At 38.2% G+C, this 72,089-nt stretch overlaps 4 protein-coding genes, 1 long non-coding RNA gene and 1 pseudogene across 5 annotated transcripts; 2 read left to right on the plus strand and 4 right to left on the minus strand.

Moving 5' to 3' along the window:
* The first annotated feature begins 8,499 nt into the window (after positions 1-8,499).
* On the plus strand, positions 8,500-10,792 carry LOC113333446. Its single transcript, XR_003351996.1, has 2 exons — positions 8,500-8,844; positions 10,135-10,792. It is a non-coding gene; the product is annotated as an uncharacterized LOC113333446 (long non-coding RNA).
* A 4,809-nt stretch (positions 10,793-15,601) lies between these two features.
* On the plus strand, positions 15,602-17,968 carry LOC113333445 (annotated as a pseudogene).
* A 174-nt stretch (positions 17,969-18,142) lies between these two features.
* LOC113333444 (protein unc-13 homolog) lies at positions 18,143-22,535 on the minus strand. Its single transcript, XM_026579922.1, has 5 exons — positions 21,840-22,535; positions 20,542-21,423; positions 19,891-20,340; positions 19,525-19,711; positions 18,143-19,320 (listed from the first exon to the last, which is right to left on the minus strand). Exons 1-5 carry the CDS (start codon positions 22,386-22,388, stop codon positions 18,344-18,346), a joined length of 3,045 nt encoding a protein of 1,014 aa, XP_026435707.1. The 5' UTR covers positions 22,389-22,535; the 3' UTR covers positions 18,143-18,343.
* Positions 22,536-37,902: 15,367 nt separating this feature from the next.
* LOC113333588 lies at positions 37,903-38,607 on the minus strand. Its single transcript, XM_026580011.1, has one exon. It carries the CDS (start codon positions 38,605-38,607, stop codon positions 37,903-37,905), a length of 705 nt encoding a protein of 234 aa, XP_026435796.1.
* Positions 38,608-38,829: 222 nt separating this feature from the next.
* Positions 38,830-41,166, minus strand: LOC113333589. Its single transcript, XM_026580012.1, has 2 exons — positions 39,670-41,166; positions 38,830-39,153 (listed from the first exon to the last, which is right to left on the minus strand). Exons 1-2 carry the CDS (start codon positions 41,164-41,166, stop codon positions 38,830-38,832), a joined length of 1,821 nt encoding a protein of 606 aa, XP_026435797.1.
* Positions 41,167-41,391: 225 nt separating this feature from the next.
* LOC113333590 lies at positions 41,392-42,795 on the minus strand. The gene is made up of 2 exons (XM_026580013.1): positions 41,812-42,795; positions 41,392-41,724 (listed from the first exon to the last, which is right to left on the minus strand). The coding sequence occupies exons 1-2, from the start codon at positions 42,793-42,795 to the stop codon at positions 41,392-41,394; spliced, it is 1,317 nt and encodes a 438-aa protein (XP_026435798.1).
* Between the last annotated feature and the right edge of the window lie 29,294 nt (positions 42,796-72,089).

Below are 72,089 nucleotides of genomic sequence, written 5' to 3' on the forward strand. Positions count from 1 at the left end.
AAGAGAGTCAGATGGTCTTATTCAGGTCTGAGTCGTCTTAGTCACTGAGCTGGATCGTCTCATCGCCGGTACTGAGTTAACTCGCCGGAGTAGAAATCCGGGCAGAGTTTCGTCTGTATTTCGACCGATTCCAAGCCAATTTCAGGCCTTTCTTCCCTTGCAAAACCTGTAGAGACCTAACATACATCTACTCAAATTCAATTCATCCACCAACAAGGCTTCAAATCATCATCAGCTCCTTCACTATTGCCATCAGATGAAATTTCATACCAACACTATTCACAATTCCTTCCTTAACAATAACAGTAACAACACCTGCAATTGCAGCTTTGATTCTGCAGCATTTCTTGTTTTTTCTCCCTGAGTCTCTCATCAAACCAAACCTTTACAGCAACACCAAATCAATTCCTCATAAATTCATAGATCTCCTTCTTCTTAACCAACATCAGCAGCGGGGTCTTTTTCTTTCTCTATATCCAGTTCAAATCCAACCAAATTCAGAAACCCAAAATAAACCACTATCCCTTATCTTTTCCAGCATCACCAGCTGCATCTTTTCCTTGTTTTCGACCACCAACAGCAGATGCTCACATTAACAACTCAAGAGACCTGTAAATTATTCCCATCATCGATTCGAACTCCATCTCCATATCAACAGACTACATATCCACCACATCCCAATCTCTAATTCTATTACAGCACCAACTCCTCACTGCTACTGCAACCAACTCGATTCATATCCACAAACACATCTCTTCTGATTCTCTGAAATATCATTATACAACTTCATGACCAAACCCATCAGCAGATACCCATTTCTCAATTCTTCGAATCCCACCTATCTAACTTCAATTCAAGAACAACAGATTCATCTTCTACAGATGCTAACCATCTCCATCATTTCGAACACAAATTCAGCCCCAAAATTCCTCCGTTGATCGATTCGATCCAAACCCCATCTCTGATTCTTCTTCTTCTCCAATTTCTTCTTCCAATCCAGATCCCCTTTGTTTATTCGAGAACACCAACCCTAATTTCTAAATCCATACATCTGCTGTCTACTTCATCTCCATGTCTTGCTCGAATCAACAGTACCAACCACCACCACATCTCATCAATTCTTCTTCAATCAGTCTTGATTCAATAGGAATGGCTTCGATTTCTCTCAACTCTCTTCTCTCAGTTTTAATAGCAGCAGCTGCTGCCGCTTTCTTGATTTCAACTGCAAATAATTTTGGGAATAAATGTCTTCTCGACTTAGGGTTATAGGGAATATGACAGGATTATGATGCCCCACTCAAGAGCCACCCCAGATTGGATACCCCATAGTTTCTTCCTGGGTGCCTCTTAGCACTTCTCTTTTAACCACAAAACTTCTACCCCTTAACATGATGCTGGGTTCCAGATAGTGTTCGCCCATGAAATGACAATCTTGCCCCTTTTCGGTCAAATTGGGTGACTTCTTCTCCTTTTCTTTCGCATGACTCCAAAGTAGCTACAAAACTCAAAACATGCGTAAAATACATAATTAACAAGAAATAATAACAAAGAAAGCATAAACTCTAGATAGTAAATACGGTGTATTCTACACCCTATCATGAATCTTTTTAATTCCTATACCACCTCTGCATTTTGGAAGATTAGCATTAGACCAAGCAACCCAACTTCTCTTCTTAGTATTGTCACCGGATCCCCATAAAAATTTCCTCGTAATCCTCTCCAGATCTTTTACAACACTTAAAGGCATCTGAAACATGGAAAGGTAGTAAACTGGTAAGCTGGATAAAATACTCTGTATCGTAATCAATCTTTTCCCCTTAGACAAATAAGACCTTTTCCAGCCAGCTAACTTCTGTTGAAACCTCTGAATAATCTCATTCCACACAGCTTTAAACTTAGATTTGCTTCCAAGAGGAACACCTAAATAATTCATAGGTAATTGGGTCATTGAACAACCAAAAATTTCAGCACAGTACTCAGCATTATGCATTTGTCCAAGGCCAACAAAAGTACTCTTTATGAAATTTACTCTTAACCCAGAGATGGTTTCAAAAGCCAAAAGAATGTTCTTCAAATTATTCACCTGAGCTTCATCATCTTTAAGGAAAACAATCAAATCATCTGCAAATTGCAGGCGAGTGATTTATGTACCTTGAGGAGCAACCATGAAACCAGTAATTAACCCTTGAGAAGCAGCTTTCTTAAATAATAGAGATAAAATTTCAGCCACCAGAATGAACAGAAATGGAGAGATAGGGTCCCCCTACCTTATCCCTTTTTGTCTTTTAAAAAAATCAGTAGCTTCACCTTTTAAAAGAACTGCGAATCTTGGAGTTGTTATACACTATTTAACCCAACTTCTCCATTTATGACCAAACCCAAATCTTTCCAAAGTAGTGTCAACACACCCCCAATTCACATTATCAAATTCTTTCTCAAAGTCTACTTTGCAAATGATACCTGTGTCCTGTTGCCTTAATTTTGAATCAACTAATTCTGAAGCTATCAAAATTCCATCATGAATCTGCCTTCCATTCACAAAAGCACCTTGATACTCTGAAATTATAGAAGGCATCACCACTTTCAGTCGTTCTGCCAGCAATTTAGAGATAATCTTATACAGACTTCCAATTAAACTAATGGTTCTAAAATTGTACAAAGAAACAGCACCACTGCATTTTGAAATTAAAGTAATATTGGTGCAGTTAATTCTCCAGTCTAGCATACTTGTATTCTCAAATTCCTTTACCACTAACATCAAGTATTCTTTAATAACATCCCAAGCATGTTTATAAAACTCCATGGTAAAACCATATGGACCAGGACTCTTATTGGCACCGAAATTATCTACCATTGTCTTCACTTCTTCTTCAATAAAAGACTTCTCCATATTCAAACTCTCCATGCAAGAAATAACAGGCATTTCTAGATTCTCAAATCCAGGACTAGACTTATAATTCTCAGTGAACAAAGAAGAATAGAAAGATTTGGTCTCCTCTGCTATTTTTGCTTTATCATAACATAAGTTTCCATCAATTTTCAGGTAATTGATACTATTGAATTTGTACTTGAAAGAAGCCAGTTGATGTAAATATCCAGAATTTCTTTCACCATCCTTTATCCATCTTTCTTTTGCTCTTTGAGCAATTCTTCTAGTCAAATTCAGAGATAATTCAGTATGCTTCAACTTAGCTTGCTCTCTTTCCACCACATCATCATAAGACAAAACAGTAATCTCTTCTAAATTATCAAGCACGTCAATGGTAAGTTCTAAATTATCAATCTGAGATTGCAAATTACCAAAAGTCTGTTTTTGCCAATTCTTAATGATAAATTTAAGAGATTGAATTTTTTGGAAAAAATGAAACTAGGCCTACCAACAAAAGAAAGATTATCCCACCAAACTCCTAGATTTATTAAAAAGTCAGGATGATGAAGAATGAAATTATCTAACCTGAAAGGAGATTTTAACTTATCTCCTGAGTTGCAGCACAAGAGAACAGGAGCATGATATGAGATAGGCCTCTTCAATCTTAACTGAATAGGAGTATTACAATGAGCTTGAAAATCAGTTGATAGAAGAAATCTATCCAACCTTATTCACAGAGGAGGATGTTGTGAATTTGTCCAAGTGAATCTACCACCAGACATTGGCAAGTCAATGAGAGAAAATCTATTAACAAAGGACTTGAAAGAGTTCCTATTTGCAGTTCCCCCACCTACCAAATTCCTATCATCATCACTAAGAGTAGCATTGAAATACCCTCCTATTAACCATGGATAATCAAATATTAATATAATATCTCTTAATTCCTGCCAAAATTGTCTATAGTACCCAGAGTCAGAAGCACCATAAACTGAAGTAAAGACCCAGACAAAATCATTCACCACATTTCAAAATTTGATTGACACTGAGAAAGCACCCAACAAATGATCTTCCATGATAAAACACCTTCTTTCCACATCACTATTATACCACATGAAGCACCTTCAGAGGCTAGAAAAATATAGTTACATCCATTGCTCCTCCAGAAAGACCGAATAAAAGTTCATCCACAACCTCTAATTTTGACTCCTGAATTGTTACAATTGAAGGATTATTCTTTCTAATTGAACTTATAATTGCAATAATCTTTGGGTCTTGCCCCAAACCCCTGATGTTCCAGCTTAAATTTTTTTGATCCATTAATCACCAGATGAAGCCCTAGAAGCAATAGGATTAAATCCTTCTTCAACATCAATATGTTCATCCTCAAAAGAACAATTTACTGCCTCAATTTTCTCTTCGTCATCGTTATTACTCAAATCCTTTTGAACATCTGCATCAAAATCATAGTTTGTTAAGCCATCATCGTCTTCTACTAATGACATTTCCACATCTTGGTAAACCTTAGATGAAACTCGCTCCATTTGATCTTTGCAAATCGGCAGCATAGCTGGATGATCAACTTTTAGACCCAGTTGCTTATTGAAAGCCAAATGAGAATCCATCTTGTTATTATCAGAAACTAGATCTTCTTTTTCGACAGAAATAATATGAGATGCAACCTCATTTTCTTTTCTCAAAAGATCATTTGATGAATCGATAAAAACCAAAGATGTGGCAGCTGAGTCATCATTTAACATATCAGAATTTAACGAGTCATGGGAAGGAATTCCACTCTTGTCTAGTGTAGAGCCGATATCTGGGTCTAAAACCGCACCCGAAGATACCGCTCTCCCCATATGGCCCATATCAGAACCCGTATTCTGTGTCGAATCATGGACAGGAGTTCCACCCACTGGTGTAGAGCCGATACCCATATCCAAGTCTGGATTCATAGGTACCACTCCCCCCATCTGGTCCATATATTGCTTCGATCCTATTTTCTTGTGTCTTACCGTGACCCATGGAATGCATACATCATCCGCACCAGATTTCACATTTTGACCCATTTTGTTACCCATATTAGATGAGATACCCTTTAGCTGCAATTCAGACACTCTCCTCCAAACCTTTTTAGCCCTTTTATTGCCGAGTTAGACGTAGAAGAATTCGAAAAGGAAGAGTTTGAAGTTGCCGAAACTGATGAATTATTTCTTGGCGTGACTCCCGGAGAATGAGATATTGTTGCCCTCGTATTCGCAAGATTTGTACCAAGAATGGAAAGAGATGACTCTTGAATATTCGAAACATGCAAGTTATCAGGTATCACCACAATAGATTTAATATTTGGATGATATACATATTGATGCGACTGAAATGAGGATTCTTGTATCCATTCGATACTTACCCAGATACCTTTGAACTGTACTGCAACTGGAATATTTTTAATCGGTGCTCTTATTTTGATTTTGCAAACATTTAATTTTGAAAAATTTGCAGAATCTTGATGTACTTCCAAAAAACTTCCCCACGGACCACAAATAGAGACGAAAGTTTGACCGTTCCAAAGATGTAAAGGTAAACCTCTAATGGCAATCCAATGATCATGGTCAGAACAAATGACCTTCTGAATAAAAGCATCCTCCGCCCTCCAATGCCTGACAGTGATTTTATTTTTACCAATGATGAAGTTATGTTCTTCTCGAAACTGGTCGAAAATTTGTTTTGTACTTGCATTAAAAAACGCCAATCTGCCATTGATACATCGAAGATCCAACTTATTAGACCAGTTAAACTTTTTCTTCAAACCCAATTCAATTCGATTCCATCCTGCATGTGAGTTATGTACTTCTACTGCCAAGGCCTTATTATAAAAATCCTTCTTATCTGATACCTCCTTCATAACTTGAATTTGATGAGATGTTGATGCATTCACCGGCGGAAAACTTTTTGGATCTATAATGATATCAGGTTTTAAACTAGGAGAAGCTTTAGAGGAATGGTTTAGAGCCTCCCAAAACCTCTTCCATAGTGATCCAGCTCTACCATTAGGGATACATATAAAGTTATCTGATGAAGATGATGATGGAGAGATTTCATATACCCTTAGGAACTCCCCGAAATTATTCTCTAACCAGTGAATCTTAATGACTGTTTCATTAAATCTCTTAGACCAAATTTTACCTACTTCAAACTCCCCCTCAAAAGCCATCAAAAGCACGGATGAGAACCATGGTAATGCCAATCTAGTAAGAATAACATTAGAAGATTTTTTTTTTTGAACCTCTCAATACATTTAAGACCCGAGAACGTCCATGAAAAAGTTAATGATTTAGATCGAAAAACTAATGGAGCAATCTGTGTTAGTTTCATGATCGTAAAGAAATAAGAACAATGACGATAAAACTCTACTACCCAATAAATCTCGGCCTCAAGGGGAAGGATCAAAGATCCGTCCTTGAACAGCGGAGAAGTTCGGAATAGCACACTCCTAGACTGAATCAATCACATAGGATTGAAACGAAGAGGAGGCTGAGTTTTTGAAAAACCGCCATTAGAATGAGCTCCACGATTTTTAAAGATGAGAGAGAATTGATGACCACCTTTTGTTGGTCCTCCGTGTTATGGATCTGAAAGAATCTTTCACATTTTTTAACTCAGTTGCGAGGATTTTCACCACTAAGTTTTGGAAATATCTATTTTTTGGGGTTGAGTAGTTTGGGTACTTCTTGATGTGGAAGAGGAGGAAGGTTGAAACATGTTTCCTGAACAAGGAATAGGTATGTGGTGAGAATAGGTGTAGGTTCATGGTTAGATCTGGATAAGATTTTAATCTGTGCATCCAACTTTGCATTTATTGTTGTTGCTGAGGAGGTAAGCTTTGTGATTAGAACTGATGTCTGTCATCTTCATTCCATGCGATCGAGCTTCAACAGTACGAGTAGCATGCAACTTCACGGGTGAGTACTCAATGAGATCTTTGAGTGAAGTCTCAAATTTTTAATTGTTGCGTTCACATCTCGAATGGAGACCTCCATTCATTGCCAAGAACTGCTGGATAATACCAATTGTTATGGCTATAGATGTAAGATATACAAAGATAATGAAGTAACTCTAATTCTATTTCATTTAGTTCTTGTTAAGACTTACAATCCTAGTCTTGGAGCTTTATAAAGAGATGAGATCTAACCGAAATCTAATACTCATCCCTGCCCTAGACATGGCTGCAGTAGCATTCTTTCTTAATAACGATTAAAATAACTTAACAATGATTTATTAACCCTAACTAACTTTAATTGTTTCTTCTCCATACTTGGTTTTGATAGGGGACAGCACAACAGGTATATAGCAAACTCACTCCAAGTTTACATGAGAGAGAATGTAGCGCCAAATACATGAAAAAACTAGACAACGACCAAGCAAGTGTGTGGCTGATTCTCCTGTTTTGCAACTGACCATTGACCAAAAGAGTACCTTCTTTAGAGCAAGTCTTATGGTGGAATCCAAACTATTTTAAGTGTGAAAAAATCATGGAATGTCAAGTCTAGTGACTTCCAAGTTGGGGTCTTCCACAGAAAATCCAAGCAAGGTTCCACGGTTTCGTGGAATCCATCTGAACGCCAATAAGAATAGCGTTAAACGCAATTAAGAATTGCGTTTTTTTTTTATCCGTAGATTTAAAATGAGTTGTTGAAATCTAACGGCTGAAAAAAAAGCTCCATTCTTAATTGCGTTTTTTGAGCTCCATTCTTAATTGCGTTTTTTTAGCTCCATTAAGAATAACGTTTCTACTATTCCACCATTACACTTGCGCTTCCATCCACAGTTCCAAGTGTTGAAGTGACGTGGAAGATGGATGGATTCCACCGTAAGACTTGCTCTACACAATGAGGAACTCATTTGCTATATAGTTGATCTTCATCATAAGTTAAAGCGAGGAACTCATTTGCATGAGATAGGGTCTTCCATACGTAGATGCTCGTGCATCCAAGGTGAGCTTGACATGCATTAGAAGTAAAAAAGAAAAGAAAAGAAAAAAAGTTTGTCTGCTTTGTTAGATGTTACGTGCTAAAGACTAAGAATGTCATTCTTGGGCGCTCCGCCTAGTTTCCAAAGGCCTGGAAGAAAGAATCAAATACGTAATTAATAAATGCTATTACAAATGAGGTCGATTTTAATAGTATTTGATTAGACAACACTGTTACTTAACTAGCTCATGTAGCTTTCACAATCAAAAAATTATACTACTTGCTTTAATCCAAGTAAGAAAAGTATTAGAATCACTGCAGTGCAGGCGCGATCCGGATATGTATCTTATGTTTGATATCTTTAGGATCTAGGGCAACCTGGGTTTTGATTTTTATCTTATCTTATCTTATCTATGCGGGGTGTATTATCCAAGGACGAGAGAGTCAAAGGGGATCGAAGGTAATTTACATAAAATCAATGGTTAATTAAGAGATATAAAAACAAATTAATTTATTGTTTTGTAACTATCAGGCAAAGAGAGTTGGAACCTTTGACGGGTTTATTGTTACAATTAGGTCATCTCGTCAAGAGTATGATGTTGATTTTTGATATGCACTTAACACTACAAATTGTAAATGGTTCTTTTGTATACGCACAAAGATCCAACCACCGCTACTACTAGTCGTAGCTAGCAACTTGCCATGCCAGTTCCTATCTAAGCTAGCCCTGCTCGTCGACAAAATGAGCACAATACTTTCTTCTAATTTCTAAACTACGAGCATTTTTGTTTTCTGCCTATATATTCATGATATTTGCAAGCAATCAGTAACTCAAGTTTCTAGCTAGAGAGTGAGAGGGAGGAAGTCATGAGGGGTTCTTCTAACAACAGTGCAAATCAAGTTGATGAAGCTGATGGGGAAGAATACACACAAGATGGTACATTGGATCTTAAAGGAAACCCGTACTTAGATCCAAAAGAGGTGGATGGAAAGCTTGCTCCTTCGTTGTTGGTACTTTCTCTAGCTCTATCTCTCTTTCTTTGAAAAAAAACCTCACCTTGTTATTTATACAAGATTGATATAGTAACTTGACTACTTATTCTTCATTCCTTCTAAACTTTTTTTATTTAAGAAAAAGATAATACTTTGATAGATTAAAATTGTGTTCATTCAAAATGTCTTCTTCATTCCTTCTGATCATCTAGAACAAGTTCTTCACTACAGGTTATTCTTTAAGGTCTGTTTACGTTTACCCCATGAATAATCTTGTAACGTTTTTTTTCTTAATTCTATCTTCAAATACTGCTTCGAACTCACCTATGATCACAGGTTTAGTCTTTATTTCTCGAGTCTCTTTCATTACAGGAGTATATTTTTACGGCTTGAACTAGTATTTTCATTAAAGATACTAGTATTTCCATTAAAGATACTAGTGAGGACACATGCTTGAATTTTTAATCATCCAACAATACTAAATTTGAAAGCTATGGAATTTTTTTCCTAAAACAAAAATTTTAAAAGAGTTTTTCAAATATATAAATTTTCAAAAAATCCGGTATATATTTTGAAAGATAATAAGTTTTTAAAATTTTTGATCTATTTTTAAAATAATAATATTTATATAAATATGTAAAAAATAAGACAACCAAGTAATAGGGGGTCTTCAACGAAAAAAAAAGGAAAAAAAAAGAAACTATTGTAAAGTCGGTGACTTGGTGGATAACCACCATTGACGAGTCAAATAGGGCCCACATATTTGGGATAAAGATAAACAAGTTTATCTACTTAGCCCTTAAGGATTGTCTCATAATCCTACACATTGACCCAAGGTAAATACGTGTCCTCCTTATACCATATACCATGCTTGAAATGTTGGCTATAAATAGCCTATTCGGCCAGTGTAATATGTACATCAAGAAAATGAATTAGAAACGAAAACAGAACAAAGTTCCATTGTATCTTCTACTGCTTCATTAGTTCAATTCAAGTACTAAATTAATTCAATGAATACACAACACGTTATCAGCACGAATTGCTCGTTAATGAATATCGGCTTATCGGTTCGTTCGTTGTATTTGTTGGAAAGAATCTGGTGAAGGACGACTATGACAAAGACATGTCTCCAATTGTTAAACCCATCAAAGCAGAGATACTCACTTCACCGATAATATACGTGTGAAGTTCATCTATCTCACTGAGAGAGAAAGACGAATCCCTTCTCCCTTTTTGTTCATTTTGTTTCCACTGGCGTTTATAATTTTGAGTTTTAATTGCCTTTAATTTGAACTTGTTACATGGCAGGAATCACTCAACTAAGAAAGGAATTATCAAAAGTCAAGTGTAAAGTTGTAGTGTTAAGTCACTAGCAGTAACCACATCGAGTCGGTTATTGGCTTCTCCATTTGTACGTGGTACCTAATTCAAGCCTGCAGTGGAAACAGAACCAAATACTAAAAATTTTTTGGTAAGCGTAAGTGGGGTCAGTGGTAAGAAAGGAAAAGGTGAGAGCCGCGACTCCGCAAACTTTATAAATTTTCGCTTTATTATTACTATTATGGTACTAACGGTAAATACCTGTAAAGCGAGAAATTATCGCATCCATAAAGGATGAAATACATTTAATTTATGTTGTTCTAATGATCTCTAGAAATTTTGAAATAATTCCACCAGAAGTTAGAATATCGTGTGGCAATATGGATACAAAAAGCGCGCTCCGCTAGCCGGTCGGTCCCAGAAGTGACCCGTTACAAAGTGCTAGTCGGTTCCTATCAGTGGTCCCTGAAGTGACCTGTAACTAATATTGAGGCAATTTTTTTGCCACAAAAGACTATATCCATGTGCACACTTAGAAATTGATATTTCGTCAACGCGAAGTTAACGAAAATGGAGATTTGTTGTTTCTTTTAGTACCATATATGTTTATGTTTTCTTTATTTTCAAGTTCTGTTTATTTTATTTACTTGTCATTGTCATGTAAATAGTGGATTCCAGAAGCAATCCATAAGATGTTGTTGACCCCAGAAGTGGTCCTCCATTGAATTTGTGGTTTCCTTTAATAATACAAATTTTATGGGCTCCAACAGTAACCATAAAATAAGGGCCCCGAGGTGGTTTACAATGATATTTGCATTCAGGGATAACCCATAGTTACTAGAATGTTATTGTTAACTGCCCAACTATTCCTCTCTCGTCTATCTGTACTAACGGATAAGGATTCCTGAAGTAATCTATCCATTTCTAATAGACGATAGAGATATTTGTCTCAAAGACAGTGGAACAACAAACACAAATTTTCGAACCATTTTATAACCTTGAAGAGGTTTCTGGAAATGTGAAAATATCATTTCGGTTCGAATCATATGCTAGACAGCTCTGGAGGAGCGTATATCATTCTGGTGATGCAAAGACCATTATTATTCCGATCCCGGATTCCTGAAGAATCCATCGATTCTTGAAAATATTTGGTATTACCACCTTGAAACGATAAATGAGCATTTTTATGAAGTATTTTATTACTTCATTTGTTTTTCTGCCAGAAGCACGTTTAGAGAAGCTTGAGACTCTCTCTTTTATGGAGTGCGCCATATGAAAATTCTATCAGTAGAATCTCACAGTGTCATTAGCCAGAAGTTTAATGACCTCGATATTTCATGCTCAGGCATGGTCGATATGGACGCCAAAGTTCTACCAAGATGAGTAGACAATTTAAAATGCTCATGGACATCCTTTACATAACCTGAAGCTTCTATTATATGAGGATGTAAGTTGTGGTGTTGGTCCCTGAGACAATTAGTTGTTAAATTGCATTAACATTAGCATTATGATAACCCGTTACTGAATCACCAACATTAATCCCTAGAGAGGATTTAAGGTGGCATTTGTAGGGATTATTCACCCTGGACTATGGACTATTTTTCAGTACCTTACATATTAATAGACGCATCTAATAGATGGTCTCTTGTTTATATAAACACGTAATGTTAGATTTGTCGAACCATTTGTGTAAATCATGTGGTTACCTATCCATTTTGGACTTTCTAAATAGGTCCATTTATTTTGGTGGTAAATTGATAGGCTTTCGATGCTTTGCCTTCAGTTGGTGTTATATCGAGCATATAGTTAGTACATGTGCGCACTCGACATTGTCTAGTTGAGTTCTTTGTTTAAGCATCTTTAGTTATTGGTCGACTAACTATTTACCATCAATTATGTCTTGGGAAGCAACCTTACAACTTACGTGTTTGCTCCATAGCGTCACCTAGATATATATGTTGGTTTCGATTCATAAGATATTTAAAACCATGTGATGGTAATGTCTTATTGCATATTAGACTGTATTCCCGCCGTTAGGGGGAGGAAGTAAGCCGTCAAAAAGGAACGGAATGAAATGTCTCATCTGTTGTCGAGCCTGCAGTTGTTTTTGGGTACTTTTTGTGTAGTTAAATTAAACCCCAAAAACTATCATGAGCAGAATTGCCTTTGAAAATCAGGCAATTATGGAACCAGAAGTTTCCAGAAATGAGATAGTAATATTTTCTCCATGATCAGGAGGACTAAGATGCCACCAGAAGTTGGCACGACAACCTGCCACCAGAAGTTGGCGTGAGTAAGGTTGATAACCTTTAAGGTTCTCCCATTTTAATCAGGGGGAGAAATGTCACCACAAGAAGTTGGTGAAAATTATGTTGATAACCTAAAAAGGTTTTCCCGCCTTAACCATGGGGAGAAAGACCACCTGAAGATGGCAAGTATTATGTCGACAAATTTAAGGACTTTCCCTTGAAGTCATGGAGATGACATGCACCACCTAAAGATTGCAGTAAGCATTATCGACAGTTAAATTGGTTATTTGATTAAGTTCTTATCCTGATCAAAGAAAGTTTGGCTGCCACTAGAATGGCGTGAAACATCTCATTTTTTTTAACACACCAAGATATTGGATGTAATTGAGGTGTTGGAGATTGATCATGATTAAAACAAATAACTGCAGTAGCTCTGGGAAAATATTATTCGTCACTTGCTTGAGGATGCAGACACAAGAAATTGTCACAGCAGGTTAACTAATACATCTCGCAGTGACCCAGTCGTGAGTTAAGATACGCTGAAGGCGTGAATGACTTCCTTATTTATGCCTCATAAAATAGAATCCAATCACTTTTATGATATCTAGTACTCTTGAAGAAACTACAGATAGTGCTCGTGGAGACTATCAGAATATGATCCACATTCTCTAAATTTGAACCTCATTAAAGATGAGGAAATAAATTCCCCTGAAGTGGCACTGGTACCAGTCTGTGAAACTTTTATTGAGAGTGCATGCACTAGAGAAATGTGTGGGATCTATATGATTGTCGATTATTTATTCACAATGGTGGTTATGTACCCCTCTGCAGAGGAACATCGACATTGTGATTGGTAGGCATATAATTTGTTCCTCTATAACTAAGGTAGAGGATGGAGTCTCATGGAAAAGCGCAAAAGTTCGGATCCGAGTCACACCGTAAAATTTTGAGGCCTGAATGTTACAGGTTGGTGTTTGAGATGAAGCGCAGAGAGAGTAAAATAATCGCGTAAAGTGCGATTTAAGGGTTTTCCTGCTGAACCCCCAGGATTGGTTCTGTAGAACGAAAATTATTCTCCAAATGTAAATGCACTTTAGCGTGGTATTCCCTGAAGGATTCATATTGCATCTTGTTATGAATAGTGGCTGGTGATTGTAATGAATCCTTGAAGGATTCGAGCTTCTAACTCGGGCAACCACCTGAATTTGTGAACTATGCCAGACTTAAAATTAGGTCATAATCACCGCTTTGGAAAGGAGAAATTTGTGAACAATCCTTGTATGTGTTTTTATGTTCTTTATATAAGGTTAAAATTCGAATGGATTGATGATATCATTTTTGTCTTCTTAACGAGCCCTTAATAGCGCTAAAATCTACGCTTAAACTAAACTGTGAAATCTCGATGAGATTGAAATATTTCTCGGCCTGAAGTTCGAGAACATGCTAGCATAAAATTTGTTTATGCACTAGAGTATCCAGTTTTGATACTCGTAATGCTTGTTGTACTGCTAATTAACACTTTTAATATGGGATCCCTTAGAATGGAACATGATCGATCCGTCTGTCATGTACGTAGATATATTACTTTATGGTCCAGAAGTACCATGTAAGAATATAATGCATGCATTATCTTGTTTTTTTTTCTTTTTCTAACCTTTGTTTTGCAGGTTACACTTTTAGAGGCTGAAATTGATTCTACGGAATTTATGAGTTTACAAAATGCCTTTTCATTGTTATGCCTGAAGTTAAAGCGGCAAACTGAATTTGGTGTGCAACGGATGGAGGATCTAAGTGCGAAGTGTACATTTTTAGTGGTACACCAGACACAAGACCGGCAGTCAATCCTCCATAAGTTGCGAATAGTAAAGCAGTTTTGTGCAGTCTGTATAATATTTGCACCACCAACCGCTTTAAGAAGTCATGCTTCAGGGGGAGTAAACTCGTAGAATCATTCGCTGGACTTAAACGCGTTGTACTCTTTTTCCTTCACCAAGGTTTTGTCCAGTTGGGTTTTCCTTGTCAAGGTTTTAACGAGGCAGCATATGCGTGTTCAGCACCATTATCAGGCGACGTCTGTTGTACTCTTTTCCTTTAGTCTGGTTTTGTCCCAAGTGGTTTTACAAACAAGGTTTTTAACGAGGAAACATGCTCTTTGACGTCGATGGTATTATGAATTTTGGGTGTTCAGGTTTTCTCCCAAGTGGTTTTCCTGGCACAAGCGCTCAGGTTTTGTCCCATGTGGTTTTCCTAGCGCGGGCGTTTAGGTTTTGTCCCAAATGGTTTTCCTAATGCAATTTTAATGGAGGAAGTAAGTTCTGGCGCTAAAGTTTTTCCCAAGTGGTTTTCCTGGCACCGTTTTGTCAAAGACAATTTTTCGTGACGGCGACCACCCTCATTTTAAGCTCAGGTTTTGTCTTAAATGGTTTTCCTGACGCTGTTTCGATAAAGGAAGAGATTCATCGAAGTGACCAACCTCATTTGGAGCTTTAAGTGTTCGGGTTTTTGTCCCATACGGTTTTCCCCGGACAACTTTGAAATGACTGACACCATTTTGAGGCTACGAAGATTGTACTTTTCTTTAGATCAGTTTTTATCCCATCATATTTTTCTGGCAAGATTTTATTGAGGCAACGATCTTAAAATGGTGGTCATCCAAGGGGAGTATTGTAAAGTCGGTAACTTGGTGGATAACCACCACTGACGAGTCAAATAGGGCCCACATACTTGGGATAAAGATAAACGAGTTTATCTACTTAGTCCTTAAGGATTGACTCATAATCCTACACATTGACCCAAGGTAAATACGTGTCCTCCTTATACTATATACCATGCTTGGAATGTTGGCTATAAATAGCCTATTCGGCCAGTGTAATATGTACTTCAAGAAAATGAATTAGAAATGAAAACAGAACAAAGTTTCATTGTCTCTTCTACTGCTTCATTAGTTCAATTGTACTAAATTAATTCAATGAATACACAACAGAAACTCTTTTCTTTATATTAGTAACATAAGATGTGCGGTACGTATCAATTATGTACTCCACCTGATGATGGATAACTTGAGATAATGTAGTTGAAAAATCAAGAAAAGGTGTTGGAAATTAAAGAGGTCTAAACAAATAAATATCCCGATTTATTCATTGAGGCCTGTCATAGTCGTTTTCATTGCCAGGCCAGACAAATACAGCTTATTTTGAAGAAGAAAAGGCTATTATCAGCTTGTTTCAAGGGTCCATTTTTTTCTTTTAATTTCTCCCAAATATCGTGAATTCCATTTTTGTATTTGATTGATGGATTTTTGTAATCCTGATTTTGTCTTGCCGGATATTTTGAAGTTTATGAGGTATTTGAACGAATGGCCTATTATGGCATATCTTCGAATCTAGTCATCTACTTGACGACCAAGCTTCACCAGGGCACGGTAACATCATCAAACAATGTCACAAATTGGGTTGGAACAATTTGGATGACGCCAATCTTAGGAGCATACATTGCAGATGCACACCTCGGTCGATATTGGACTTTTATTATTGCATCCTTCATCTATCTCTCGGTAAAACAAATTTTCTCCTCTTTATTTTTTTCTTTCTTTTTGTAAATTTGTGCAAAATAATAATACGTGCCACATACTGGAAAACAGAGTCCCAAAGCAAAATCAGTCAGAGGCAATAGTATCTATATACCCTTCCTAGGAAAGTATTTGTCAAGTTCCTGACTTAGCTTGCCGTTGCCTCATCGCCAAACCCCTAACTTTGTATGGTAGGTCCATCCTGATTTCTGGATGACTTGTCTCCTTTGCAAAGTCCTTGTCAAATGTCATTAAGAAGATGTCGATGCTTTATCAGTCGAAATGTTTGAACCCTCGGCTTAGATTTAGTTGGTGGTGGAACCCTGATGTTGTTTGACGATGCTTATTTGTGAAGCATATCGACAAGTGATAATAATAGCCTTAGATTTAGGTTCAACTCTGATTTAACATATAAGCTAACGGTTTGGTTTATCATTTTAGGGAATGGGTTTGCTAACCCTTACAGTTTCACTCCACAGTCTCAGACCACCTCCATGCTACGAAACAAATGCGGCAGACTATAAACAAGCTTCAACACTTCAGTTAGCTGTGTTTTACACAGCCCTTTACATATTAGCTATAGGCACTGGAGGAACCAAACCAAACATTTCAACGATAGGTGCAGACCAGTTTGATGAGTTTCATGCAAAAGAGAAATCTCATAAGCTCTCCTTCTTCAACTGGTGGATGTTTAGTATCTTCTTTGGAACGTTGTTCGCAAACACATTTCTCGTCTACATACAAGACAATGTAGGTTGGACTCTCGGATATGGGCTACCAACAATTGGACTCGCTGTATCAATCATCATATTTTTAGCTGGTACTTCCTTTTATAGACACAAAGTGCCTGCCGGAAGTCCTTCTACTAAGATGGCTAAGGTTATCGTGGCTGCCTTGAGGAAAAGAAGGGTACCGGTGCCTAACGATCCTAAGCAACTCTATGAGCTTGCGCTGGAAGAATATGCACAGAAAGGAAAACATAGAATTGACTCCACTCCTTCATTGAGGTCAGTAGTACGAGTGCGCGCAATCAGAAAAACAGAATCTCTAAAGTAAATATACAACTTAATTACGCTTTTTTTAGCGCAGCTTTCTTAACAAAGCTGCAGTTGACACGGGTCCAAATTCACCATGGATGTTGTGTTCAGTTACTCAAGTCGAGGAAACAAAACAAATGCTCCGCATGATTCCGATATTGATTGCTACATTTGTTCCAAGTACAATGCTAGCTCAGATTGGTACCCTTTTCGTCAAACAAGGAACTACTCTGGATAGATCTATAGGGAGCAGCTTTAAAATTCCACCAGCAAGTTTAGCTGCTTTCGTAACAGTATCCATGCTTATATGTGTTGTGCTTTACGATCTTGTATTTGTCAAGATTATGAGGAGATGGACTAAGAACCCTAGAGGAATCACTCTTCTTCAAAGAATGGGAATTGGGCTAGTTCTCCATATTATAATCATGGTGATTGCGTCTTTAACAGAAGTAAGACGACTCAGTAGCTAAAGATTACGGTTTAGTTCAAAGTGGAGGACAAATTCCGCTAAGTATTTTTATTTTACTTCCTCAATATATACTTATGGGAACAGCTGACGCCTTCTTAGAAGTAGCTAAGATTGAGTTCTTCTATGATCAAGCACCCGAAAGTATGAAGAGTCTCGGAACTTCCTATTCTATGACTACTCTAGGAATTGGGAACTTTCTTAGTAGTTTCCTTTTGTCGACCGTTTCTGACATAACTAAGAGGCACCATCATAAAGGATGGATTCTAAACAACCTGAATGATTCTCATTTAGACTACTATTATGCATTCTTTGCAATTCTAAATGTCTTGAATTTCATCTTCTTCATGTTCGCGACTTAGTCATATGTTTATAAAGCAGAAATATCTGACTCTATGATGATTCTTACAGAGAAACCAGATATTCTAACCAGACCCAACTACGAAAATATATCACATGATTAATAAATGAAAAGAGTATCCAACATTTAGACTTGGAGCTCGACACTGTTGTACCAATACTAGAACATTGTTTTAGTGTTTTACCTGAAATCCTTTGCCTAAATAATGTTGTACTCGATTTGATGTGTTGATGTATAAATTACCTGAAATTGAGGAACAAGAAATGTTAAGTTTAAAGCTCTTTTAATTCCAAAAAACATGTGCATTTTGTGATATGATACAATAGGGCAAATAGATACAATATATGCATTATCCTCCTTGTCTTCAATTTATGCTCCTCTAGTATAAGGTGGGACAAACTACAGTTTCTTTTTTACTACAATGGAACCTTGAAATAGTACAAACAAAGCAATCAAACACAACATAATTCTGCATCAGAAAGAGGTTTTCCTGAGACTAAGTGAGCATCATTTTCTTCATTTCCTCTTAGCTAATTGGAATGTCCTTTTTAAAAAGCCATTGGCAGTGCTATCATTTCTATGACATAGTACCCTCAAGATTGTATTTGGATCAGCTCTATTCCATCTTCCAGTAGTCGGTGGCATTGGCACCTTTTGACCCACACCCATAATTCCCAATCCACTCACTTCGCATGCAGCAATGCTGAAATCTTCAATTAGCTGTTCAGTATTCTGACCCATTAATCCCAACACTCCTTCAACTACCTCAGCTTCCCTCTCAACCACCTCCTCCGCTACCAATCCTTCCCCACATGAGCAAAATGCACGTTTAAGGCTCTCAAAATCTTCCTCAATCATCTCTTGATCTGTTAAAGAAAATCCCCGTGCCACCCCTCCAGCAAGCAATATCATAAGATAAACTTCAAAAGTGGCCTTCATGATTTCTTTCACTGCTAGAGGTTGAACTTGGTCCATTAGAATTGCAGCAAGGAGCGTGAGATTTTGCTTGAGGATTCTCAGTGCAGGGCAAATACGTGCGTTGGCCACATCACCTACGTATAAGCTTTCATAAAATACAGAGCTTGAATCAAGGAATATAAGACGGTAAGCACCAATTTCTGCAACATTCTCTGATGCTGCAAGGATGGAGGACCGGGCAAGATCAAAATAGCATTGATTAGCTGAAATGTGTCGATTATTGCGATAGCGACTGTGGGGTAAAGGATTTTGGCGGCGAGCAAGTGAGAGTGACTTGTCGAGGGAATGGACATAAGACAGGAGATACTGCAGAGTGTTAAGACGGATGTATAGTCGCTGCGTGCCACGACTTGTTGATGGCCGAGGATGATTACCTTCTGCCGAGCTACTGTGGAACCTCTCGGCTGCTCCTAGAGTTCTGCAAGGGCTTGCTTTCCTCCATAACTGAATAAATTTCGAATGTTGGTTGCATCTTGTTAAAGGGGGAAGTGGAGGTATATAGCTTTGTTTTGAACCTACAAATATCATCAAACAGACAGAAAGATAATAGTTACTAAAAAAAATGTCAACTGAAGAAGTCAGTCATCCTGACCCTATTAACCACAAACAAAATTCAAAATTGAAACGAGTAAATAATAGGGACAAAAACCATCCAACTAAGGATGAATCCTTAATTTTAACAAAAGGAGGATAATATCATGAATTATGACAGATCTTACCACATGATGCAACAAAGGAAGTATAGTCAAGTATAAGAAGTTCTAAGCCGTCTACAAGATCTTGAACCAAACCATCAGAAATTCCAACTGGGATTTCAAAGAAGTCGTCGACGGATTGATGCACCAACTTCATTATCTCCACAGCAGACTGTGCATACGGCTCTGTCTTTGATTTTGGGTTCCATGTCTGAAATGCATATTACAACTGCTTCAATCGAACATGTACAATGATAAGGATTCATAAAACATAAAGTTTGGTTTCAGGATATGATCACAGTGGTAACACAAATTGTACCGAGAAAAAAAGAACTTCCCATAGTTCTTGTTGATACTTCAATTAGTGAATGAAAGACGAGCTAAACCTACCTCAGTTTCTTTAGCTCTACCAAGGCACAAGTTTCCGTTCTTCAACCTCTCATAAATCCATGCCTTTAAGAGAGACAAAATGATGGAGTCAACTTCATATGCCTCCATTTCCCTAAGAACAACTTTACCACCTTCCTCACAATCAACAGATTCTTCAATTGCCATTTGAATTAAATCCTTCTCTAGTTTTCCAGCTGTTTGTAAGACTCTAATTGCCTCATTTGTCAACGTGGAAACTTGGGCTATGTATTGTTTCAACACTTCTCCAAAACAGTTATGGAGGCTCAGAGCAGCTACTCCAGCAGCAACTGGATGCCATTTCTTGAGTATGGGACTAAAGTTTTCCTTTTCTTTAGTAGCCAGTTCTTGTGTTTCTTTAGCTAATTGAATCAGAACTTCACTTGCCTCTTCTTCAGCTTCAGTGTTCTTGTTTTTTGCTCCATTAAATAGCTTTTATTAGCACAAAGAAAGAAATGAGACCATGAAGGATACTACTTGGTCTAGCAAGTATTAGTAAATAGCTACAATAGTTAAGAGTAGTGAACATAATTTTCTGCTATGACTCTTTTACTTCATTCCCATTCGACTTATTTGATTCTCTGCTAATTATCTAGCCATGCCAATAAAAATGAGGATAAAATTAATACGAACCTTATCAAAAGCGCTCCTCATAGATGACCTTATGTAGTTATCCACCTTGTTCCCCATTTCCACCGAATGATCCCCTCTCCCCTGTCCCACCCCAAAGTTAGATATGTCTTCATCCAAAATCCTAGCAGTCGACAACGCCAATGGAAGTAAATTCTCCATTATCAACCCAGCCATTCCCTTCTGAAGGTTGTCATGATAATTGAGCAATCTCTTCTCAGACCAAGCTAGCATTGAAGTAGCAGCAGATGATAAAAGCTTAATATAAATAACATCTCGACGTTCAGCTTTCTTCACATAATTGACAACTTCAGTTAACATAGCAAGAGAAGCAGACAGAAGGTCTTGTTCAACTTGTGCTGTCGCAATATACTGTTGAAAGAGCACCCACATAAAGCACACATTGTGTATACACTTGTTGACTCCTAGCGTAGACCATGTCTTCTTCATGAGTTCGAGAAATTCGTCAACCTCATCAAGAACTGCAGTCTCATCCTTGAGGTCGAAGACCGATTGTAGGAGACAAATGTACAAGTGTATGTTCATGGGATACCCGTCTGCCCAGTGACACGCATCTGCAGTTGATCCATTTGTGCTGCGCAATGACAACGACACCACAGAATTGCATAACATTCGCATCGTTTCTGAGTTCTTGCTTGCGTCAATGGGCTTTTCTTCGCTCCCGTGGATAATATCCTGGAGGTGCAACACAGACGAGTTTGATGGTTCTAATGGAACCGAAGGGTAGAGTAATAGACCTGCTTCAAGGACTTTGAGTTGCCTTCTTTGCATAAGATGATAATCATTTAGACTACTGAACTCTGATGGTTTAAGGTGGCGAAGGAGTTCAAGTGGGATGATTATGGTCTCTACTCGTCTACCCATCTGTTAAAAACAGACAGAAATCCGTCATTTGATATTGTAATTAACAACCGTGGTTTGATGAACCCAATCACCTCACATATTACTAGCCAAACAATATTTTTAACACCAGTACAGCATAGAGTTAGGAAAATACAACATAAGTATATCAGTAAAGAATGGCAAAATAAATAAATCTAATTCTCCAATAAACAGAAATTTCCCCCAAGTACCAACTAGAATAATGTCATTCAACTATACCAAAACTCAAAATCAACATGATGCATGCGGGCTTTCTCCATTGTATAAGGTAAAGCAAGAAGAAGAAATGAAGTATCACCCTAAAATTACATCAAATGAATGTGTAGGAGTGGGATAACCTAAACAAGCTATGGATTTTTCGCCCGCACATTAGCAAACAAATGAAACGTACATTATACCTGGCCAACAAGAGTCCTCATGAGTGTTTTCCTGAGTCTAATATCGCTCTGTTCAGAAACCTTCATTTGTGATCTCATAATTTCAGCTGATGTTAATGGTCTTTTTAATCTCATTAATGGCGTTGTAAAACCCAACCCACCACCACAGACAAAGCCAGAGTTAGGCCTAGGTGAAGAAGGATTAGAATTTGGTTTTCTTGGTGACACTTTTTTCACCATTTTCAATCCTAAAGCTCTTTTCACCTTACTCGTGGCAGCCAAACCCAAACCATTTGTTGTTGTTCTTCCTCCATTATGCCCCATACCTCCATTATCACCAGTACAACTATCTTGGATTAATGGTGTTTTACTACCAAAACCAGGTGATGATCTGCATGCGGTAAAGAAAATCTCATACGCAGTTTCTCTCAAATCTTCCTTATCAAGACCTTCGATATTACCAAAAGGCCATTCAAGATCAAAACATGTGTCTTGTGATTCTGATGGTTTCGATGTGGATGAGGTGGTGAAAGAAAATGATTCACGACGTGATTGGGTTTGGTAGTCCATGGCAGTAATGGTGGGTCAGATATACGGCTGCTGCTGAATTGGGGTGGTGGACATGGTGGTGGAGAAGGAAATGGTGGATAAAGAGAATCAAATTGGATATAGGAACTCAAGGTAGAAAGAGAAAGAGGGAGAAATTTGGGTTCAACTTAATTTGATGATGAGGTTGATACTATGCCTAAATTTAGGATAAGTATATTACTGGTTTTAAGCCAAGTTTAGGTAATGGCTAAGCTGTCCTTTCCCTCTCTCCAACTGATTTCTTCTACTGTTCTATAATGATCATAACAAGAAAACTAAACAGACCGGGAGGAAGAAAACTTCCCCAAACCGACACTATTAGGCCTATTCCTGTGCATATGACGAACATCATATTTTGCCATACATACATCCATTATGGGTATTGCCAAAGTGCCAAACGTATATGCCTATATGTTAATAATAACATATAGGCATACACGATAGACTTTTCAGCGAGTGATAGAGTTTCCATCGCTAGCTAGATGGTTAAAATATCGCTCGTTGGTCATTCCAGCGCCAGCGCTAGTCATTACATTGCTCGCTGGTCTGGTCATTTCAACTCACACCAGAATTTCTCAATCTCTTAATCTTCTTCAAATCTAAAACAATCAAACCTTCTCTACGATTCTTAATTTCTTGTAATATGGATTCACAATCTCAAAGTCAAGGCAAAGGTAAAAAAACCAAAGTCCGTGGTGCAAAATACAACATGACAGAAGATGAATGCATTTGTCGTAATTATGTTTTTTTTACCCAAGATTGTATCGATGGTGCACAGAAACATTGTTAGAGCATAGCTCGGTTGAATCCACCAAGGGTTGGTATGTCAAGTTTGATTGTCATATTTTAGTGAATCAAAACTCATCTAAGAGTCGCTTGATTATGTACTAGAGACAACTTCGTATAGGTTAGATTAGAAAGTCTAGGAATATGAGACATACAAGTATTACTCGAAGACCTGAAGAACGTGATGAAGTAACGAGCTACAACAGCGACATCATCCTTCCTCTTGAGGTTAATAATATTGACTTGAACTGTTTCATTCCTAGCATATCTTTCAAGTCGTGCTATATTGAAAACATAACTGCGAAGCTGTGTATGAATATTTTACTCTAGTAGTGAGACATGATCAGATGATCATAGTGTTAAGGAATTAGACTACGAAGTATAACGCTTATCTTTTGAACTTCGTAGATATGACATCCGACATAATCTTATGAATGATGTGATGAATATGGGAATGGATAAAGGTGAATATTTCATCCTAGGAAACAATGTTTACATTTGTTTAAAGGAAGTACATTCATGAACTTGTTCTATGAATCGAAAGGGAAATTGCTAGGCTTACTGGTATGGCTATTCATTTAAAATCTTTGGATTACCAATATATGTGAGATGGTAGAACCGATCGTAACTTGTTGTATATCTTGGTATAACTAATCACAATGCCTGACTTATGATTTGGTATGACTAGTTTTGATTAATTAGTGTAACCGATCCTAAGTAATCACCTGAAATGGTATGATCGATATTTGTAACCGATCCTAGTAATTGGTGTTACCGATCACAATAGAGTTGTGTAATCGATCCTTATAATTGGTGTAACCGGTCCTAGTAATTGGTGTAACCGATCCTAGTGACTGGTGTGACCGATCACAAGAAATACCATGTGTATATGGTAACCGGTCCTGGTAATTGATGTAACCGATCCTGGAAACTGCTGTAACCGGTCCTGGTAACTTGTGTGACCGATCATAAGTGTTCCATATTTAGGTATAACCAATCCTAGTGATTGGTAGAACCGATTGAACCCATGAATGTGATTTGATATTTGATCAATCACATAGTTGTCTTGGAATACAAATGAACCAATACTAAACTTGTTTGGAAGTATGGTATAATCGATTCCAAGATTGTAAATATGAAAGATGATTTATAAAGAAAAGATGCCAACATACTTTGAACACGAAAAATAACTCTTATATTTTATTGTTCAAAGATATTCCTTAATTACTCAAGGAGATCCTGTTCCGAAATAAATTAAGAATCTTTTAATTAAGGTTGTTAGTTTTATATGCTTTAATTACCAGCAATTAAATGCATATCTCTAGAGAATAAAAATTAGTAACATGTATTTACTAACTGGATATTTTCTATTGAGAGATTTCGGAAAATATTGGACAAAGCATTTCCCGGAATTATGAAAACTGAATGGGCATTTATTGCATATCTTGAGAATACTTTCGATTTTGTAAATTCCTTGGTGCCCAAACATCACTGGTCTATATATACCTAAGTTTGCATTTCTAGCAACAATCCTAAGAGCCAGGAAAACTTCATCTTTTTGTTGTTTCTGGCTGAGCCGTCTATCCGTAGAGGAAAATACCCTAATTAGGCGAAATCTCGTACGACCGCTCGTTAATGACTTTTGTGGGATCAAGAAACTCTACGAGTACCGTTAGTGGGAAACTAGATAATTTCAGTGTTATTAGTTTTTGATTGATTTGATTGACTAGCGGTTGTTGAAACTTTGATTATACCTAGTTTGTTTATTCTTGAGAATCTTCTCTTCTGATATAAGATTCACTCAAACTAGATCGAAGTATCGACGGGATCTTCAGAACTGTTTGTAGATCTAAAGACATCTTGTGATAATCTATTGTTAACAGACTGTGTACTGTGCGTGATTGATCACAAGAGATTCAAGTGGTGTTGTGCAGGTTTTAATTGAAGATTAAAGAAGATTTGAAGAGGAAGAAGATTTATTATTGGTTTCCCATATCTCTGTGTAGCACAAACCTTGATCGGCTGGGTTCCAACTAGAATCATATTTATTCGGTTGATTAGTTGCGTGAGATCGGTAACGCTTAATAGTTCTCTTGGGATCTATTTTGATTGTTAAAAATCCGAATCTTATTACTTAGGTAATGGAGATTGTATTGATTTAACCAGGGAAAGGAGTATATTAGTTTAAACGGAAGATCCTTTTCATATGACTTGAGATCTCTTTATCTTAAAGAATCAAGAGAGTTGTGACCAAACAGATTTGTTGTTCCTTTATTGTTTGGAATACAATCCAAAGGAGTTGTTTGAGTGCGTGCACTCATCAAAGTCAGAAGCGCAGGGATACTGAAGAAACTAAGTGAACTAGGGTTAGTTGCTTGGTCTAAACTATACGAAGTTGGTTTAGATTTTGTATAACGGCTTAATTCTGATAGTATTCAATTCTGGACTTGGTCCCAGGGTTTTTATGCATTTGCGATTTCCTCGTTAACAAAATCTTGCCGTGTCATTTACTTTTCCTTTCCGCAATTATAATTTTTGTTATTATAATTTAAAGTAAATTACACAAACGTTAACTCCGCTTTACTTGATAGTGATCCTATAGAGTTTGGTTAAGTCCGAAACTGTTATCAAGTATTCACACTTTGGTAGTCGTATTATCTCGATCTCGTATCCATATACAATCACACAAAGTGTGAATACCGATTTGTAATATTGTCTCGATTTTGTCCATAGACAATCACTTTCGGTAAGAGGACTTATAGGTGGATAAATAAAAGATTGTGGTGTATTTGGGTACCCTCATCTTTTCAAACATGGTAATACCATGTGGGAAAATATATTTCATAAATATGAAGAATAAACCATAAGTATCAATTATCGTGATGCAAAATAGTTGTCAGACACTTCATTGTAATCAATATGGAAGTAACCGCTTATGTTGGATTGATAATGCCAAGAGAGGCCGGGAGAGTGGTCTTTTGGATGTTGATGTTGAAAGGCAGGTTGTACAGAGTGGCGGTGAAAACATGGCAAACAGTTCGCTTTCGAAAGTTGTTATCATATTTTAAAGGTGTTGAACAAATATAATCCAGAAGTGTTAGCAGGTAATCAAAAAGTACTTGAAAGGTCACCATATAATTCTTCTCCCTCAACACCAAATTATTCACCATTTTCACCAGGTTCATCAAACTCTTCACCAGATACCCCAAGAAGCCCAAATGTGAACTTAGTTCTCAATAATGATGATGGTAAGAGAAAACTTCCAGGGAGGAACATTGCCAGAATGGCTAGAAAATTAGCTCAAGAAGGAGGAATTTCCAATGGATTTAACATGGTAGAGTTTATGGAATATCAGAAGACCGTCGAGAAGCAAAGAGCAGTTGATAGGAAATATCAAAACAGAGAGAGTAAATCTCAAGAAAAATTTGGGTTTGACTATGACAAGCATAACATTCTTCAAGCTAACACTTTAATTATGAACGCCTAGCAAAAACATGTGTGGCAAATCGAATTTGACAGGATTCAAGCACAGATTGAACAACAAGCTGGATTTACTAACAACCAACCTGGTGGTGATGATGATGAGGATGAGTTCGATGATGAGTTCAATGTAGTAGAACCTCTAGATGGTTGATGTATTAATTTAAGTTTTAATTTGAAGTATTGCATTTTAATTTGATATGTTGTTATTGCATTCTACTTAATATTAGTTTGAAATGAAAAGTTTATTAATTTGATATGTTGTTGCAGTCTACTTAAATAAATTTCTCATATTAACTTAAACCAAAATACATAACTTAATAATTAAACCAAAATACATAACTGAATAATCACTTTCTTCCATGCTCTGCACAAAGATTCATTCTCATATCATCTCTTAAACTGTCATACAAATTCTGGTTCTGAATGTAATTAGTCATTTGAGCATAATTCCTTGCAGGGACGCCTCTTTGTGGTTGAATCTCTGGCCTCAAATCTTCATCTTCATAGTTAGTCCACTCCTAATCACGACGGGTTTCCTGAATTACCATGTTATGAAAAATTATGCAAGTGAGCATAGTCTTGTGCATTTCACGAGAACTCAACCCACGATATGGTCCACAAATGATAGCGAACTTTCTCTTCAAAATTCCAAAGGCGCGTTACATATCCTTCATCAATGCCATTTGGCGATTGTTAAAATGGCGGTATGAATTTCCCAATGCACCGACAGGGGGATGAAGGTAACATTGAACCATGGTGGACCATTTTGGGTAAATACCATCCGTAAGATAATACCCATGAGAGTACTGATGGTCGTTGATCCGACTTGGGGAAAAATTCCATACTTCAGATCTTCAAACAGAGGCGACTTGTGCAAAACATTAATATCATCTTGTGCATTTCACAAGAGATCAACCCACGATATGGCCCACAAATGATAGCGAACTTTCTCTTCAAAATTCCAAAGGCGCGTTCCACATCCTTCCTCAATGCCATTTGGCGATTGTTAAAATGCCGGTATGAATTTTCCAATGCACCGGCAGGGGGATGACGATAACATTGAACCAAGGTGGACCATTTTGGGTAGATACCATCCGCAAGATAATACCCATGAAAGTACTGATGTTCGTTGATCATGAAACAGACTTGGGGACAAATTCCATACTTCAGATCTTCATACATAGGCGACTTGTGAAAAACATTAATATCATCTTGTGCATTTCACGAAAACTCAACCCACGATATGGCCCACAAATGATAGCGAACTTTCTCTTCAAAATTCCAAAGGTGTGTTCCACATCCTTCCTCAATTCCATTTGGCGATTGTTAAAATGCCGGTATGAATTTCCCAATGCACCGGCAGGGATGACGGTAACATTGAACCAAGGTGGACCATTTTGGGTAATACCATCCACAAGATAATACCCATGAGAGTACTGATGGTCGTTGATACAGGTGTGTCCGTACGCATTTAGGGAACTTAGTTACCCTCAAGCTAAGTTGAGGGAAGAATTAGGGATGCACATGGGTTGAATTGGGTCGGGTTTGGCCTCACCCACCACCCAACCCACTGATGGTGGGTAACAGAAGTTGTCACCCATGTGCGGGTAACCCACCATCCACCCGATCAAACCCACTATTTTATGGTTGCGGGTGACAACTTCTGTTACCCACCATCAGTGGGTTGGGTGGTGGGTGAGGCCAAAATATAGTGGGTTTGATCGGCTGGATGGTGGGTTACCCACCATAAAATATAATTAACATTACATTACAGTTACAGACATATTCTCTTTGCAGTTTCTACTTCATATACTGCGACTTCAGTTGATGGTAATATAGTATTACAGCTTGCTGCGAAGAAGAAACAAAATTGAAATAAGAATTAAGAACCCAGTCGAAATAATCCAACCCAAAATCAATCTTAGGAAACAAAACCCTAATTAGTAATTACAATGATTCCTAGTCTCACCTTCGGTTGTTGGTTTGTAACTATACTTGTGACGATGTTGATTGATGGTTGTTGGTGATGCTGTGATTTGATTTACAAAGCGAAGAGAAAGTGAAAAAAAAACTAAGTCTGAGAGGGAGAGAAGAGGCTGTCGCTGAAGGGAACTGAAGAGAAGTTAGTGATGATTAGGGTTAGGGTATTATATATCATTACTTCAGCGGTTATGGTTCATCTAGGATAGGTAATCTAAGGGTTAGAATTAATTTAGAAATATTTTGGAGGGTGGATGGGTTGGGTCGGGTGAGGGAAGCTGTCACCCACAGTCGACCCACCGTACGATGGGTTTTGATGTTGTGACCCATAATCGACCCGCTTCTAGATGGGTTGGGTCGGGTACGGGTAATTTCAGACGGGTGCGGGTTGGGTTGGTGGGTTGAGTCGGTTTTGTGCATCCCTAGGCATAATCCTATTCTAGGTAGGAATCCTTGTTTAGGCAGAATTCCTAGGTAGGGAAGAGTTTTGTTTTAGGAAATGCTTTTAGTTTAGGAAATAGATTCCTAATAGAAGTCCTTGGTCGGCTCAGTACGATGAAGGCTATAAATAGAGAGCTTTGGCTAATAGCTAAGGAAATATACTAGATACAAAAGAAAAGCTTGAAAAAGCTTGGAACAATACTTGTACAAGCTTAGCAAACAGTTTAAGGACAATCCACTGTTTAGAGAAGATTGTGACCATAAAAAAGAGAGAATTGTAATTGTTTTCTTGTTCATAATCTAGAGAAGATATTTTTCTTCGAATTACTACTTGTGTTCTGTTTTATAAGTTTCTCGTTTATTATTATTATGAATTCCGCCTTTATAGTAATAGCTACCAAGGTATAGAGATCAAAAAGTATCAAGTTGGCATCACGAGCAAGGTTAGTTTTTAGGGTAAATCCTTGTGGTTTATGGTTTTCACTAGATCTCTCTACATAAAGCTTGGTGTGGTACTCGAGAAGCTAGAAGACGTTAAGAAAACAAGGGGATCAAGGATGACGATGTCAGATGACGAACATAAGGAAAGAGAACCACAAACTATGGAAGAAAAGGTGGCTACGCTGCAAATAGGCATGAAGCTAATTCAAGTTACCATTAAGGAACTGAGTGAATGTATTCGTTCTCATACACCCAATCCTGAGACGAAGAAAAATATTACACCTTCACCTGAAGCTTCCGAAAAAGATGATTCGATATAAGACGATTCGGAAGAAAAAAAAGAAGAAGAAGAGGATGAAGAAAAGAAGAAAAGTGAGTTTCTTATAAGTCATACATCAACTAAACCTCATGGTAAGAATCTAAAAATTGATTTTCATGTTGATATCCTACTTTACGATGGGAGTGTCGATGTAGAAAAATTGGATGATTGGGTTGAACGTCTAGAGATGTATTTTTATTTCTTTGAATATGGTTCAAAGGAAAAGATTGCTTTCGCGGCACTGAAGCTCCAAAAGCATGCTCTAACCTGGTGGAAAGCTTATCAAAGAAAAAACCTATGTAAGGGAGTATTATCGTGGAAAAGATTCAAGGCAGTTGTAAGGAAACAGTTTTATCCGGTTGGCTACCTTGAGGAGAGATGGTTCAAGTGGTACAACTTGAAGAAGACCTACAACCAAACCGTGCAAGATAAAATTTCGGAATTTCATAATCAAGCTATGGTTTTGGATTTAGACTTGGAAGATTATGATATCTATATGAAGTATATCTCCGGGTTCCATGAGTATATAAGGAAGGAGTTGAAGATGTTTTCGGTAGATACTATCTCTGAAGCAAGCATAAAAGCTAATGCCAGTGAAGTCAGTCTTAAGAAATCTGATATTGAGGGAAACACCAAGGGGAAGTCTGGAGGTTTCATCGCTAAACGAGATGAAAGGATCAAAGAGGATAGGAAATCTAAAGACAAATAAGGTTTGATTTTCACTCATTACAAACAAACAAGACATGTTGTCGACAAGTGTTGGATGAAGTATCCTAATCTAAAACCAAAAGGGTTGTAGAAGAGAGAAGCCATGATGGAAACACTAGTCGCACAAGCTCCAATAGAATTCCAAGGACTAACTGAACCCAACTCAAAGCTCTCTCTTATGGCAGGAGAAAAATAAGGACATTTAAAAGACGACCTTAGGGAACGACTCTTCACAGTTAAGATGCATGTTAAGACAACACTTATAGATGTTGTTATTGTTCCGGGAATTCAGAAGAATTTACTTTCACATTCTTTGGTATAGAAGTTGGATTTGAAGACATTAAAAAACCTTATCCTTTAGGGTGGCTTCAAAAGGAAGGTGGGCTACAGGTTGCAGAGCAGTGTATGTTCAAGTTTTCTTTTGATGAGTCATACATTGATGAGGTTACATGCGATGTGGTTCCATTAGATCTTTGTCAGGTTGTACTTGTTAGATAGGAGAGACTAGAAGTATACCTTTACCAAAGATGGGAAAGCTTTTGTTATACGATCTATAGACTCTCCTCTTGATGGAGCGATCTTGATTACATCCACTCAGGCTAAACGTTTGGTGAATGCTAGTACAAAGTTCATTATCCTCGTGACCCGTTCTCTTATGGAGAAACCGAGTAGAGTTTTTTTAGAAACCATAACCAAAAAACAAGAAGACAACCTAGAAAGGTTGAAGATATTTGAACCACCATTACTAGATAATGATGGAGATGACAAGATGATCTTACTACGAGTAGAAGACTTAGGGTTTGATAGAGAGGAACCACTCAAGGAAGATTGCATATTGGAGGGAAGAGTGACCAAAACACGACAAGGAGAGAAAGAAGCTTTTCTAATTGGAAATTAAAGGTCAAGTTCCCAGCAAGCCAAGTGGTTTAACAAGGAAAAAGGGACTCTCGAGTTCCCTAACCTTCATTTTTAACTCTCACAAGAGTTCAAGTTCATAAAAGGGGGACCCATGATACAGGTGTATTCATACTCCTTTAGGGAACTTAGTTAACCTCAAGCTAAGTTGAGGGAAAAATCCTATTCTAGGAAGGAATCCTTGTTTAGGCAGAATTCCTAGTTAGGGAAGAGTTTTGTTTTAGGCAATACTCTTAGTTTAGGAAATAGATTCCTAATACAAGTCCTTGGTCGTCTGAGTACGATGAAGGCTATAAATAGAGGGCTTTGTCTAATAGCTAAGGACATATACTAGATACAGAAGAAAACCTAGAAAAAGCTTGGAACGATACTTGTACAAGCTTAGCAAACAGTTTAAGGATAATCCACTATTTATAGAAGATTATGAGCATAACAAAGAGAGAATTGGAATTGTTTTCTTTTTCATAATCTAGAGAAGATATTTTTCTTCGAATTACTAATTTTTTTTTTCTGTTTTCTAAGTTTCTCGTCTATTATTATTCTGAATTCCGCCTTTATAGTAATAGCTACCAAGGTATAGAGATCAAAATTTATCAGTCGTTGATCATGAAACATACTTGGGGACAAATTCCATACATCAGATCTTCAAACAGAGGCGACTTATGCAAAACTTTAATATTATCTTTTGCATTTCACGAGAACTCAACCCACGATATGGCCCATAAATGATAGCGAATTTTCTCTTCAAAATTCCAAAGGGGTGTTCCACATCCTTCCTCAATGCCATTTGGCGATTATTAAAATGCCAGTATGAATTTCCCAATGCACCGGCAGGGGGCTGACGGTAACATTGAACCAAGGTGGACCATTTTGGGTAGATATCATCCGCAAGATCATACCCATTAGAGTATTGATGGTCGTTGATCATGAAACAAACTTGGGGACAAATTCCATACTTCAGATCTTCAAACAGAGGCGACTTGTGAAAAACATTAATATCATTTTGTGAACCCGGAAGACCAAAAAAAAGCGTGTCATATCCAATAATCATAAGAAGCGACAGCTTCAAGGATAACGGTTGGTTCAGGATAATGACCCTTACATTGACCGGTAAATTAAACATGACATCCCTTCCATACCCGATGCATACATTCAAGACTACCTAGCATTCTTAGGAATCCCCTTTACTCATTCTCCCTCAATATTTGTCTAACATCTTCCTCGGTCGATTTTAATAAACATGTTGGACCAAAATGATTAATCATCACAAAATAATGAAAGGTAAGTGAATGAAGTTGTTTTACCCATACGAAACTCGTTTGCATCCGCTGGTCTGACATAACCTAGAATCCTTGAAGCCGAATCAACTTTTTGTTCAGGACTATGACCTCTAATATTTAGTGCATCAAACTGATAATGAAATTGAAGTTCTACTCGACAAAGCTCTTTAATAATATTTTTCACCAGATGCCGAGGCATGCTGAATCGACCTTGGAAATCTCGATCAGAGTACACACAATTGGAAAGAAAATAATCATGCATCAGCTTCTGATGATAAAATTCCCTCCCTCGATACGTATAGCTTCTTGAGAATACTTCTTGTGGATCTGGAACTCTAGGTATTTGGCCCGTATGTACTAGCATCAAAGTGTTGATTAGTTTATTATCTTCAGCTTCCTCATCATCAAGTTCTTGCAACTGACTACAAGCTGTACAGACAGAACCTATGCAAGCTAAGCTAATCCTTGATATTTTACGCGTCCTGATTTTACCTTTTCTGCATGGGAAAAGAGAGTTATCCATCTCCCTAGCCAGCAGGGATTTTCTTGTTCATATGTTGTGATCATCTCATGGTGAAATCTAAGATATAAGTAAAGAGGACGACTCACCTCGCTTTTTTCAGTTTGACGCGTCTCAAAGAGGGTAACGTCGACCGCTATATCTTATGGGTTTCAATATTGATTTAATTTTTGGCGCTTTCATGAGGAGAACATGTTAAACCAGCTCGCTAGCCGGATCATGGGTTCACGAGTTCCTGGTTGTGGCTATCTCGATAGGAGGCAATCAGCCTTGTCGTTCTCCATGCAGAGCGGGGGGCCAACCAGCACACAAGTATCAAACACCACTCATATGCCAACATGTATTGTCCATCAAACAACAACTATCTATCAACTCAATACAATTAAGGCAAGGGAAACACGAGACAAATTGTTCCACTTGGGACACACCAAACTCCCCAAAATAGATTCACCCTGCCAACACGAGGGTTTTGAAGTTTTTAAGGAGTTATTTTTATTTGTGAGTCTGTCTAATACTCTTTCTGTACTTTCTTCCCTAATGTTTTTCCTTCGAAAAATACTAATTATATTAATAGGACCGATTCAAGATCGGCATCGTTACATGGCATTTGCCAAACAAATAACAAAATTCAAGATTGGTACATTTTCAGTTAAGCAAACAACAATATTAAAGACTGTTACATAATCAATTAAGCAAACAACAAGATTCAGGACCATTTCATAATCTTTATCATAATTTTCTTGTTGGAATAGATAATCCAGTTCCACCATCTCAACCGAACTCCACCCTAGTCTAGTAAACCAAGATCCAAGTAACTAAACTAGGTTAATTGGCGTTGTTAGTTATGCTAAGAACAAAACTAAACAAGTAACAACATTACAAGTGAACCAACCATTTCCTAAGGTTTTGTTGGAAAATAAAACTATCTAATCTTAAATAATTTTCTAAGGCATATTCCTATGCACATGTCAAACAACATAGTTTGCCACTTTTGCACCCGATAAGGGTATGTAAAAGTGGCAAACGTAAGTGCCTAAGTATCAAAAATACCACTTAGGTATACGCGACAGAGTCTCTAGCGAGCGTTTGGGACTCCACCGCTCAATGGTATGGACATTGCCAACTCTAATATTTCAATCGTTTATCTGTTTGATCATCGCTCAGTAGTTCCTCATCCAACATCCATAAATTCCCCCTATAAATACTCATTTTAAAGATCATTTGAACTCACACCATAATTTCTAAATCTCTCTAGAATTTCTCAACCTCTAACTATTCTTCTAATCTAAAACAAGATAAATTAATCACACCTTCTCTACATTTCTTAATTTCTTATAATATGGATTATCAATCTCAATCTCAAGGAAAAGGTAAAAAAAAAATTGACACAGTTCGGGGTCTAAAAATTACTGTCTCTGAAGATGAATGCATTTGCCGTAATTATGGTTCACAACAACATAGTAACGCCATGTGGATAACATATTTATCAAATACCAAAAATAAAAAATGAACATCAATGATCGTGATGCGACTGGGTTGGCGCAACGCTTCATTACAATCAATATGGAAGTTTCCTCTTATGTTGCTGCGATAATGCAAGCCAGAAGAGGCTGGGAGAGTGGTTTTGTGGAAAAACAATGTCGTATAGACTGGCAACGAAAAAATTGAAAAAAATTCTAATTCGAAAGTTGTTATCATATATTAAAGGTGTCGAACAAATATAATCCAGATGTGTTAGCAGTTAATCAGTAAGTGCCTGAAATATCACCATAGAATTCTTCTCCTTCAACACCAAATTCTTCACAATTTTCACCAGGTCCATCAAATCCAACTTCTTCACCTGATACTGTTGGATAAATGCTCGGTTGAGCCCATAATTTTTTCCATCTCAAGCTTGTTGTCAATGTTAGATGATGAAAACTATATCTTGATTTCTAGTCTACTATGCCGAGTTTCGGACTAGGTTAGAATTTGGTATCAACGAAGATATTTGGAGAATTTTTTTTATCGGGTATGTGAAGAATGAATCATTTTATTTTATTCACTATCTCACCATTCTATCATTTGGGACTGTGTCGTATGAATTCTAGTAGATTCACAAAGAAGAAAATTTGAGTCAAGCTTGCCTTGTTAAAAATCTCGAAATATGATTCAAGCATAGATGTTCAAAGTTCCTTAACAATATTAGTTCAAAACAATTCTTTGTTCGAGAATTAATTTGTGGATACATTGAAAATTTCCCATGCAAGTGATTTTATATTTTGGGTATGTTTCAAACATTATAAGAGATAATTCATGAACTTCTGATATTTCTGCTCAGAGTAGGTATATGATTTCTAATCCATAGATATCTGATTTCAAAAATACAGGGAAGGTTGACGAACCAGTTTGCAAACCATAGATATCTGATTTCAGAAATACAGAGAAGGTTGGCGAACCAGTTCGCAAACCGCAAGTTCAGTTGAGAACAATTCATGAACCATGGTGAACTGAATTTTTGGTGTTGGTATAAAAAGCTTAAGGTTCGCGAACCTAGTTCACGCACTGTGTCCATCTGAATTCACAAACCGTGTATGGTTGGAGATCCCAGTTTGCGCATATATCTAAGTTCTCGAGCCGATTAGGATTGGTGAACCCGGTTCACTAACCGTAGCTCCCTGACTCGTGAAGTTTAGCCTTATGGTTCACGAACCGTTTCACCAACGGTCCCAATATAATTTAACAGATGCTCAAAAAAATATTTTTTTAAATATGTTTAGCATTGCTGTGACTCTCATAACCACTTATAAGATTTCATCGATCACTAAAACACTTATGTGTGCCCATCATGATTAAACTCTTAGGTGTTTAAATGAACATCAATTTTTTTATAGTTCGAAAGGCATATTTGCAAAAACAGAACAATCATTGTACACGGTTCCGTAATCAGACCAATGTGTATATTCTTCCATTGTATTTTCAAGGCTAATTCTCACATGTTTTAATTGAAACCCTAATAATAGTTTCATCTAAACAGAGAAAGTATTTGCTTGATTCTCAAGTTATCTTAGCTTGAATTCTAAGCAATCCCTGACACTTTGTGTGTCCTGGTTGATATCTAGAGTCGTCCTCTATGATCCTAGGTTTCCATTGAGAAACATAATTATGTTTATGACCGAAAGACTTCGCTTTAAGGATTCGTGAATCCGGGTCCGAATATCTTTACCTTAATAGTTTGTGTATCCTAATCTTGTTTTTTTGTTATGGAGGTTCTCGTAATCTCTTTTAGGCATGATGGATAGAAATAGAAAATTTTCTTCGTCTCAGACTTTGCGATTCCTCGAGATAGATACCTGAAAACTATTCTTAAGTGATAATTTTAAGATTGTTCTTAAGAGATGGTAAAAGATCCAGGCTTCTCATCTAACTGAGTGTACGTGTTACGGATTGTGAGGCTTGCTAGCTTTGTCTATTGCAAATAGATTCCAAAGCCTTGATATTTGATCTTAGGAGATATCAAATATGATTATATGTTAGAGGAAGATTGGTATCAAAAGTCTTCACTGAGGTTGAAGCAACTCTTAGGCTATAAAGGACGTCATCTAAGAGAATCAACTACGTAAAGCCTTGCGAGGTTCAAGAAACGTAAGGATCGCGTCTGTAACTGAATCGCTTGGAGGGTGGATTCAGTCTCAACCAAATTCCAGTCCAAAGTCTGTTAGTAGGCTAGTGTCTATAGCGGCTTAATAAAGTTTGGTATTCAAATCTGGACGAGGTTTCGAAGTTTTTCTGCAGTTGCGGTTTGCTCGTTAACAAAAATTCAGGTGTCTTGTGTTTTCCCTTTTCCGCAATATATTATTTTTATTTATAATTGGATTTATGCAATTTGTACATATTCAATCTTAATAGATGCATCCATCTAATTATGATCGATTACGAGACTTTTTTCTTGTAGAATTCATATCTTGAAAGATAGATAACAAGTTTATAACTTGGCAGAATTCCTATTGGATTATTCAGATACGACTAGATTGATATTGGATATTGATTTTTGGGATCGTCCAAGTACTCTTCTTAATAATCAGTTTCAAGGACTCCTTTGTCTATATACATAATGACTGAGAATCGATAGAGATATAAACTCTATATACATATATTGTCAAGGATCATTAAGTTGGTGTACTTGCAATTGTATTAGGTTTTGTCCTTACAGGTTTCCGAACAAAAACGTTGGTGGTATATTTGGTACCCTCTTATTTTTAATTGGTATCAGAGTAGGCAAACACCTTAGACCTAACAAGTCTTTTTTTTTTTGCTAAATCACCATTTTTATTTAAAATAAAGGAGCTAAAATGATGTTACGATAAGAGGAATAATAAAACAACCAAAAAGAAAAGAGTCTAACACTTTAAGGAAACTTTAACAGAATATATAGTATTTCCTGTGTGGCATCGCAACTTGTATTAAGTGAGCTGGTCTTCCAATGTGATGAATAAATTCTCCCATTTGTAGAGTTACTCCTTTATTAGCCAAACTGCCAGCATAGAAATTGATTTCTCTATAATAATGTTCATAAAAGATTTGGGATATAAGAGTTGTGGCTTTAAGCCATCTTGATTTAAAACACCATGGAATCTGCCCCTTCTAGAAATCTTCTACCACTGATTTTGAGTCTGATCTAATAATAATATTATCATGTTGCATTTTTACAGACCACTCAAGAGCCCAAATGATTGCAAGTGACTCAGCAATATAGTTTGAAGCAACTCCTATACCTCCTGAGATAGTACCAAGAACAGCACAAACATGGTCCCTTGTTATTATGCCAAAATCTGCAAGCCCTGGATTTCCTGCTGCAGCTCCATCACAGCAAAACAGAACAAATCCTTTAGGTGGATTCAACCAGATACACTCTTTAATAGCAGTGAATTTAATACTCATGTGACCCAATTGAAAGAAGTTTAAAATTTGGGAGTCATAGTCTTGACTCCATCTGTTTCCTTTCATCATGTACCCACCAAGGTGAACCAAGTATAGAATTCTGCTTATGAAATCATTTTCATTTGGTTGCACATTTTCAAACATAATCCTATTTTTAAGAAACCAGAGTTCTCTCATGATGCAGAAAGCTGCAGTAGTCCATATTTCTCTGACTATGGGACTATGGTTTTTTGCACAATGTATGATGTTTTCAAATGAAACAGGAATAGGAAAGTTGAAAATGTTACCTAACCACTTCCAAATTTTTAAGCTGAAGTTGCAGGACCATAGAAGGTGAGGCATGCTATCTTGATTTTGCTTGCAAACAGAGCACATAGAAGCAATATAATAACCTTGAGCAACTTTCATTTGATCATCTACATAGACTTCTTGTTGAATCTTCCAAATATTGCTTGATATACCAGGGTACAAAAAGGATTTCCATATGTGAGAAGGCCAATGAATGATTGGTTATTTATGCCATACTTTGTTAACTGCTGCAGCTGTTGAAAATTTTCCCTTCATGTCACCACTCCAAATGATCTCATCTAGGGTGCCATTTACTATTGGCAAGGGCATGGAAATAAAGCCTTATAATTCAATGGGTATAACCCATTCATTATTCTGTAGTAAATCCTTAACTTTCATCTGAAAGTTATTCTTGACATGGTCAGTAAAACCAATTCTGTCAATTAGTGGACCTTCACCAGTCCAAGTATCAAACCAAACTGAGATGTTGTCACCTTTGCCAATAATCCATCTGACATCATTCTTGAGAGACTGCCAATCCCATTTAAACCCAGGCCAAACTGATGATAGTTTCCATTGTGAGGTCCATTGCCCATTTTTATCTTGAAATTTAGCTGCAAAAAACAGAGACCATTCCTCTTTGGATGTTTTCAGCTTCCACATCATCTTCATTAACAATGCTTTATTAACATTAGACAATATACTAATGCCCAATCCACCTTCATTGAAGGGAGTACAAACTCTTCTTTAAGAAATGGTTTTTGTTTTTCTAATTTCTGCATCTCCAGACCATAAAACATTTCTCATAATTTTTTCACACTGCTTAGTTATTGAAATGGGCCATCTGTATATAGTCGTGTTGTACATAGGAATGCTACTGAGCACATATTTAATTAAGATTAATTTGTCATTAAAAGATAGTAATTTGCATTTCCAAACTACAAGATAGTCTTGCATCATTTCAACCATAGACCACACAGATGTAGATTTAATTCTTCCTGGATGAATGATGACTCCCAATTATTTATTTGGAAATGATGTGAGTTCCATGTGTAACATATCTGATATCTGAGATTTTCTAATCAATGAGCATCCATCAACAAAGCATTTACTCTTGCTCTTGTTAATGATTTGTCCCGAGCAACTTTAATAATCTTCAATCAGTTTTAAGAGATTTTCTACCCTTTTTTTTGAATCATTACTGAACAGAAAGATATCATCAGCAAAAAGTAGGTGTTTAGGGGCAATACCTTTTCTTATCACCATTGACTGTATCTTTTTGGTTTCCACCATCTTTGTTAAGCCTTTGCTTAGAACCTCCTCCATGAGAACAAATATAATTTGAGATAATGGATCCCCTTGCTTGAGTCCTCTATTCATTGAAAAGAATCCATTTGGTCCTCCATTAACCATCACAGATATTTTAGCAGAAGAGAGAAGTACTTTTAACCAATCACACCAAGCCACAAAAAATCCATATTTTTGAAGAACTTTGAATAGAAACAGCCAACTCACTGAGTCATATGCTTCAGAGATATCAAGTTTCAGACTTAAGTTGCCTCCTCTCCTTTTTTTCTTCATCTCATTTACTAGCTCAGAGGCTAAAAAAATCTTCTCATGAATATTTATACCCTTAATATATGCTACTTGTTGAGGAGACACTAGCTTATTCATAAGACTTGCCATTCTAAGTGAAATGATTTTGGTGAATACCTTATAGCTGAAATTGCTAAGACTAATTGGTCTAAATTGATTTGGTTTTTTTGCACCTTGCACTTTAGGTAAAATAACCAAAAATTTAGAATTCAAACCTTTGGGTATATACTTTCTTTTCCAGCAGTATTGAACAACATTTATGAAGTCATGTTGTATAATTTCCCAACAAGCTTTGTAGAACATCCTTGAAGAACTATCTGGGCCAGGTGCATTATCACCATCCATTGCAAAAACTACAACTTTAATCTCATCTGCTTCAGGAGTAACTTCAAGCATAAATTGATCAGATTCAGTAATAATGTTTGTAATGACATCAAGAATATCTTCACTAATTTCCACAGCCTGTTCTTGAAATCTTTTTTCAAAAAAATCAACAAGAATGTCAGCAATTTTTGTTTGATCAGAGATTAAATTATCATTTTCATCCTCCAATTCACAAATATCATTTCTTGTTTGTTTAATTTTAATATTTGAATGAAAGAAATTTGTATTTGCTGAACCCTCCATTACCCACTTTACTCTGGATTTTTGTTTCATCATAGTGCTATAATGAGTTTCTCTGGAGTTGAGATCATTTTGAGCAGTAACTAAATCATGCAAGGCTTGTTCATCATGAGGATTCTTATTTGAAATTTCCATTTTATCTTTGAAATTCTTTTCTGCTTCTTGAATCTTGACCTTAACATCACCAAAGGCTCTCCAGTTCCAATCCTTGAGAATTTGTTTGAGATGTTTACGCTTTTGCATAAAAATATAGGGAGCATCACCATGAATTTGTATTGCCAAGCTGTCTTGCACTACTGACATGAAAGAAGAATGTTCTAACCATATTTTTTGAAATCTTAGAGGTACATTTTTTGGTTTTGGAACACTTGCACATCCACCTAATAGTGGAAAGTGATCAGAAGCAACTCTGAGTCCCACTTTATACCCCCAATCACTAAAAATCTGTAACCACTTCATGTTAAACACTACTCTATCAAATATTACTTTTATGATCATTAGTCTCATTATGAGTAACCATATATTGCATTCCTGGTAAATTTAGTTTACTACAAAAAGAAGAAGAACACTTAATTTTTGGTTCTGCAATCCAAACAAGAGTTGGATTGAATTGGTTAACTAAAGAATGTGATTTCTGTCGAGCCTTAATCCTTCTAAGGCCCCTTATGTTCCAAAAGATGATTTTCATGGTTTGGTGTGGAGGTTTTTAGGACCTCCATTGCCAACATTTCTTCTAAAATTATATTTATGTGCTACAAGATTAATAAGCTTCTCACCAGAACTATTACCTGGAATGATATTTTTGACTACTTCATTGTGACATTTGGAACTAAGCTGCTCATCTGCATTAATTTCTGAATTGCTATTATTAGAAGCTGCATTAATTTTCTTCTCACATGCTGAGGTTTTAACTACTGGAGACCAAGTAGTAAATGGAACTGATTCTGAGCTGACCTTTTCTGATCCAGTATCTATGAATTTAACTACACTGTTCTCTAGTTCAGTGACTGCAGCAATCTGGAGTAATTGATGTGGAACTAACTCAACAGGGATATCCTCATTAATGATCTCTCCTTATTATTTATCTTCACCAGACTCTAAAACATGAAATCTTCCTCCTACTAAATTAGTATTGATTGTATTATTAGCATGTTGTGTAATTATAGGGGAAATATTGGTAATGAGAGAATCACTTTCTGGTTGCTGTTGTGGAACTGAAGTAGAAGTAGAAGTATTAGGTTGTACCTTTGATGGAGAGTTTTCAACTTCTGATCTATCACAAATATCAAAAGGAGTATGTGGAATTTCTGCACTTACTTTATGCAGATGTGGAACTTTTACAGAACTAGCTTTAGACTGATATGAAGTTCTGCTTTCACCCTGAATTTTATTCTGCTCATTTCTACATTCAGCTGTTAGATGTCCAATAATCTTGCAGTGATGACAATATTTTGGAATCACAGGAATTGATATATTTTGAAAGAATCCTCCATATTTAGTACCAATCCATATTTTGTTAGGAATTGGTTGAGAAAAATACACCTCAACCAATACATTAGAATAATATCCAACTTCACACTTAGCAGTAGCAGAATCAATTTTGATAAGAGTACCAATCTCTTCATAAATAGTGAACAAAATCATTTCCTTCCAGAATTCTAAACCCAAACCAGGAAGACGAACCCAAACTTGAGCTTTAGATGTACGCTGATTTGATGGTCTAAAATTAGAAACCCAATTCCTGATCTGTAGTACTTGATTAAGGACCTCCCATTGACCCGATTTGATGAATCTTCGATCAGTTTCATTATCTAACTTAATAGCAAAGAAACCTCTTCCCAAAGGGATAAGTTTACAATCTCCAACTAGATTCCATTGTTGTCGCAAAATAACAGCATCATCCACAAATTTTATATGTTGTAAATATAATCTTCCTATTAAAGAAAACTTCCAAGGATTTAAACCTTCTTCAAATAAATCATCAGGCAGTTCAACAAATGGAACCTTCTGAGAATTCAAATTCTCATTAAAACCTAAATTATCTGAATGATTAGATTCATTACCAGGTGTTTTAGGACACGAATCCATGAGGAAACACCTGAATTAATGAACTTTAATCATTAAGACTGAAAATAATACAAGAGGAATCAAGATTTTTACCTGAATGATTATCTGAGAAGCACTTAGATCGAGAATTTGCGAAGAAAAAATTCACTGAGATTTTCTTCTTCAAGTGTAAGTATGAGACATATTTTTACTTATCACTCAGAATCCCACCCTAGACCTAACAAGTCTATGTTTGTGGCGATCTAAATTATGGACAAGAGTATGATCTCTGATAACGTATCACCAGTTATTGAAAGAACTATCATTATGGATTTTATTAATGATATCAGATCTTCTTTCCTCTCAGGATTAGGTGAACATTTTGTTTCCATAAAACAGTCCATTACTGACAATTTTTATCCCTATTGTCCTACTGATGAGTCTGACTCGGAAGTGGAAGTGCTGAGATTCTTAAACGTCTTGGAATTCAGGCTTCTGAGGTCAATAGGCTGGAAAAAAAAGTCAACAATTATTGGTAAGGTTAATGAAAAGGATTCACGAATTAGGATTCTTTTCGAAGAAAATGCTGAAGTGGATATGCAAATTATTTCACTTGAGGCTCAACTTGATAAAAATTCCCTGGAAATTCAACTTCTGCTGGATACTCCTCCAACTCCATGTAGCACGTGTAAATATGAAAAATTATCCTTATCTATGGCTTAATTGAAAATAAAAAAGTTAGAGGAATTGATTTCCAATAATACTCATGAAAAACTCAAGTAAATCTTTTACAAGGTTATGTTCAAGGTATGACTACTTTCACAAAGGATGACAGTTAAGTTTCTCTGATCAAGAAAAAACTACATCTCCAAGAAGGAAAAGTTCTTGTACCAAGTCAATTTCAGCTGATCCCATCAAAGCTCTCTGCTACTTCTGTAACTCAGAAGGACATGTTCGTAGGAAGTGTAAGCTTAGATTGGAAAATAAACGATTTAAGTCTCTTCAAGATACCTTGAATATCATCTTAAAAGGAGTTACTGACATTCGAAAGACAAATCCATTGGTTTTCAAAGAAAGATACTGATTTACGCACCAAGGCACCTTACGGGAATGTTAGTACAACTTATTCATCCAATAGAATAAAAATCAAGAGGACTGGCACAGTTTGTTTGTTTTTTGCTCAATCACGGGATTTTTATTATTCATAAGAAAATTAAACGTATCTTACAAAAATCAGGGAATAAAAAGAAAGCAAAAAAGAAAATAACGAATGGAAAATGAAGACTCTAAAAGGAAAGGAAATACAGACTCTAATAGGCAAGGAAATAAGCTATCTGCAGAACCTATATTATTTTACACTAGGCATTTCAATGCGATGCAATGATTGTGGTCTTCCTATATGTAAATTTCTTTCTCCTGCTCTTAAATGTGCACCATCTTTTGCTAGACTGTCTGCAGAGAAGTTAACTTCCCTATACCTGTGATAATATTGGATTTCAGTTAAATTATTGCAAGCTTTAATCCATTTGTTGAAAATAAACCATGGCACCTTATTATTCTTGAAATCACTTATAACAACCTTTGAAATTGAACAAATAATGATGTGACTGCATTCGAATACATTTTCCATTCAATTGCACAGACTACTGCCATGATCTCAGCAATGTAGTTAGTAGCAACTCCTATCCCTCCTAATAAAGTACCCACCACCTGACATATATGATCTCTAGCTTTAATACCAAAACCAGGATTTACTGGATTACCCAAAGAGGCTCCTAAATCCGAAATCCAAAGTCATTTCCAGTAGCAAGTACCGGGTCGACTAGAGAAAAATCTCCTAAGAGTTGAACATGGGTTTTACGCCGGCCTATCCGAGCCTCGCACAACTTGCACTACGAAAAGCAACCCAAAGAGGCTCCATCACAGAAAAATAGAATATGACCTTCACTAGGAGGATTCCAAGAGCATTCTCTGATTTCTCCGTATTTAATGCATCTAGGTCCTAGCTTGAAGAAATCTATAATCTGTATATCATAATCCAGTTCCCATCTTGTCCCTTTCAACGCCACCCTCATGAACTAATTGCCATATTCTGCATTTAAATTTGTTTTCACAGGGAGATAAGTTATCAAAAAGGTACCTGTTTTTTTAGAACCACAATTCTCTTACAGTATAACATGATGCAGTCAGCCAAATCTCTTTGATTAGAGATCTTTTCTATTTAGCACTATTCCAGATATCATCAAAAGATAAGGGGTTATAAAAACCAAAAATGCTTCCCAGCCAAGACCATATTTTCACACTGAAACTGCAAGACCATAAAAGATGAGACATTGAGTCTTGATATGATTTACATATGCAGCATTTGGATACCATTTCAAAGCCTTGCTGTACTCTTTTAACATCATCCACATATATCCCTTGAATTACTTTCCAGACATTGATAGAAATGGAAGGATGCATAAATGACTTCCAGATCTTAGTAGTCCAGTGCAACTTTGGTTCTATCTCTCTAATTCTATTTACTGCAGAAGAAGTAGTAAGCTCACCCTTCACATCTCCAATCTAGAACAGTTTATCATTCCCACCACTTACTACTGGTAAGTCTCTATTTTCCAAAGTAGATCTTAATTCCTCAGGGATCATCCATACACCATGTTGCAATAAGTCTTGAACTTTCATATTTATATGCTCTTTTACAAAGTCATTCATTCCAGTAACCTCAATTAAGGGAGTTCCATCAATCCAGTTATCAAACCAAACAGATACTTTAGAGCCATCACCTATGCACCATCTCAAATCATCTTTCATACCGGTCCAATCTCATTTAAGTCCTGGCCAGACAGATGAAAATTTCCATTTCCACTGACCATTCTTATCTTTCTAGCAAAGAACATTTCCCAGTCTTCTTGAGAATGTAAAATCCTCCACATCATATTCATAAGGAGAGATTTATTAATCACTTCTAATCTTCTTATACCCAAACCACATTCTTCATAAGGTGTACAAACTTTATTCCAAGCTAGAGTAGAATATTTTCTACATTCAGCATCTCCAGTCCATAAGAAATTTCTAATTATCTTCTCACAAACTTTGATAACAGAAGAAGGCCATTTGTAGACAGACATGTTATAAATTGGTATACTTCATAGAACTTATTTTACCAAGACCAGTCTATCATGAAATGATAATATTTTACCTTTCCAGGAAGCTAGCTGACTTTGAAGCATTTCTACCATTGACCAGATGGTGGATGATTTTACTCTCCCGGCATTAGAATGACTCCAAGATACTTGTATGGGTTAAAGTTCCATGTGAAATAAATTATCTATCATAGATTTTATTGAATTGCTTGTCCCATCCACAAAACATTTGCTCTTTTCTCTGTTAATACACTTCCCTGAACTTTGCTGGTATTCACTTAGGAATTGATTTAAATGTTCCAAACCCATTTTATTCCCATTACAGAATATGAACACATCATCTACAAATAGTAGATGAGTGGGAGATATCCCTTTTTTTGTAACCATTGGTTGTATCTTCTGTTGTTCTATCAACTTTGTTAAACCCCTACTTAAAACTTCTTCCATTAAGACAAATAGAATAGGTGAAAGTGGGTCACCTTGTTTCAAACCTCTACCCACTGAAAATAATCCACATGGTCCACCATTTAACATTATTGAGATTTTGGCTGATTGAAATAAAGTCTGTAACCATCCACAACATTCTTGAAAGAAACCATACTTCTGCATGACTAAGAATAAGAAATCCCAGTTGATAATGTCATAGGCCTGAGAAATATCTAATTTTAAACCAACATTGCTACCTCTTCTTTTTGATCTCATCTCATTCACAAGCTCAGATGCTAGGAGAACCTGTTCATGAATATTTCTCCCCTTAATGAAGCCAACTTGTTGAGGAGAGATCAGTTTAGGCATCAATAAGTTCATCCTGTTAGTGATAATCTTTGTAAATATTTTGAAACATACATTACTTAATCCAATAGGTCTAAACTGAGCAGTTTTTTTTTTTTGCAATTTGTACCTTAGGAATGAGAGTCAAAAAATTGGAATTAATCCCTTTAGGAATGAATCTTCTTCTCCAGCAGAATTGGATAGCAGCCACTAAATCTTGTTTTATCACCTCCCAACAATCTCTATAGAACATCCCATAGAAACCATCTGGACCAGGTGCACTCTCAGTATCTATATCAAAGATGGTTGCTTTTATTTCTTCTTCTTCAGGAATAGAATCCAATTTTCTTTGATCTTCTACAATGACAACATTTGGAATAACTTCAAGTAAGGAATCATAAATAATGGCTTCTTTATATTGAAATTTCTCCTCAAAGTGTTTAACCAAAATCTCAGCAATTTTAGACTGATCAGAAATTATATTCCCATTATCATCTTCTATTTCACAAATAAGATTTATTAAATGTCTGATTTTTAGATTAGTATGAAAGAAATTAGAGTTAGAAGAACCTTCTTTTATCCATTTTACCCTTGATTTTTGTCTCAGTAATGTATTGTATTGAACTTCTCTATTATTATAAACATTCTGAGCTTCCACTAATTTACTCAATGCATCTTCATTCTCTGGATTAGCATCCGAAGTAATCATTGCTTCATTTACCTTTTGTTCAACCTCTTTTATTTTCACTGTTACATCACCAAATAATGCCAGTTCCACCACTTCAAGAATTATTTCAATCTCTTAAGCTTTTGTTACCAAATAAAAGCAGGATCACCAGTTATATTCCTTCCAATTTGCATCTAATGCTTTCATGAATTCTGGATGAGATAACCACATTTTTGGAAATTTTAAAGGAGTATTATGGGGCTTTGGTATATTCACACAACCTCCAAACAAAAGAGAATGATCAGAAGCTATGCGAAGGCCAACTTTATAACCCCAGTCACTAAACTTTTGCAGAAACTTCGAATTATAAACCAATCTGTCTAGATTACAAAGTATTCTATTACCCCCTTGCTGAAAATTAGACCATGAGAATTGTAGACCATTCTTAGGAGCATGAATTAACTCACATTTATCTAAGCAATTATTGAAATCTAGCATAGCTCTTCTCTTTGGTTTTCTCCCCATATTTTTTCTTCTTCTGATGAAACTACATTGAAATCACCTAGTACTATCCAAGGTAGTTGAAGGTCACTTACCATCTCCATATCTGACCATAGGAATATTCTATGATTAACATCCACATGTACATGTACTCCAGATACTAAAACACCACCTACATTCACTGTTAACATCTGACTAGACATTGAAGTAACAGAAGGAGTAGTTATGGCTGAATTCCAGAATAACCATATATTACCCTTTTTATTAAGAACTAAATTATGAATCACCATTTTATGCATACCATGCAGATTTAATTTATTCCAAAAATCATAATTATAGAAAATTTTAGGTTCCGCAATCCAAACTAAAGTAGGATGAAAATTGTTTACATAAAACCACAGCTTATCTTGGGCCCTCCTCCTTCTCATGCCCCTAATGTTCCAATATAATATTTTCATGGTTTAGATTGGAGGTGTTGGGTACCTCCTTTCCCTTGTTGTTTTCTAAAGTTATATTTAGTAGTAGCAGTAATTGGTTTACTAACCTTTGGAGAAGAATTGTGCATCCTTTAGAAGTACTTCCTTCACTAGTTGAAACATTTATTATGCCTTTCTCCATAGTTTTAACCCATGAAGTTACTAGAACCAACTCATTTTTAATTTTCCCAGATTTTCCATCTATAAATTTAACTTCACTTTGAGGAATTGAGTTATCTGCAGCTATAGCAGGATCAATTTCATTTGTAGTTCCAGATTTTTCATCTATAAACTTAACTTCACTTTGAGGTATTAAATTTTTTGCAGCTATTTGTATTAGTTTAGCATGATCCAATTCAGCTTCTAACTCATCTTCAAGAACATTTTTAACTTCACCTTCTTCATATTCAATATGACTATATTTGCTTAATTGTGTAGTGATTCCTACACCTTTAGATTTTTCTGGTGGGACCATTTCAATAGTATTCACTACAGAGTCTTCAACTTCAGCTCTGCCACAAATATCAAATGGAATATGATGGTGATTTTTACCTCCTTTAGCAGATTTGTTTCTTGTTGTTTGTTGCTGAATGGAATTACCAGTAACTACGTTTTCAGTCCTAGCAGCTCCATCTTCATTCCTCATATTTTTATTTTTTTCTACTCTGTATTCGGTAATTAAATGTCCTACAATTCTACAAGTATTGCAGAATTTAGGGCAATCTGGGATCACAATATTTTTAAAAAAGCCTCCAAACTTAGTATTAATCCAAATCTTTGCTGGAATTGGTTGAGTGAAGTCCACCTCAACCAAAACATTTGCATAGTACCCATATTCATATTTCAAAGTGGCTTCATCTACTTTAATGGGATAACCAATTTCATTACATATCTCAAACAATATCTTCTTCTTCCAAAATTCCAGACCTAAACCTGGAAAACGTACCCAAACCAAGGCTTTAGATGTTCTTTGATTTTCAGGACGAAAATTTGAAATCCAGTTTCGAACTCTCAAAAATTGATTGGTTACTTCCCATGAACCAGCTTTAATGTAATTGCAATCAACCTCATTATCTAACTTGATGGTAAATCAACCCTTACCTAGAGGAATAAGTTTACAGTCTCCCGCTAATTTCCATTGTTGTCTTAAGATTAAAGCTGTATCAGTAAATTTGATCTTCTGTAAATCCAACCTTCCGATTAATGAAAATTTCCATGGATCTAAACCTTATTCAAAGATATTATTTGGTAGATTAATTGATGGATACTTAATAGGTTCAGGTTCACTAGGTGAAGAAAAACCCAAATCTACCATGATTTTTGGTGGTGTTGATGGTGGTTTTTAGCTTAGGGTTAAAATCGTAAAACTGCACATCTGACATGATGTCACTATAACCATTAGCACATTTATTGAATCGATCAGCATGCCTACGTAAGAATTACCAGGGTACCTATTTTTTTATGTGTCATGTTCCACGGCAGAACCCTTAACATTGACCAACGTCATCTATGCCAAACCCTAATTCTCATGCTACCACGCCAAGCATGCCAGCCGCACCACTGTGCCAATGACAAACCATGCCACATCTCCGCGCGAATGCATGCCAACCATGCCATCCGCACCACTGTGCCAATGACAAACCATTCCAGCCACATCTCCGTGCCAAGGCATGCCAACCATGCCAGCAGCACCACTGTGCCAATGGCAAACCATGCCATCCACATCTCCGCGCCAAGGCATGCCAACCATGCCAGCCGCACCACTATGCCAACGGCAAACCATGCCAGCCACGTCTACCGCGCCAAGACATGCCAACCATGCTAGCCGCACCATGCGCCAATGGCATGCCAAACCCTTGGCCCCACCATGCCAAGCCAACCGCACCTTTCCTTGGCCCCAACCATACTAGCCGCACCATGCGCCAATGACATGCCAAACCCTTGGCCCCATCATGCCAAGCCAACCGCGCCTTGCCTTGGCCCCAACCATGCTAGCCGCACCATGCGCCAATGGCATGACAAACCCTTGGCCCCACCATGCCAAGAAAACCGCTCCTTGCCTTGGCCCCACCATACCAAGCCGTCCGTGCCAAACCCTTGGCCCCACTATGCCGAGCCATCCGCGCCATTGGCCTTGGCCCCACCATGCCGGCCTTCCCTATGTGGCTACTAAAACGAAGGCGTGCGACGATCAACGGCTACCCTTCCATCCTAGATGCAAATCCTAGCCGTCCAAGGTCGCCAAACAACACATGGTAACGTTTGGCCCAAAACCCTAGTTTTGGCCACGCCAAACCGCGCCAAGGCATGCCATGCCACATGTGCCAATGGCATGCCAACCTCCTTGCCGCGCCATACCATGCCGGCCTTCCCCATGCGGCTACCAAAACGAAGGCGTGCGACGGTCAACGGCCACCCTTCCATCCTAGATGCAAATCCTAGCCGTCCAAGGTCGCCAAACAACGCATGGTAACCTTTGTCCCAAAACCCTAGTTTTGTCCACGCCAAACTGCGCCAAGGCATGCCATGCCACATGTGCCAATGGCATGCCAACCATCTTGCTTCTCCATAGCATGCCGGCCTTCCCCATGCGGCTATCAAAACGAAGGCGTGCGACGATCAACGACCACCCTTCCACCCTAGATGCAAATCCTGGCCGTCCAAGGTCGCCAAACAACGCATGGTAACCTTTGGCCCCAAAACCCTAGTTTTGGCCACGCCAAACCGCGCCAAGACATGCCATGCCACATGTGCCAATGACATGCCAACCACCTTGCCGCGCCATACCATGCCGGCCATCCCTATGCGGATACCAAAACGAAGGCCTGCAACAATCAACGGCCACTTTTTCATCTAAGATGCAGATCTTAGCCGTCCAAGGTTACCATCTAACGCAACATGCTACATGTTTTCAACGAAAAATACTGGGAGACATCAATACATGTCACAAACTGGGGGATGATCATTGGGTATTGGTTTGGCGGTTTACAGCGTGCGACGTTGTGGATGGGGAAAAATGGTTTGCTGGTTTTCTAGGAAAGTGGAGAGTCGAGCGTGCTGTCGAGACTCCTCAATCGAGCGAACTGTTGAACCTCACACAGATGCACCGCTGCAAAGGAGATGCTTAGATTCGGGAAATCAATCTGTATGACTCCGTCCTGAACCAATACAATGGCCATTCCATAGTCAAATCGGTCGCAAAGAGGGAGATGGGTTTATCTGTAGGAGGGAAGCTGAGATTGTGTGGGATCAGTGATAATCAAGGATTGTGGGTGTGTTGAAGGTTTCTGCAATATTGTTGAACTGCTGAAGTTGAGTTCTGTGAATAAGTTTATATCGAGTTGTTGACGGATAATGATGATAAATGATGATTGATGATATCCTGATGTCCTCGATTTAGACTTATTTATATTGCAAGAATTATGTACCACTGATCCCTGTAACTGTGACGGTTTCTTGAGTGAAAGAATGGGAAAGTGGGAGATCGTGGTAAAGTCAGTTCCATGTCGTGTGGAGACTTGACTGATCGTGCACCCACTACTTTGCTAACTCCTTCAACCGTTTACACGACTTACGCACATTTATCGTTGTGGATGAATCCAAGTGCCGTAGACCGCCAGACCAAAACCCTAAGTGATATCCCCCCATTTGTAACGTGATTGATATTTCATGAATCGTGGAGTCTGCAAGGAAGACGTGTATTAGTTAGTCAGTTGTTGACTGATTTAGACTGTGAGTCTAGTTTTGTTGAATCGAGCATAAGTGGTGAATGCTCAGTGATTCATGGATTGAACATGTAGTTCTCTGAGATGTCAATGAATTACTGACTAGATCGACTGAGCAAGTATTGCTCAACTCGAAGAATTGCTGAATATTGAGAGTTTGTCGAGAAATTGAGCAAGTATTGCTAAATTCGACGAATTTGATAATTTTGGCGTGCAACTGAGCAAGTGTTGCTCAATTCAACAAACTACTGATGAATTACTGAACATTGATGGTTGGATCAATATTCGAGAAACTGAGCAAGTATTGCTCAATTCGACGAATTATTTACTGGTGCCGTGACCCAATAAAATATTAATATAAAATATTACCGAATATTATTGATTTGGATGTTGATTGCTGAATCAACATTATTTTATGTTTGAACTTGCTCAGAATGGTGATTCGTGGAGCGTTTGTTTGAAACCCTAATTGTTATCAATCCTTCATCAATTGGTGAATTGCTGAAAATTGGTCATGAGTGAAGAGGGACCGACCACATGGGATGATGAGCGTCCATGTGATGCCCGGTGCTCGAGTGAGCATGCACCAGGGATCTCAGTTTGAGAGTTGGTGAAAGAACGATGATTCAATGCCGGTTTCACCATTTTTTGAAATATTGCTAGGTTCAGCATTATGTGATAAAAACTAGGTGTGAGAGATGAGGACCGACCAAGAGATCATGGGACCGTCTCTTGGTGGGCACGGGACCAGTTGTTGGTCATTTGGAGAATCCCCCAGTTGGTTGGAGAGAGTTCGGGCCCAGTATGAGCAATTGAGCAAATTAGGTCAGAATTATGAAAACCTGTGAGACCGGCTTTGTGCAAGACCTAGGAATGACTCTGGTAGGTCATGAAGGCATGAACATGTTTCCATGGTGTCCGGGTTTCCATACTGAGAGTTTCAGTATTTTCTGATCCGCGTTCGAGCAACATAGTGAATTTTCAGAAGAGTTTCATCTTGACTGAGAATTCTCGATTTTTGTTGGAATGAGTATGTATGCTCAATTCATCAATATTTTGAGAATATTAAAATAAAAATGTTTTAATATTTAAAATTGCCGTGAGAGGCTAGCCAGTCGTGTGACTATGTTACCTTTTGGTTTTTCGTGATTTGAGCAATATTCGAGAAAATATGGAGAAATCATGAATTTTGCTCAAACCCCAGGAGTTTCATGAATTAAGGAAAATAATAATTATGAAAGATTAGGGATTGCAAGTTGTGGGACCGGCCATGGCTAGGGCATGGCCGTCCGGCTAGGTTGCCCGGTCCCGCACACCTTTCCCTATTTTATTATTTTTCTTGAACCCTTTAAGTTATGGAGAATCCTTGAAGTGATGGAGAATCCACGAGTTTTTTTGTTGAAACGGGAGAGTTTCGTGAGATTAGGGAATAATAATTATAAAAATCTAAGGATAGTGAGGTGTGGGACTGGCCACGGCTTAGGCATGGCCGGACGGTTAGGTTGCTTGGTCCCGCACACCTCTCCTTATTTTATAATATTATTTCGTGAATCCACCAAGTTATGGAGAATTCACGAGTTTTGCAAAAACAAGGAAAGTTGCTAAAACCAAGGAGTTTTCGTGAGTTCACGAAATAACAAAAAATAAGGAAAATAATGGGAGAGGCACGGACCGACCATGGCTAGGGCACGGCCGGCCGGTCGGCTGGTGGGCCCAGACTTGAGCGCCTCTTATTATTTTATTAAAATTCATTGTTTTCTCCTGTTTTGCGAAGGATTCCTCATTATTTCATATTTTTGGACACTCGTTCGTGCATCCGTGTGCTCAGTCGTGTATTATTGTCGAGTACACTCGCACCATTTTTGTGGGGCTTACTCAGTGATGGTCCAGATGCCCGGTTGTTGGGTATTTATTACTGATTTATGAAATTCAGTGGAAAATATTAATGAAACTGAGTAAGAAGATGAGCAGTTATTTATTATCAATCCATAAAATCAGCAGCGGATTGGACTATGGATTCAGAATAATAAAATGATAATTTCATCCCATCTTATGGAATCGCAGATTTGACCATAAAATCGGAGTAGTGAAATGAGCGTTGATATTACCATTCCATGGGACCGTGGTGATTCGACCATGAAATCGGAGTAATCTCTATTACCATTTCATGAGATCAGTCGTGGATTCGATCATGAAATCGAAGTAATAAAATAAGTGGTGATATTACCATTTCATGAGATCAGCCGTGGATTCGACCATGAAATCGGAGTAACATCTATTACCATTTCATGAGATCAGGCGTGGATTCGATCATGAAATCAGAGTAATACATTTATCTATTACCATTTCGATCATGAAATAGGAGTAATGAGATAAGATAGATTATCTTCTAGGAATTCAGTGGTGAATATGACCTAGAATTTAATATCTTGTGTATAGTCAGTAAATCAGTGAGTGTTGCTAATGTCCCGAAGATGTTTTTCCCTCTCGACATTTCATGTATGGATGATCGCATGAGTCTATACACGGGTCTCTCTACATAATCAGGGACAATGAGTATCACCGTCCTGAAGACGTTATTGCTCTCAATCTTACGGAGAACCGACCAATTTTTCTTCTATGTAGAGGCGAATTCCTCTATGTAGTCAGGGAACAGTGAGTGTCACCGGCATCCTGAATGCGTTAAGCTCTCAATCTTACGGAAAACCTCCCAATTATGTTATTCTACATAGAGGCTATGATGAAATGCCCGGTGTGGAACGCTCCAGAGAGGCCTTTAGAGCGATATATGCATCATACTTCGTAAAACACGAATCGTCACATAGATCCCTGAAGCCGTGTCAGAAACATACAGTATCATGATTTTACGGTTTTGACCTTTGTTGAAAATCCACCATCTACATTAAGTCCCCTGCTTAGTGAGGAAAAGTCATGTTCCGCAGTAAGCATTAAATGGTGATTTTCAGTCGACGAGATCAGTGGTTGAACTTTGTCTACAAAGTTAGTTTCAGAATCCTCGATTTACCCCAATGATGTCATGTACGAGCAAATGCACAGATGAGAAACCTGATAGTAAGATAGAGTGTCATCCCGTGAGCGTGGAGAGATGAGTCACTTCTGATTTGGTCGGTTGAAATTCCAGTTTTGATCAGTTCAGCGTTTACGGGCTCGGCCCAAAAAAGGAAATCCTTGTTTTAGGAACAGACGTTCGTTCTTTAGTTTAAGAAACAAACAAAATAGACCTGAGTCTAATGACATAAAATTTTGTCTATGAGCTTTCATGAAAACCAAAATTTTATTTTTTAAATATGTGAGATTTCACAAAGTGTATAAACCCTCATTTCAAAGGTGGATGCTCGTACGAGAGAATTTTTTTTTTTTGAATAGACGTGCGTCAGTTAGTAATAAAATTTCGTCTATGATCTTTCATGAAAAAATTTATTTTTGAAAATATACTCTCGTTTCAAAGACGGATGCTCACGAGAGGGACCAAGAAAATACATATTTTCAAAGTTATATGAGTTTCACGTTATATATTTTTGTAAAATCAATGTTTTGATTTTGAACAACTATTGAAATTAGACAATTATTCACGGTGAAATAATATCTGTATGTGTGTTTTCGCAATTGTAGAATGGACGTCTGTCCAATTTTCAAAAAACCAGTGGATGTTCACTCAGTAAAAATTTACGTGGGTTGTTCACGGTTTTATGAAAATCAATTTATGATTTTTGAGCAACTAATGAAAGCAAACAATTGTATACGTGATGACATAATGTACGTATGAGTTTGGCGATTTTATAGTATATGAACACATGTAGAAAATCAGCAAATGTTCACATGAAAGATTATGCGAATTATTCATAGTTTCATGAAAAGTCAGGTGTTGACTTTAAATAATGAAATTTGCTCGTCTTGGCAAGTTTTGAAGAAGCGAGCAAGTTTTTTGAGGTTTTTACGTTATTATCACTAAGTTCGTAAAACCGTAAATAGGTAAGAGTTGAGAATTACCATTTTTTTTGCATGTTTGTGAGCACCTTTATTCCATGATTCATTGTTTTGTCGAATCATGCGCTTTGTATGAACGATGTGCTGAAATAGCCACTTTGCAAGAATGACTGATTCCCAGGATGATACCTCCAAACATGGTATTTCTAGAGATGACATCTCTATGGATGAAACTTTAAGAAATGGTATCCATGGGACTTCTGAGTGATGGTGAGAGATCCTTCATACTGAGTTGTACTTTTGGTTATTTCATTAGCTTTACCCTAGGATGATCGTATAGTGAAATCCTGGATCAATGTATACTCCACGGAGGAAGAAAGTCTACGGGAGCGGAGAACCCAGAAGTAAGGACTACAGGAGGTTAGCAAATGACGTGCAGTCCCCAGCCGTTTCTTTGGTGAGTTGTTAGCGCTCCTTGTGTCATGACTTTGACCGTGTAATTAGGATCACGATACCAAGGTTTGTTATTTATTTTCAGACTTTTTCTCCATCGATTGACGGTCTTCAACTTTTTTCGGGCAAAAAATTCATGAATCTAGCACTGATGAGGGAGTCGATGTAAGTATCTTTTTCGTGCAGGTGATCATGGCATCTCCTTGGATGAAATAATAATACTTATTATTGATGAATCCAGGAAGAAATTATTATAGATAAGCAACATATTGATGAAGCGTGCTCTTTTCTGGGACATGAGAATATGGCGAATTCCCGAAATCCCGAACCGAATGGAGACAACGGTATTGACGATGGAGATTTCGGCGTTGCTAAGCCGTCAAATGATTTAGGGACTCCCCTAGTAAGTATATATCTTGTAATCTCTTTATGTAAGTATGAACTTGCTGATTTGTGAATGAATGAATGAGAACCCATGTGAGTATACGAGTAATCTTGCTGAAATACGTCACCAGAAAATTTCAGACTTCAGATTTTAATAGAAACGCTGTAGAATCCTCGTCCGAAGTCGTATTTTCGCGGTTTGCATATGTATTTTCAATCCTGGGAAATTCCAAGCTTTTATAGAGAAGATTTTTTTAACTTTGAGCATGTTTAGGGTCTGAAAAGGGAGAAATAGTGAACTTCCAGGAGACCTTCAGAACTTTTTCAGATTGCGTGTCGTCCGATGTTTTAGCCACATCTCCTAGATCGTTCATCCGATTGCTACGAAATTTTGATATGTTGTAGATAACATACATATGAAGAGAATGGTATATTACCAACCTTAAATTCCTTGCCAATTGCTCCCAGTTATCCGTTGAATACAGGGAAGTGTAAAATCTCTTCAGCTGAGCTTGTTTGAAAACGTGTTTCATGACTTCTACACTATTTGCGCATGTCTTGGGTGAATAATAAGGAACTTAGATGATGTTAGTTCACTTAAATTCTGAATTTTATGGTTGTGTTGGGCTTCCATGCTTGAATCATTCTAATTCCATGTAATCTTCTCATTAGGTGCCAAATATCGAAGTTGGAAATAATGGATCCAATAGTGATGGTTTGGGAAACCCTGGAGCCGTTGGTGATGAGACCTCCATCCCTGCACCTCAAGGTCATGAAAATCTGGTTGTTGATGCTATGGAGGTGACTGAAACTCCAACTGTGCCCGGAATAGTGGAACCCGAACCAAGAATGGAAGAAATTACCCCGACTGAAGTTGTCCCTATGATTGTTGACACTGCTCCGGTAACTGGGAATAGGATGGTAGTACACGAATACCCCCTACAGGGATTTCTTTCGCTCCTTCATTTGGTAAGTTACTCCCATATCACAGGTTTGTTGGTGGATCTAGCGTTCCCAATGGATATGCAAGGACAAAAGTATTGTTACTCGAGATGTACTCTTTGATTGGGAGTACAACTTGAAGAATGATGAAGAACTTGGCTTTAATATGAAGTAGCTTCGTCAAAAGGTTGATTCCATCAAGGAAGCAGTAGAAGGCAACTCACCTTTCGAAGCCGTGATGAAGAAGATGGCTGAAGTTATTGAGTTGACCAGGAAGCTGGAGTCGGAGAGAGAAACTTTGAAAGTCTTCGAGGATGAATAAAAGCATAAATTCTATTTCGCCGACTTTCTTTATTTATCTTTCCATAGTCTCTTGAACTTTGAACTTCTGAGAGATGTGAGGCTTCTAAATTTCGGTTTTGGTTTTTGATTGGTTTTGGATAGGTAAATGATTGAGGATTTTCTTTTGGACTTGATAGGTATTTTTTTAAAGTAAAAGAACTTTGATAAATTGTTGAATTCAAATACGGAATGCAAGTATTGCAAACGTTTTAAAGGGATTGAAAATACAATGAAAGAAAATCCTAAATGCCAAATACAGATGTTTTGGACGTTTACGTCTTGAACTCCAATACCTCAAATGTCCATGTCTTAGGCTTCAAAAGCTTTGATCCATTTCTCACGAATTACTGGTACAATGGCTTTATCATCCATGTCGATCAACTTGTAGTACCCGCCGACCACGGATTTCGTGATCATGAAAGGCACTTCCCAGTTAGGCTTCCTCCTTGAACGCTCTTTGAGTTTGACTGCTTTGAGAACTAAATCTCCTTCATGAAATTTTTTGGGTTGGGTTGCTCGTGCCTTGAATATCTTCTGCTGGTTAAGTATTCCTCGTACCTTAGGATCCCAGGTCTGAGAAGATCTATGTGGCACGTGTGGACACTCATGCAAGGGAGAGTACCCAGAATATTGGTTGTCAAACTCAGTCATTATTATAGCAATGATCGTGTTTGTGAGATTTTGGATCCGTAGAGGCTCTGCATATAACCACTTGGTGTAATATTGTTGAGGCGAAGCCAGCCATTCATAGCGTTTGGTGACAGCCACGTTATGAGCATAATTGAGTCCCCGGACCAGGGTAGCATGTTTGGAAGTTGATAATACAGGCACATGAGGAGGAATAAGACTTGCCTGAGTGCGGAACCTCTTGAAGAAATTGTGTGCGCTCTCCTCAGGTTTTTTTGTGAGCTCCATCAAGGCTTGGACATTCTCTAGATGCTCGAATGGTGGAGTGTCCTCTATTTCTTCTGAGTCGAAGCTTTCCCCTGAGTCGGAGCTTTCTTCAACAGAGAAATGTGCAGTTGATGATGTTGGAGTTACCTTTTCACCATGAATCCATGTTCGTCCAAGGATCATATCATATCCTGGGTCCTCCCTAATTATGTGAAATTTTGTTTCTGCCCAAGTCGAGCCAGTTTTCATGTTGAAGATGATGTAACCATAAGTGTCTCTGGAGACTCCTTCATGGTCTCTGACTGAGACGGGAGCATAAGTGGCTTCTTGTCGAGTGATGCCCGTGGATACGAGAGTCTTCAGAGGGATGATATTAACAGTAGTGCCAACATCAACCAACGCTCGCTTGAATTCCTTTCCTTTGAGATGAACTGTGGTGAGAAGTCCCCAGTCGTACATCTCCTTGTCTGTTGCTGGAGGTTCGGGGAGTGCCTCCTGAATTGATAATCGTTTCCCTGACACAATGTGGTTCGATTCAGCAAACATATCATTTATTTGGGCCTTTGACAAGTACAACAACTCACATTCATGCTCAATTAAGGATTGAACTGCTTCCTTGACCGGCTGCTCGGAGAGTGTAAATGCTCTGATTGGGAGAGAATTTCTGTGTACTCCTTCAGTCCCCGGTTCTCCTGAATCATCCTTTTCTCTGAATATGCACTTCAAAGTTCCGCAATCACTTATTGGATGACTGACATATCTGTGGAAACGGCAGTAACGCGGATTTTCTACTTCTTCTTCTGTTGGCTCTCTTCTGACGGGAGGTAGTTTGATCGCACCGTCTTGAATTCAGACTTCCAATAACTCGATCACCTCTTCAATGGGGAAAGGGAAATCTGGATCTTTTTGGTCGTTCAGTTGACGCTGAGCCGGTAGTTGTGCATTTCTATCCTGGTTGTCCTTCCTTGGTGCTTTTGTAGGATGGGACGTTGGTATGTTGTTGCGCCCCAGCTTTCCTTTTGCCTCCTTCAATGGAAGGTTGAACATTGTATTGTTTATTGACTAGGTGTCTGATGTTGCTTCGAGCGTCTCGCGGCTCCTCGGTTTTGACAGTTTTTCTTCTTTCTAATAAGGTTGGAGCAGAAGTTGCTAATCGCTTAGCCGCTTCATGGAGTTCTGAGAAAGTTTTGAACCGGAGATTTTCCATCAAGGCTCTGTAGACAGTGATCATCCCGTTGATGCACAAGTCCACCAATTGTTATTCACTAACATTAGGATCATGACAATCCAAGGCTTGAATTTTGAACCTCTTAACATATTCGTTCGGATGTTCGATATTTTTCTGAGCTATTCTCCCTAAGTCAGAAAGAGTAATCTGCTCTGAAACAAAAAATTATTTCCTGTATAAGGCATTAACTATTTCTCCCCAATTAGCGATGCTCCTTGGCGCGATATTGTTGTACCAAGTATATGCTCGGCCGGTCAGAGACTTTGAGAACTCCTTCAGTCGGACGACATCATTGTGTTCATGTTCTCCTAATGCCTCTAGAAATCAAGAAACATGCTCTCGGGCGTTCTCCGTTCCATTGTAAAGTGTGAACGTTGGAGAAGTATATCCCTTGGGGAAATAAATCCTTTGTACAGCAGAGGAATAGGGAGGTTGATGATGATGGACAGATGGTGCCTTGCCCTTTCCTCGATCCTCCATGAAGCGTTCCAGGTCATCACGAGTGATGAAGCCTGCAGGTTCCTTTGTTGTTTCTTCAGCTTTGTGGATTTCATCATCATCCACTACATGGACGGGAACAACTTCAGGGACAGCAGATGCTTCATTGGCTTTTCCTTTCTCTTGAGTCTTCTCGGACACTTTGTTAGTGAGGGTTTTGAGATAGTTGCACAGTTCCTTCTGAGTAGCAGCCATATTAGTCTGATTTTTGGCGAGAACTTCCTGGACCTTCATGAGATCAACGATGGTGGGTGGATTTTCTATGATTTCCTCGAGATGTCGGCCGAAGAGTAGATGATTTTCCGCATCGGTTTCAGGAGAAGTAATGTTACCACCATTGTTGGAAGTAGGAATGTTTTCGGGAATACCATCATTGTTGCTAGTGCTAGCAATGTTCGCGCTAGGATTTGTAACTGAACCTGACCTAAGATCAACCATTTTGAAAAAATGTGAGATTGCAACCGAAAGATTAATCTTCCATTGTGGTCGCCAATCTGTGGATGGGGAAAACGGTTTGCTGGTTTTCTAGGAAAGTGGAGAGTCGAGCGTGCTGTGGAGACTCCTCAATCGAGCAAACTACTGAACCTCATACAGATGCACCTCTGCAAAGGGGGTGCTTAGATTCGGGAAATCAATCTGTATGACTCCGGCCTAAACCAAGACAATGGCCGTTCCAGAGTCAATTCGGTCGCAAAGAGGGAAATGGGTTGATCTGTAAGAGGGAAGCTGAGAGTTGTGTGGGATCAGTGATGATCAAGGATTGTGGGTGTGTTGAAGGTTTCTGCAATATTGCTGAACTTCTGAAGTTGAGTTCTTTGAATAAGTTTATGTCGAGTTATGGACGGATAATGATGATAATCGATGATTGGTGATATCCTGATGTCCTCGATCTAGACTTATTTATATTGCAAGAATGATGTACGACTGATCCCTGTAAGTGTGACGGTCTCTTGAGTGAAAGAGTGGGAAAGTGGGAGATCGTGGTAAAGTCAGTTCCGTGTCGTATGGAGACTTGACTGATCGTGCACCCACTACTTTTCTAACTCCTTCAACCATTCACACGACTTACGCACATTTCTCTTTGTGGATGAATCCACGTGTCGTAGACCGACAGACCAAAACCCTAAATGATATGCTCTCATTTGTGACGTGATTGATATTTCACGAATCGTGGAGTCTGCAAGGAAGATGTGTATTAGTTAGTCAGTTGTTGACTGATTTAGACTGTGAGTCTAATTTTGTTGAATCGATCATAAGTGGTGAATTCTCAGTGACTCATGGATTGAACATGTAGTTCTCTGAGATGTCAATGAATTACTGACTAGAGAGACTGAGCAAGTTTTGCTCAACTCGGCGAATTGCTGAATATTGAAAGTTTGTCGAGCAATTGAGCAAGTATTGCTCAATTCGACGAATTTGATAATTTTGGCGTGCAACTGAGCAAGTGTTGCTCAATTCAACAAACTACTGATGAATTAATGAACATTGATGGTTGGATCAATATTCGAGCAACTGAGCAAGTATTGCTCAATTCGACGAATTATTTACTGGTGTCGTGACCCAATAAAATATTAATCAAAAATATTGGTGAATTACGGAATATTATTAATTTGGATGTCGATTGCTGAATCAACATTATTTTGTGTTTGAACTTGCTCAGAATGGTGATTTGTGGAGCGTTTGTTCGAAACCCTAATTTTTATCAATCCTTCATCAATTGGTGAATTGCTGAAAATTGGTCATGTGTGAAGAAGGATCGACCACATGGGATGATGAGCGTCCACGTGATGCCCGGTGCTCGAGTGAGCATGCACCAGGGTTTTCAGTTTGAGAGTTGGTGAAAGAACGATGATTCAATGCCGGTTTCACCATTTTTTGAAATATTGCTGGGTTCAGCATTAGGTGATAAAACCTAGGAGTGAGAGATGAGGACCGACCAAGAGAGAATGGGACCGGATCTTGGTGGTCACGGGACCAGTTGTTCGTCATTTGGAGAATCCCCCAGTTGGTTGGAGAGAGTTCGGGCCCAGTTTGAGCAATTGAGCAAATTAGGTCAGAATTATGAAAACCTGTGAGACCGGATTTGTGCAAGACCTAGGAATGACTCTAGTTGGTCATGAAGGCATACACATGTTGCCGTGGTGTCCACGTTTCCATACTGAGAGTTTCAGTATTTTCTGATGCGCGTTCGAGCAACATAGTGAATTTTCAGAAGAGTTTCATCTTGACTGAGAATTCTCGATTTTTGTTGGAATGAGCATGTATGCTCAATTCATCAATATTTTGAGAGTATTAAAATAAAAGTGTTTTAATATTTAAAATTACCATGAGAGGCTAGTCAGTCGTGTGACTATGTTGGCTTTTGGTTTTTCGTGATTTGAGCAATATTCGAGAAAATATGGAGAAATCATGAATTTTGCTCATACCCCAGCAGTTTCATGAATTAAGGAAAATAATAATTATGAAAGATTAACGATTGCAAGGTGTGGGACCGTCCATGGCTAGGGCATGGCCGGCCGGCTAGGTTGCCCGGTCCCGCACACCTTTCCTATTTTATTATTTTTCATGAATTTTTGAAGTTATGGAGAATCCACGAGTTTTTGTTGAAACGTAGGAGTTTCGTGAGATTAGGGAATAATAATTATAAAAATCTAAGGATTGTGAGGTGTGGGACCGGCCACGGCTTAGGCATGGCCGGCCGGTTAGGTTGCCCGGTCCCGCACACCTCTCCTTATTTTATAATATTATTTCGTGAATCCACCAAGTTATGGAGAATTCACGAGTTTTGCAAAAACAAGGAAAGTTGCTAAAACCAAGGAGTTTTTGTGAGTTCACGAAATAACAAAAAATAAGGAAAATAATGGGAGAGGCACGGACCGACCATGGCTAGGGCACGACCGGACGACCGGCTGGTAGGACCGGCCTTGGGCGCCTCTTATTATTTTATTAATATTCATTATTTTCTCCTGTTTTGCGAAGGATTCCTCATTATTTCATTTTTTTGGACACTCGTTCGTGCATCCGGGTGCTCAGTCGTGCATCATTGTCGAGTACACTCGCACCATTTTTGTGGGGCTTACTCAGTGATGGTCCAGATGCCCGGTTATTGGGTATTTATTACTTATTTATGAAATTCAGTGGAGAATAATTCATGAAACTGAGTAATAAGATGAGTAGTTATTTTATTATCAATCCATAAAATCATCAGCGGATTGGACTATGGATTCAGAATAATAAAATGATAATTTCATCACCATCTCATGGAATCACATATTTGACCATAAAATCGGAGTAATAAAATAAGCGGTGATATCACCATTCCATGGGACCGTGGTGATTCGACCATGAAATCGGAGTAATATCTACTACCATTTCATGAGATCAGATGTGGATTCGATCATGAAATCGGAGTAATAAAATAAGTGGTGATATTACCATTTCATGAGATCAGTGAGTGTCACCGGCATCCTGAAGGTGTTAAGCTCTGAATCTTATGGAGAACCTCCCAATTATGTTATTCTACATATAGGCTATGATGAAATGCCCGGTGTCGAACGCTCCGGAGAGGCCTTTGGAGCGACATTTGCATCATACTTCGTAAAACACGAATCATCACATAGATCCCTGAAGCCATGTCAGAAACATGCAGTATTATGATTTTACGGTTTTGACCTTTGTTGAAAATCCACCATCTACCGACGTACACTACGCTCATTTTAAGAAAGTATCATAAGGATGAGGCGGTTGGTAAATACAGGGAGTAATGGTGAAACATTTTCTTTTATGGAACATCAATTCCAAGCGTTACCGGTTACCACCTCTTCCCATTTACTCACCCGTTTTCCATTTCTTAATGAGACCAGAGTACGTTTCACTTCGACTTGTATAAATAGGCATTACTTATTTCCACCGAACAACAAGTTCTGGTCAGGAGCATACAACACTAAGAAAACGTTTGCTAACTTTCCCATCTGCTAGCTTCCCACTTTATGATACAAGTCACAAAACAACTACTCTTCCCGAATCAACTATTCTGGTCTTAACACTCTCTTCGCTTCCCTCCCCAAAACCAACCCTTCTCCTCCTCTTTGTGACCGAAGCAAGTCTGGAACGACCATTTCTTGGTTTAGGCCGGATTTGTACAGATTGATCTCTCAAATCTAAAGTACTCCCTTGCAGTACATTGTTTAGGGTTTAGAATCGTTTCTCACCCGCACACCCGAAATTACCGAAATCAGCAGAAACCGTTTTCACCCTCAAACAATTGGCGACCACAGTGGGAGATAAATGTCTCGGTTCCAATACCAATTTCAGAACACGTTTCTCTAACTTAGGAAGATGGTCGGTTTTAGGGCTGAATCCGTGTCCTCAAGTTCCACTCAGGCGAACAGCAATGTTTCCTCCCCCAACGCAACGCCCAATAACGCAATCGACGAAGGAATTCCAAGGCTGACTGACTTGGTGCGGATTCAGGATATCCACACCAAGAACATGGGTCTGATGAAAGATGCGATTAACATTTTACTGGATTTCCTCATCAACTTAACGGCAGAATCGAACGATTCACTTGCCCCGGAAACTCCAGGACTGGGGACTAACATCCCAAATGATCACTCCCAAGTCAACAGCTTCACTACTAACCAGAAACCAGTAGGCCAGGAAGCGTCCTCGCTGGTGGAGAATCTATGTGAACTCTTACATCTTTCAAAAGATCAACGGATGGAGACGTTCACCGCCATCAATCGAATAACGTTAAACGTGTCCTTGATTTATTCACGCTTGGAAACATCAAGAACACCAGAGATGTCCATCAACAATATCACGCTTACCGATTACGATATGATGGCAGAGGAAGGACATAACCGGGCCCTACACGTCACAGCCCGTATCAAGGATATGGAATTCAAAAGGGCTCTCATCGACACGGGAGAATCTTCCAACGTTGTTACCCTCAGGACGCTCAGAACGGCCAGGGTACATCCGAACGAAGTCGTGCGACAGTCCAATACAATGACCGATTTCGAAAGCAACCAAACCAGCACTTATGGGTACGTCAAGCTGAATTTATCAGTAGGACCCGTCCAGTCAAAAATAAGGTTCGAGGTAATCGAAAAGGATCCATATTACCACATGATACTGGGAAGACCATAGCTCCACGACAACAGAATCATTCCTTCGACGTATCACCAGTGCTTGAAAACCATGTTAAACGGAGAAGTCGTTCGCATCGCCGCATCATTATCTCCCTATGCGCCGATCTGCGGCATGGAGATTTTTGAGCCAAAAAAGGGCCCGCAGGCCACGACCAACAAGGCTCACTACACTCCACTGCCAAAGTGGACGTCCATTGAAGAAAGCGATGGTCCTCCACCGCTTCACAGAGAAACCCGGTCTCACATCACCCCTTAGAAAGAGAGACACGCCAGCCTCCACCCGCCAAACCGGAGTGCGGCTTACACTCATACCAACGAGGACGGGATTTTATCATGGGTCATGATGAAAAAGGGAAAACCGTATATCAGTGCCGATGTTAGCAATTAACAGGAGAGACTACCGCACAGTCTCTCCGCCCAATGGAATACAAACGTAGTAACGAGCCGCAAGAGGAAGTACCTGATGCACCACGACAGCTACAAGACGGGACCAACTCTACCATGGACGAACTTGAGGTTGTTAATGTCAGGAGTGAAGAATCTCTGCGACCCATCTCGATTAGCTCGACTCTATGCGCAGACGAACGCGTAAAGCTGGTATACCTTCTCAAGGAATATCAAGACGTATTCGCATGGACATACGAGGAAATGCCTGGCTTGGACGAGAAGCTAGTCACTCATCATTTACACGTGATACCTGGGTCCAAACCGATCAAGCAAACTCTGAGACAATTCTGGCACGATGTGGAAGAACAAATTAAGGTAGAGATTCAAAAGCTTCTAGAGGCTCGTTTCATCAAACCGATTCACCACCCCACTTGGTTGGCCAACGTAGTTCCGATAAAAAAGAAGAATGGCCAGATTAGGTGCTGTGTCAATTTTAGGGATTTGAACAAATGTTGCCCTAAAGATGACTTTCCGCTCCCCAACATTGAAATGCTAGTAGACGCCACCAATGGACATGGCATGTTCTCTTTCAAGGATGGATACATCGGCTACAACCAAATAAAGATGTACGAACACGACGGAAGTAAGACGGCTTTTCGAACTCCTCTTGGAAACTTTTACTACACTGTGATGCCCTTCGGTTTGAAAAACGCTGGAGCCACATACCAACGCTCCATGACCACCATTTTTCACGATATGATGCATAAGCAAGTCGAAGATTATGTAGATGACATAGTGGTTAAGTCAAAAACTCGGGCAGCCCATGCAGGAATTCTGCGGTAGGTATTCGAAAGATGTCGTGAGTACAAACTGAAGATGAATCCATTGAAGTGTGATTTTGGTGTCTCTTCGGGAAAGTTCCTAGGTTTCCAGGTGACTGCCGAGGGAATTAATGTTGATCCAGTTAAAACACAAGCCATCCTCACGATGCCACCACCCGCGAATCGTGAAAGAACTCCAGAGTTTCATGGGTAAAATAAATTACATTCGCCGCTTCATACCAGGATTGGCTCAACTTGTTGCTTCGTTTACCCTCTTATTGAAGAAATGAGCAAGCTTCGTCTGGACCACACCACAACAGGAAGCGTTCCGGAAGATTCAACAAACATTATCTTCCCCAGCCATCATTAAATCTCCCATACAAGGAAGACTGCTACACCTCTACACTGCCTTTAGTGACACTACTGTCAAAGATCTCCTCGCCCAAGAAGAAGACGAAGGGATTGAGCATCCCATCTACTACTTCAGTCGAACTTTAAGAGATGCCGAACTCTGATATCCCAAAGCAGAAAAGGCGTGCTTAGCTTTGATCCACTCCATCCAGAAATTCAGGCATTACCTGCTTTCCAATAAAGTGGTGCTTATATCTATGTCCGATCCTGTGAAGTTCCTCCTCTCAAAACCGGCCCTAATAGGAATACCGGCCAAATGGATCCTCCAAATGTCAGAGTTCGACATGACATGCACTTCCTCGAGAGCCATCAAATGGCAAGTGATAGAAACATTATTGTGTCTGAATTGTCCTCAGTGTCTCTATTGCTAGTGCTTGATTTTGTACTTATTATGGTGTTTTTATGTTTGTGTAGGTGTTTCTGGATAAATACACTTGTGTGCAAAAAGTTGCTCAAAAAGTGCTATTTAGACCCCCGGAGGACGTTTCCTATACGGACCCCAGATTTGGCTAAGGGGCACCCAAGGTTATCGTAGCCCAAATTCATCCTCAGCACCCAATTAATAAGGGGCACACTACCTGATATTTGCACCCCAGAGAGCCACCTGCTATTTTCACCCCTGGTTTGGTTAGGGGGACACCATCTTCATCATTTCAAAAAATCGTTTTGGCGTGAAAAGCTCACAGGCTGTAGCAGATTTTGGATTTGCATTTTGGACGGGAATCAAAGAGACTAAATGGCTGAAACTCTTTGGGAGGACGTGATTGAGCTTATCAGGCTTGGTAAAGGCCTTTGGTTTGATCCAGTTTGGCTGGATATTCCGCGAGAAGAAAACAGGGTAACACGTTCAAGCGAGAAGTTTTCACGAGATTTCTTGTTGTTTTGGAAAGATTATATGTGTCTGAGGCGTGTTGAATCAATCTTACAGCGTGTACGATCATGTTTGGAGTGTTATTACATCATTTTAGCGCGTGAAATGTTAATTCAGGAAAGAAAATATTTTCTTTACTGCCTGAAGTATGAAGAGATTATTCGGAGTAATGAGGAGATATTCGAAGCCCTGTGTAGTATATATAGAGTGTTGGAGTATAAGAGAAGGGTTACGGAGAGTTTGGGAGATTATAGAGCATCACAGAGTCGAGAAAATCAAATTCCATAAATATTTTTCTGCTGCTGCTCATCTGAAGAACGCGAAGAACAGACCATCCAAGACAGTCGTTTTTCAACAGTGGAAACGACACACAGCCGTGGGTCGAGAATCAGCGACAGTACACTTCTATCGTTCTTTTCTGTTTGTAACACATATAACTGTTACAAACCCGGTTATCATTGTTCCTCCCATTTCATCATTTGTAAACACCATTTGAGCAATGAAATCAACTTTTGAGCGTGTTTTCCTAATGATGAGCTAAACCCAATTCTTGGGGCGATGGAGGAAGCCATTCTCCCAAGAATTATGTGGTAATATTTATTTTATAAATTTATGCAATATTTTTATATGATTAATTGCATTGATAAAAAAAATAAATTAAATGATTCTTATTAATCAAATGTGTTTTCTCTTGATGATGCATGCTTAGTTTTAGACTCTTGATGCGTTATAGTTGCGACTAACATTTGATATTTTGGGAATCTGATTTTGGAAATACTTTACAATCGAATCAGTTGTTTAAATTGCATGATATAAATTAATTTAGAACCACATAAGTATTGATGAATGGTGAAATCCTAGCTCCAGCCTCTCCATAATTTTCACAACCTATCAACATTTATTTGCTTTATTTTCTTTGCTTTAAAATTAAGTCTAAAATCGATTGCTTTCACAATTCTCAACGAACTTTTTACTACAACTCAATTTGAAATCACATCAATTTTTGGCGCCACCGACGCAGTCTTGTCTTTGAGATAGAGTTTTTAGATTTTTTTTTAGGTTTTTATTTGTTTTTCATTTTTATTTTATTTGTTCTTCTTTACGTTTCTGGGTTTTTGTCTTTTCCTTACAGATTTTGGAATTTGGAGCGAAAGAAAAATTTGCCAAAGCTTTTGGTGAATACGTAAAGATTTGGAGTAAAAGCAAAGCGAAAGGAGCGAAAGAAAAGGAGAATAAAAATTAATTAAAAAAGAGAGAGAGAGACAATTTTTTTTATTTTTTTTATTTTTAGAATTTCTTTTAGATTATTTTTTTTTCTTTTGCACTTTATTTTTGGACTTTGGACTGTGGAATTTGGGACTTTTTTTTTTTTAAACCCTACGGAAGGGTAGTTTAAATATAAATTGTTTGCAGAGAAGGACGACGATTACGATATCGCCTCGGCCCCTCGGGTTCGTACATGACATAAGAGTCGTGGCCCGAGTCGACTTCAGCGGTTCATCCCCCGTCTGGTACGGGAGGTAAGTTGGTCGAAACACTCGCGAATCTCCTGTCAGCGAGTTACTGTATTCCTTCGTTTGCGTATATGCTGAGGATTTGAAAACGGCTGCTTTAATTTCCTAGTAAAGGGCAAGGACTGGCCATACAAGATAAGGGTTCGGATTTCATCACCGTTTCCTTCTTGCCCGCCTTAGGAAAACGAAACCAAACGCGAACCTAAGACTAAAATTTGACTAGAACGAGACCTATAGGGTAACGAGCTTGATAGGAAAGTCATTCGAAAAATATTGGTTACTCTTTTAAGCATGCTTCAAAGTTCATGATGGTTTCTGCGAGTTGAATACACCTCCTTGTAACGCCGGTGAGGCCTTGGGTATCAAAGCTCCATTGAGCTTCCCTCGTCTCAATTCAACTTAATTAAACTTGGATTGATTCCAGAGGGGTTTGCTTAAATTGTAACGAATTCCTTTTTGAAGGATGATAAGCTGGTCTAAAAACAATCTAAGTGGAGCCATCATGCTTTTTGTTTGCTAGAAATCTTTAGGTTTGCTTTGGTGGAGTCAGCCTGCTTTGTGTTTGCATAGAACTTCCCTTCCTTTTAGGATTTCTTTTTTTTTCCTTTTTTTCTAGTGTATGCCCAAGGTTATTAAAGAGCGGGCTTGGAAAAGAAACGTTCTAGGTCGTTTGATTAGTGATACGCCTAGTAGTTCTTCTTGTGAAGGCGGGGAGCTCGAAGACTCTTCTTTTGAGAGCCCTGTTTTTGGAAACTTCAGTTTTGAGAATCTGTCTCTTCGTGAGGAAAATACCCCTAGTACTTCAGCTGTGCCAGCGATGGCAACTTTGAAAGATTACATGTTCCCAACTAGGTCCACCCGAGCTTCGTGCATTAAATTGCAAGCCACTACGGCTAATTTCGAGATAAAACCTAGTATTCTTCAGATGATCCCTATATTCTTAGGGAAAGATGATGAGAGCCCTTATTTTTATATTAGGTACTTTGAGGAAATTTGTGGGACAATTAGAATAAAAGACCTTACTGATGAAGTCTTGAAACTTAAGATGTTTCCCTTTTCCTTGAGAGAAAAATCCAAGACCTATCTGAACAACCTACCATCTGAATCCATTGAAACATGGTAGGAACTCATTGCTGCTTTCTATATGAAATTCTACCCTAAGCATAAAACTGCGTCTGTTAGGCAGAAAATTAGTGCTAGTGTGCAACAAGAGGGAGAGTCTCTTTATAGGTTCTTAGAGAGATTCAATGATCTCCTATCCCAGTGTCCTCACCATAGATTTGATAAGATAAAACTCGTAGAGATTATTTATGATGGTTTGGACTATTCAACCAAAGTCATGGTTGAGTCTATGTGCACTGGTGAGTTCACTAGTAAAAGTGCTGATGATGGTTTTACCTTCGTAGGAGCTGTCGCTGAAAAATCCCAACAGTGGGAGTCTTGTGTTGAACCCCCCAAAACACTCTTGGTCAATAGAGGTAGCACCAATGTGGTAGATACAAGCTTCGGGTCTGACACTAAGTTTGTTTCTTTGTCTAGAAGGTTAGAAGCTTCAGAATTGAATCATCCTAAACATAGGTCTCTTGTTGAACCTGACAATAGGTTTAGAGCCTCTCAAGTGTCTAGTTGTAGAGTAGAACCCAATAACTCGTTTTGGGAAGGTCAGGTTAGTGAAGAGCAAGCCCATGCTGTCTATAACAATGCTAGGTTTGAGAACCGTCAGAAGTTTGACCCATACTCAAAGATTTACAACCCTGGTTGGAGAAACCATCCTAATTTTTCTTGGTCTAAGGGTCAGAATCAAGGAAAGTCTAGTAATTCTCAGCCTCCCCCAGGTTTTGGTTATGCTAAGAACTCTTCAGGTCAACCCCAGTTTCAGAATGAGAAAAAGATCTCCACCTTAGAAGAAACTCTTACTATGTTAGAAAAGAACCATGACATGTTATCAAAGAACCACTGTGGTTTTCAAGAAGAAACCAGGCAGAAATTTAAGAATAATTCCGAGTCTCTTGCTAACTTAGAACTTCAAGTCGGACAAATAGCTAAGTTTCTTAGTGAAAGAGAAGATGGAAGGTTCCCTAGTCAAACTGATCCTAACCCTAAAGGAGAGAAATCGTACAATCATGTGAATTATATAACAACCCTTAGGAGTGGAAAGAAAGTTGACAATAAGGTTGCCATGCCTGATAGTGAAAATGTTGTAGTTC

This window comes from Papaver somniferum, unplaced genomic scaffold (assembly GCF_003573695.1).
Source record: "Papaver somniferum cultivar HN1 unplaced genomic scaffold, ASM357369v1 unplaced-scaffold_133, whole genome shotgun sequence".
In the NCBI taxonomy this organism is placed as follows: Eukaryota; Viridiplantae; Streptophyta; class Magnoliopsida; order Ranunculales; family Papaveraceae; genus Papaver; species Papaver somniferum.

Coding starts and splice junctions, on each gene's coding strand:
- LOC113333444 (XM_026579922.1), bottom strand. CDS start 22,388: ATGGACTACCAAACCCAATCACGTCGTGAATCATTTTCTTTCACCACC. Junction 21,424..21,839: donor TGAGGACTCTTGTTGGCCAG/GTATAATGTACG, acceptor TGTTTTTAACAG/ATGGGTAGACGAGTAGAGAC. Junction 19,321..19,524: donor TTCCTTTGTTGCATCATGTG/GTAAGATCTGTC, acceptor TGATATTTGTAG/GTTCAAAACAAAGCTATATA.
- LOC113333588 (XM_026580011.1), bottom strand. CDS start 38,607: ATGAAAGTTGCTCAAGGTTATTATATTGCTTCTATGTGCTCTGTTTGC.
- LOC113333589 (XM_026580012.1), bottom strand. CDS start 41,166: ATGAAGTGGTTACAGATTTTTAGTGATTGGGGGTATAAAGTGGGACTC. Junction 39,154..39,669: donor GTAATGATTCAAAAAAAAGG/GTAGAAAATCTC, acceptor TTGTTAATGAAG/ATGATGTGGAAGCTGAAAAC.
- LOC113333590 (XM_026580013.1), bottom strand. CDS start 42,795: ATGGATTCGTGTCCTAAAACACCTGGTAATGAATCTAATCATTCAGAT. Junction 41,725..41,811: donor TAGTAGGAGGAAGATTTCAT/GTTTTAGAGTCT, acceptor CAATTACTCCAG/ATTGCTGCAGTCACTGAACT.